The following is a 72,089-nucleotide window of genomic DNA, read 5'->3' on the forward strand; positions in this document are numbered from 1 at the left end:
GTTAATTTTCCTCTCCTCCTAACAGAATCACATTGGATATTGTTATTTCACGGTTTATGATGTGTCACGAATGTCAAATGTCTTCCCTTTTGAGCTAAGTTGAGTTGCATCACCGGCTTGTGTTAGAAAAAAGGATGCATGATGAATAGACTTACGCGTTCGTTTGTGTTCAATAATTTAAGGTTAAGTAAAAGGATGTGAGTTGCATACTTAAATAGGGTTTATTCATAACAGATTCCAGACGATGCAAGAAGTAATGCATGGGTTTCATTTGATGGGAAGAGAAGGCAACAACTCTCGAGAGGTGATTCTGTCCGAATATCTATGAGTCAACATCCTCTTCCAACTGTTAACAAGTTTGACCAAACGGGTGATTGGTTCCATAGCTTGATTCGGTGCCTAAATTGGAATGAGAGGCTTGATCAAAAGGCTCTGTGATGCATGTGAAAGTGAAGAACAGATATGCATTACCCGTATCAGGAAAACTCGTATAATTACTGTACAGCTTGTACATTGAGATTACATACGTTAGATATATAGCAGATACCTCCACATTATTACATTGGCTACCATTGTGAAGATAGGGTTTGCCAATGGATTTTCAACACGTTATAATGGCAAGATGTTGTTGTATATACATTTTATAAGTAGTAAATTTTGTATCTTCTTGAAGTCCTTGGGCAAATATGAATTCTACTTGACATACAACTATATTTTCATGCAACAATATAGGAAGCAGAAGCTGCAAATCTTTCACATATATGTCAACTGGCGGTATGATTTTGTGTTTCAGGAATCATGTTTCGGGAATATTACATTTATGAATGATATTCTCGAAAACATGTTTGGTACAATTTATAAAGAGAATCCTAACCGATATCTTTAGAATACCAATTAAGAAATAATTAATGTACATTGGTTTGATATTTTTATATTAAAAATTAAAATAATTAATTTTATTAATTAAATATAAATGCACATAATAGATTTTAGGTTTAATTATTATTTTGGTATCCTAATTTGTTGGTTTGGTTTATTTTGGTTCTTTTTATTATTTTTTGGTTCGATTCTCTAATTCTGTAAAAAGGTTCAATTTGGTCTCTGTTGTTGAGTTGATGTTAACACCATCTTCGTATATGTCACGTATCATCTTGTGAAATTTTCAATTTTTTTTAATTTTTTATTTCTTTTTAATTTTTTTATAAAAAAAATAAACTGCTATTTATTGTTGTGACACATGTCAATTTGAGAATTTTTTATTTAAAAAAATATACTGTCATGTGGTAGGTCACAATTGTGTCATGTGTCAAGCTAACATTGATTGTTTTCAATTTAGTCTCTCTATTTAAAATTTTGATTCAATTTAGTCCCCCATTTTTTAAAATGATTCAATTTTTTCTTCTTCAATTTGAGACCAAATTATATATTCATGTTAAAATAATTTTTTATCATTTATACATCAAATCACTCCCTAAATACTCATGTTATTTTATTTTTTACATTTTTTCACTTGTAATTTTTTACACTTGAAATTTTGTACAAATGTAAAAAAATAATAATTTGAATAGTTAGGTGGAGTAATTTGATCTATAAATATATTAAAATAAACATTTTAGAAATTTTAAGGTCTCTACTACAAAGTAAGAAAAAATAACTCTTTAACATATTAGTAGTTTTATGTATTTATAATTAATAATGTTAAACATTGAAATATTGTTTATTTTTATAATAGAGGAAAATTTTGTTAAGAGGAATGTTACAAAAGTTATTGAGAAGTCAGAGAAAGAAAACTCGATGAAGTTTCAAATTGATACTTGAATTGTGTTTTTTTTTTTTAACTTTTTAGAGGTTTAAGACTATTTTTGTCGATGTTTTTATTAATTTAAACTTTTTATGTTTAATTATATTTTAGTTTTTAACAACAATAAAATATATTTATTTAATTATATTTAACTTTTATTGGTGAACATTAAATAAGAGATCTTGCACGGGTATATTGAATTTTATAAAAGTGCATATTTAATTGTAATCTTAAATGAATGTTTATCTAATTATCATTAATGCAATTTTAATTTTATTTAGAAGACAAAAATATTCATAAATGATGTACAACTCTAATTAATAATCTATTTGATATACACTTATAAAAAGTTAAAATATAATTATACTATAAAATAATTATATTATAATATTGATAAAAATAAAAATATAATTAAATGTAAAAAAGGAAAATTATTTTGAATGAGTGACAAAAGGCATTATAAAGAAAGATAACATTTTTCCATATACAAGTGCAATATTTTCTTCATAACAGAATTTGAAAAAGGCTATAAATTTTAAAGAAATATTTTTTTTTTTTGCAAAAACTAAATATTGTACCTTTCAAAAGTTTCAAGCTTCCACCGAGAAATTCTCCAAATAATAGAGAGATTTTTTTATTTTTACATTTTAGTAGAGACCTTAAAAATTTTAAAGTATTTATTTTATGAATGAGATATTATTTAGAAATTCTAAAAAACATTTTTGTCTTTACAGTATCTATTATATAAAATTATATTATTTTAATTAATGGAGTTAATTATTCTAATTTTTAATGAAAAAAATATAAAATTAAAGATCATTAATTATATCTTAAAGATATGAGTTAGCATTTTTCTTTAAAATTTTGTAAATGAAGTTGAAATTAATTTCGTTTAAAAATCGAAAAAAAGAAAGGTAAAAGAATGTTGTGGGCATAGGCACTTACTTATTGAAGTCTGTAGCTTTTCATTTTTGTGGGAGTACGACATACTCAGCCTAATAGTTTAAGATCTCAAGGTTTAATTTTCCAGGAAGAAAATATGCAATAATAATATATTTTCTTAACCTCCAGATAAACATGGAAATATTTATTTTTATATTTACATTCTTGGAAATGAAAAATACAAGATAACATGAAAAAACACTATCGTAGTGCTTGGCTATTTGATGACAGAACCAGGAAGGGAAAGGTTATATTTGAGAAGCCTTCTCAACTACCTTCAATATTTTTTATTTTCCATGGACTTGTATAATGTGGTTGGATAAGGCATTTTAAGAGAGGGTAAATTTTTTTTGAGAAAATTAGAAATGTTTTGTAATAAATTATGTTTCAGTAACAAAAATTGAAAGAAATTGAAATTTTAGAATTTTATTGGACGAAACAATTTAAGAGAATAATTTATTTATGTAAAAAATTTGAAATGTTTTGAAGTAAAATGGCTTTCAAGAATGTATTTCAAATAACTAAAATAATAAAATTCCAAATTCATTCAACAAAAAAGAAAATTGAAATTTCACTTGTTGTAGAATTCTTCTTTAGTAATAATGAAAAAAGTCCACAAGTCCTAAAAGTCGACTCATATCGACATTTATCTTGGATTGAATTATCTCAACATCTATCTCGAGTCGACTCGACTTGACTACGAGCTCAAATTGATTTGATCGACCTTTGATCAAAGCCAAAGAATAAGATGAATGGACCTAAGTCGAAAGTCAACCCAAGTGACCTGCATTGAAGGTTAAGCCATGTTGATTTGTGTCAATTTGGCACAAATTGAAGGTTGAGTTGATTTGACATAATGGAAGGTCAAACCGAGTTTGTTCGGGATGTAGGTTGAGTTGAGTCACATTAGGCCCAAGGTCAAGTCGAGTTACCTCAGGCCAGAAGTCGAGCTGAGTCATCCAGGTCGAAGGTCGAACCAAGTTGGTGTTGTGAAGCAAGCGTTACAAAACATTTCAAAAGATATTAACGTTGCCTCCAGCTGTAAATTCTTCATTGCTGCAATTTTATTTTGATGCAATCTCAAGCTTCAGTTTTGATTCTCAAACTTGAAAGCTTGGCTGTCGTTTTGTACGTTGCAGGGAAATTATTTTACCGTTGCCATGCATTGAATTTTTCTCCATAAATGCTATGGATTTCAGCCTTTCACCATTCATCACTCACACCTATAAATAGGTGGTTTTGGTGCTCTCCAAAATACACCATCTCTCAATCTTCTCCTTCATTCTTCAAGCTCGCTTCTCTCTCATATTTCTTTTCTTCTATTATCTGGGTTAAATACTCTTTCAAGAGTACTTGCTTGCTAGTTCTGAGATCCTCGGAAGATCTGAGAAGTTCCTGTTGTATCCTGGGGGGCTTGCGCAACACACCGCGAATAAGTCCTTAAGGGCAGTGAATTTACACGCCTCAGGAAGTACCTTTTGTTCGTGATTTATCAATTATTTACAACAATCTTAAGGACTTATGGCTGACAACAAAAACAACTCTACTACTTTGGAGAATCAAAATAGTTCTGGAACTCCGACCGTCTTTGCGAAACCATTTCCAGATGTATCAAAAATTGAGGTATTCTCTGGGCAAAACTTCCGACGCTGGCAAGAACGTGTGTCTACCCTTCTAGACATGTATGGAGTAGCTATGGCTCTCTCAACTTCAAAACCTGACGAATCCAGTGCCAAACAAGTTGAAGATTGGACTTATGCAAACAAGGTATGCCGACACACCTTACTTAGCGCCTTGTCTAATGATTTGTTCGATGTGTATTGCTCATATAAGGAAGCGAAAGAAATTTGGGATTCATTGATTCTCAAATATACTGCTGAGGATGTCGTCCGACAAAGGTTCGTCATAGGGAATTACTACCGTTGGGAGATGATCGAAGATAAAGACATAAAGATTCAAATCAACGAATATCACAAGTTACTTGAAGATATCAAAGTAGAGAACATACTCCTGCCTGATGAGTTTGTTTCAGAACTTTTGATCGAGAAATTACCGTTATCCCAGACTGACTATAAACAACAGCTGAAACATAGACACAAGCAAATGATGCTTCAAGAGCTCATTACACACATCATAATAGAAGACACCAACAGGAAGGAGAGTGCTACTGCAAGGGCCAAAGCTTTATCCGCAAAGGCAAATGTGGTAGAAGACAAACATGCTTTAAAAAGGTACGAGAACAAACCTGATCAGAAAAGGAAAAATAACTTTTGAAATTCCTGTCCCAATGGATCTAACCCCGTCTTTAAGAAAAAGGGTAATTGCTTTGTATATGGGAAGCCAGGCCATCATGCACCTCAGTGCAGGCGCAGAGCAAGAAACGACAATCCTCCTAGGGCAAATATAGCCCAAGGGGAAGATGATACTATAGTTGCAGTCGTTTCTCAAGTAAATCTGATTACCAATGTGAGCAAGTGGTGCTACCAGGCACATATGTGCAAACAGGAGTGCTTTTACCTCCTACACTAGTGTATGGGATGGAGAAGAACATGTTTATCTTGGTGATTCCAGGACAACTCCGGTCATTGGAAAAGGAAAGGTTCTTCTAAAACTCACATCTGGGAAGACTCTGGCCTTGAGTGATGTGCTACATGTGCCCTCTATCAGAGTTAATCTAATCTCTGTAGCACTACTGGGAAAAGTGAGGGTTAAAGTGTCATTCGAATCTGACAAGATTGTAATGACAAAAAATAATGTTTTGTGGGGAAGGGATTGATCAAGGTCTCTTTGTACTCAATATTTCAGAAATTATAAATGAATCATGTTCTTCTACTTATATCGTTGACTCATATGATATGTGGCATGCTAGATTAGGACATGTGAATTCCTCGTATGTTATGAAATTGCAACGACTAGGATTAATTAATATGCATGATAAACAAAGTGGTAAATGTGATGTATGTGTAGAATCCAAAATAACTAGAAAAACATGTTATCCCGTACAACGTCAAACAGAATTGTTAGGGTTAATTCATACTAATCTAGCTGATTTAAAACAAACCATGTCTAGAGGTGGTAAAAATTATTTTGTAACCTTTATAGATGATTATTCTAGATACACCAAAGTGTACTTAATCAAACGTAAGGATGAAGTCTTTTATGTGTTTTTAACTTATAAAGCAGAAGTAAAAAATCAATTGAATAAGAAAATTAAGAGGATTAGATCAGATAGAGGTGGTGAATATGTTTTATTTAATGACTTTTGTGTGAAAGAAGGTATTATCCATGAAGTAACCCCACCATATTCACCTGAGTCTAATGGAGTAGTTGAGAGGAAAAATAGAACTCTTAAGGAAATGATGAATGCCATGCTTATTAGTTCTAATGCACCTGATAACCTTTAGGGAGAAGCCCTTCTTACTGCATGTTTTTTACAAAATAGGATACCTCATAAGAAAACGGGTAAAACTCCCTATGAGTTGTGGAGAGGGTATCAACCTAATCTTAAATATATGAGAGTGTGGGGGTGCCTAGCTAAAGTAATGTTACATGATCCCAAGAAAAGAAAAATAGGCTCTAAAACCTCTGATTGTATGTTCGTGGGTTATGCTGAACATAATGCTGCCTATAGGTTTCTTGTTCTCAAAAGTGATGTGATTGAACATAATACTATTGTGGAGACAAAAAATGTTAAGTTTTTTGAACATATATTTCCTTTAAAGGTTAGTGATACATCTGAACAACCTATAGATACTTATAGTGATGCCATGAGTGACGGTTTAAGAAGAAGTAAAAGGCACAGGAAAGAAACTTCTTTTGGAGATGACTTTTATACTTATCTAGTTGAAAATGATCCAACAAGGTTTTTAGAGGCTACTAGTGCTCTTGATGCAAAACAATGGGATAAGGCTATTAAGACTGAAATTGAATCAATTGAGAAAAATAATACTTGGACCTTAGTAGATTTGCCTAAAGGAGCAAAACCCATTGGTTGTAAGTGGATCTTTAAGAAAAAGTATCACCCTGATGGATCCATAGATAAATATAAGGCAAAATTGGTAGCGAAAGGTTTTACTCAGAAACCCAACATAGATTACTTTGATACCTTTGCCCCCGTGACTAGGATTTCCTCTATTCGAGTTTTGTTAGCTCTAGTGGCTACCCATAAGCTAGTGATACATCAAATGGATGTTAAGACTGCTTTTCTGAATGGTGAATTAGAGGAGAAAATTTATATGACTCAACCTGAAGGGTGTGTTGTCCCTGGTCAAGAAAATAAGATGTGCAAACTTTTAAAATCTCTGTATGGGTTAAAACAAGAACCAAAATAGTGGCATGAAAAACTAGATAATGTGTTACTTTGTAATGGTTTTTCACCTAATGATGCTGATAAATGTGTGTACTCTAAATCTGAAAATGGTGAATGTGTCATTATATGTTTGTATGTGGATGACATGTTAATTTTTGGTACATGCATTGATATAGTCTCTAGAACTAAATTGTTTCTAGGATCTAAGTTTGAAATGAAAGACATGGGTGAAGCCAATGTGATTTTAGGTGTTAGAATCATAAGGAAGGGAGATAGTATATTACTATCCCAGGAACAATACATTGAGAAACTTCTTAGGAAGTTTGGATATTATGACTTTAAACCTGTGAGTACCCCTTATGATGCTAACTCTAAATTAATGAAAAATAGAGGAGAATCTATTTCTCAACCTCAGTATGCCCAGATAATTGGGAGCTTACTGCACTTAATGAGCTTTTCAAGACCTGATATTGCTTATGCAGTAGGTAGACTGAGTAGATACACTCAATGTCCTAATCAAGAGCATTGGGATGCACTTGGAAGGCTTATGAGATACTTAAGAGGTTCAATGGATTATGCCATTGAATATAGTGGATTTCCCGTTATACTAGAAGGGTACAGTGATGCTAACTGGATCTCGGATTCAGATGAAACAAAGTCCACTAGTGGTTATGTATTCACACTTGGGGGTGGTGCGATTACATGGAGATCAGCCAGGCAAACAATTATTGCAAGATCAACAATGGAATCTGAGTTTGTTGCTCTCGAAATGGCTGGTAGTGAGGCTGAGTGGTTGAAAAACTTCTTAGCAAACATTCCTTTAGGAATGAAACCAACCCCATCTGTATCTATACATTGTGATTGCCAATTGGCAATAGCTATAGCTAAAAACAAAAACTATAATGGAAAGAATAGACATATACAATTGAGACATAATCTGGTTAAGCAGCTGCTAAAGAGTGGAACTATTTCCATTGATTATGTGAAGTCAGAACGGAATCTAGTAGATCCTCTAACAAAACCCTTGGGAAGAAATATGATTTTAGAAACATCGAGGGGAATGGGACTTAAGCCACTTGCAAACAAACAAGTGATGGTAACCCAACCTTTGTGATTGGAGATCCCATGAATAAGGTTCATATGGGTAAAAACAAGTCACTTGTTAGTTCTGATAGCACTAAATTGATTTTTATCAATTATGTCCATTCCTATGGTGTATGTGAAAGTGCTAAAGACTGCATTATTGAGAGGTTAAACTTTGTAAACTAAAATTTGTTGTGGTATAAGAATTTTAGTTTAAACAAAGTTTTAATGATTTTCATATCCCTTACGGGTGGTGTATGATTTGCAGCATACACTTGATGAAATCACCTATATGAGTGTCAAGTGGGGCTGCTTGTATGAGATCTTGGCATGATCTCTAGAGCACTCATGAATACCGGGCATTCGCATGGCCTAGTAAGCGCAACACAACGTTAACAACAAGGATTATGGGGGTGTATTGTGATTGATAAACCACTAACACATATCAAGTGTCTTTGGTTCATATAACTTGCTATACCAACTACACTGTGTGTTAAGTTTATTTGTCTAGGACTGGTTCATATAGCTTGCTATACCAGCTCTGATGCATTACATCTTATGAGACCCAGGTTTTCTTTCTTCAGTCTTTCCTTTCTTATCTTTTGCAATGTGTGGGAGATTGTTGTGAAGCAAGCGTTACAAAACATTTCAAAAGATATTAACGTTGCCTCTAGCTGTAAATTCTTCATTGCTGCAGTTTTATTTTGATGCAATCTCAAGCTTCCGTTTTGATTCTCAAACGTGAAAGCTTGGCTGTCATTTTGTACGTTGCAGGGAAATTATTTTACCGTTGCCATGCATTGAATTTTTCTCCATAAATGCTATGGTGCTCTCCAAAATACACCATCTCTCAATCTTCTCCTTCATTCTTCAAGCTCGCTTCTCTCTCATATTTCTTTTCTTCTATTATCTGGGTTAAATACTCTTTCAAGAGTACTTGCTTACTAGTTCTAAGATCCTCGGAAGATCCGAGAAGTTCCTGTTGTATCCTGGGGGGCTTGCTCAACACACCGCGGATAAGAATTTACACGCCTCAGGAAGTACCTTTTGTCCGTGATTTGTCAGTTATTTACAACAGTTGGTCGAAGTCGATGGTTGAGTAGAGTCAGCCCAAGTCAAAGGTCAGTTTGGGCCAAAATTTGAGCCGAGTCGATCTACGTCGAATGAGGAGTCGAGTCAGTAAGGATGAAGTTCAAGCGGTACGGGTCAAAGGTCAAGCTAATCCAATTTCGACTAAAGGTCGAACTAATCCAACTCCGACAATAGGCAAGTTGAGTTGGCCCGAGACGAAGGCTGAGCCGAGCCAACCCCGACCGAAAGTCGAGCCGAGCTGACCTTATTTGAAATTGTGTGATGATTTGTAGTGTCTTATTTGAAATGAAAATATACTATGTTTCTTTGAGATTGTGAAATATAAAGCAATCTATATCATTTTTCCCAAAGGACACATATTCGCTATATTCAATTTTCACTATTTTTCCATACACATTATAATTTGCGATTTAGGGATCGAAGATGCAAAGCATAAATTGAAAATTGTAAATAGAATTACAAATTGAAATGAAGTAGATAAAAGGGATCAAACCATATATTTAACAATCAATTAATCATCTTATCATGACTATCTGAAGATTCCATTTCAAGATTGAACAATTATCCAATTCAATTAATCATCTGAATTAGTTATACAAATAAAATCAAAGTGTCATTATCTATAATCCATATTTAATACCCAAATAAAGATTCAATCAATTTTTAATTTGATTTCTAAAATAAAAAAAAATGCAATTTACCATCACAAAGAATAAAATTGAAATTAGAAAATAGAAGAACAAACTCAAAGCATTAAATAATTGGTTAAAAGCTCGATTCGACTTGTTTGATCTTGATTTCATGAATTGATTCTCATAATTTAGTTCTCCATGGATGAAGAATGCCAAATCCAGAGGAGAGAAGAACACAAAAAGTTAAGAACAAAAATGAGATAAAATAGAGAAATCGAGATGAAGAGAAAAATCCTTAAACTTTGAAATTTTGTAAAATGTTTTTTTATCTATTTAAAGCACATTTAGACTATCTAAATTATTTGAATTTTGAAGCAAAAATGGGCCTAAATGGACTCTAATTAGGTCCACAAGCCCAATTACAAAGTTTATGCTAATATAAAGAAAAACTAATCCACATTGATTCCTTTACACAATTTCAAAACATTTGCCTTAATATTAAAATTAAATGGTAGAAAATAGTAGAGAACTCCAAATATAGCAAGAATATATATCCATTTTGAAGTCCTAAAAATTTAAAATCCAATGTAATTATAACTAGTTAAAAAGAATATCTGAAAAAAGTGTTATGAGCCTAACAATGAGAAAAGGTCAAATAAGTTGAAAATACAAAATTACGAAATATGTACGTAATTTATTACCAATTGAAAGGAAATGACCTAAAAAAAGTGAAATTAAAGCATATGAAATTGCATTAATTGTACCATAAAGTTATAAATGTTGTTTGTACAAAATATATGTCATCATGTGATAATTAATATAACTTTCTATTTGGCAAAGGCTAGAGTTTAGTCAAGAATAATTTGACTACTATATTTTCTACCAAGAGATTATGTAACTTGTACAAAATAGACTTGTTTGAGCTATCGTATGAAAATGTCTCTTGCTTAACAATTTTTTCAAGAAAAGTATTAGGTGTGACACAAAATGGGACTACGTTGAGATTAATCTAAAAATTGTAAAAGTTGAATCTCGTAAGAGAATTACCTAATCATCATTCAAAGACAATATTTTCTATTAAATGTGTGTTATGGGAAACAAAAAAAAAATCCTAGTAATAATTTTGCTTCATTTAAGGGGTGTCTTGAACTAATGCATATTGATCAATTTGACCAAAAATAATTGTGTTTTAAAGTGGTCTTAGGGGTGTGTGTTGAGTGGGTAGCCTTTACAAACTTTGTGCACTTAGCCTTAAGGATTTTGATGGTTTAATTTTGTTCTTTTGTTAAAAATGCATCTAAAACAATCATAAAGAATGTATGATTTACTTTCTAGGTATCATGAGTATCAACCTCCCTAGGTATCACAAGTTTCAATCTCTCTAGGTATCCCTCTCTAGATATTTTTCTCAATCTTTTCTTGAGATCGAGAACTCTCAATTGGAATAATCAAATTCTCTCTCAAAGTAAAAGAGTACAATCGAAGCTCACAAAGTAAATTTCACAAAAATGAAGAGTATTACAATGGTTGATCTCACATCCAATGTCACTCACAACTAATAGAATTTAACTCTATAAGCTCAATGCTTTTCCTTTGAATCTTCTTGACCTTGTATATTGATTTTGTTCATGTGTGTTTTCTATATTTTCCACAAAATCTTCATCTAGGTCTTGATATTTATATTTATATTGAATAATATGAATGTTGATGTGTTTTCATCTTTGCATCTTTTCTCTTTAATTATTTTAAAATAAATATTTTCATCTTGTTATGCATAAGGAAGGCCTTGATATAATTTTCAAAGTATTTTGTTTCCTTGAATTATTCTTTCTTTCCTTCTATGTATTTTGTCTTGAATTTCTTCACTCTTCAATTCATATTACCATTATAGCTTTGAATATAACTCTCCAAGATATTCTTCATATATTTTGTAATTCTTCCTTCTTTCTTCAGAATACATGTTTGTTCGTGATCCATTCTTTGATTGATGAATTTTAATCATGTAGGATATTCTTCAAGATTTGCAATCTTCAACCAATTCTTAAATCAAATATTCAAATAACCATCTTTCCTCTAACTCTTGATTTTCATCATGAAGAATTTGATATTTTGTTTGATGATTTAGTCTTCCTTTTCAATGTACAAATTTTCTTCACTAATATGTATCAGACTCAATTCTTTGTTTAGTTTGATGCTTTTGTGGACTTGTCTTAGTTTGCATTGCTTTTTTGTATTATCAGGTCAATTTACTATTGGAACATTTGGTTAATGTACTCGTTTGGTCATTGGTTTAACTTTCACATAGTCTAATATTTATTGACTCCTCTAATCAACTTTATTCGTCTAGTCAATATGACTCATATGGTTGACTTCACTCGTTTGGTGAATGTTTGTCAGCTTTGACTCATCTGATAATGCTCTATCTTATCTCATCTAATGGTCACTCTTTGACTTGTCTCGTCTACTATACTTTTGATAACTCTTGCTTCAACTTATGAGCACACGCTAGACATAATAAAAAATCAATTATATGCTACATTAATTCACAATGCCTAATCACATATTACCCAATAGCAGTTTTTTTATTGACATACCTTAGATAGCTTCTAATTGGTATATGGTCTAATCAGTGTAGTCCTTGCACAAGTATATTCTATTTATTTATTGGCTAACTTGGGACTTAGATACTTGAATCTTTCTAACTTATGTTTTCACTTCTTTGTAGATTTTGTTATCAATAAAACATCATCGTCTAATGGGGCTTTGTAGTGAATGGTTCTAACGAATATTACAAATCTAACAAAGTCACTAAGGACAACATAAAAACATTATATCAAATGTCAAATGTCCAAAGTTGAAACCTATAAAAAATAAAACATTATCAATTAAGCTTTAATTGTAACATTTCTTTGCCTTTTACACACACAAAGAAACTGGCATATGGTATAATAATTCAACAAAAAGAAATACATAATTTAGTATAGTTATAATTAGAAGTTGTACATATCTAAATAATTGTCCATCGTTTTTTCATATTTTTGAACCCATCAATAATTAAATCATAACTAAATTTTCCAGTTATTTTGTTTTCAATGTAAATAACCATATTATTTACAAATATTCATCTTCCATTCTATTAATGTGCATAGATTCATTCAAAAGTCTTCACATACTTTCATTTCATTGTTATGCGATGAGAAACTATATTGTTCTGTTTTCATCTTCATTGATAGTTTCTTTTTTATCACTTTTAAAAAATGAATTTATTCTTTTATTTTTCATCAATATACATATTTTAAAAAAAATTTAAACTAAATTTTTTTTATCATAATCTAATAAAAAATTGTGAGACATAATTACTAAAAAAACTATGATAATCAAGTCACAATTAAAAACTAATTATGAAAAATCACATAATACATTATTATACAAAAAGGTCATGGGATAAAAAAAATAGTGCTATATATTAAATAAATGTTTCACTATCATGTGAGACAAGAGAGAGTTACCTCTATTTCTTTTATAAAAAAATGGAAGAGAAAATATAAAGAATGAAGACAAAAATAATAAGTTTGTCTAACCTTTTTATTTATAATAACAAAAAGAAAAACATATAAACATGAGAGATGAATACAATATATCAAAAACTAAAAAAAGAAACAATAAGAGAGAAAATAAAAACTATCTTAATAATTTTTTTCTCTGTTATATTTAATTTTATGTTGTTAAAGATTGTACTTTATAAAAAAAAATAAAAATATCATATTTATTTTTTGTTAATTTTCAATATATTATTACCTAATTTAAAAAAATACATATGATTTAAAAAATTTAAAATATATGTAATTTAAATTTTTTTTAAAAAGTCAGGGGTCGTGGCCCCCTCCCACTACTTAAATCCTTTGTCATTGTATATAAAGAAGCTCTATTTGAAGAACAAATGTTGTTGATGACACTTACAATCTTTGTGCAAAAATGCTTTCAAGCAATACTTAGCCTTGTGTGCAAAGAAGGATCATTAATAACACAATTTTATGTTGGTTGATCCCAATTTGAGCTATGTCTAGTTCTCCAAAAGTGACAATATTATTACAACCACTCTTAGCTTACAACAAGTACGTAAAGTCATTCTTGACAATCCAAGTACACAATACCTCTCTAAATCTCCACTTAAACTTCCATTGGGTTTAAGCATGCAAAGTACACAAAGTTTTTTTAGGTTATACAATAATAATGTTTGATTACGAAGCTCACACTCAAACAAGTGGTTATGAAATTATATACTCCCTGCTTCTAGAGATACTTCACAATAGTAAAAAATTGTGTAATATAGATACCTCCATTTGTGTCTTTTAGAAGAATAATTATAGGTTAAGTACTTAAAGGTTTTTCAACACCTTTCTAATGTACATGAGGCTCATTAATTATGTCCCCGAACCTTAGTCTCTTCTACATGGCAATTCTTTCTTATGTAGGCCTCTAGAAAGTATTGTTATAGGTTGTGTGTTTCAAAAGCATCATAGGTAAAATTTATTATCAAAGGTTCATGGCTTTTTATTGACAACCTCTATTTGTATAGTCTGATGAGATGAGTAAATCAATCTCTCTTATTTCCATGACATATCTATATCACCAATAATGTCAAATGAAACTATGAAACTTCTCATTAATGAATGATACTTGCGTAAAAATCTTTATTAGAAAACATTCTTAATAGACTAACAAATAAGGTGAGATTCAATAGACAAGTCCAATATTGTTATGAATTAATGATTGTCCATTGATTTGATACATTTACTCATATGATTCATTACTCTTTATGTAAATATTTGTATTAACTAAGTTGATTTGTTTCCTTTATGGATTACATGTTGTATCTATAAATAGGACTCTTCCTATCAATAATAATACACAAATGAGTTGCTCCATATTCTCTATTCTCTATTGCTTCTTCTTTTCTCTATTATCTATTATTCTTATTCTCTCTGTTATTCGGCTTTATTTCATAACACATTATCAGCACGATGCTCCAACCAACTGAGGACTCTAAGGACTAGTGGAAGCTTTTCTCTCTAACGAATAACGATAGTGCTCTATGTGTCTCAATCCAGGCTCTTTCTAATCCTTTCTCAATTTATAATTTTACCTTATATTCTTCCTCTTGTGATAAGAATTGTTTGACTTTATCAATTTTCATCTTCGTCTTATTATTTTTATTTTTATTATGACGGTGATTATTATTATTATTATTTTATGTGGTAGTTCTAAACACGTGAACCGTTGTAAAATTTGGATTTGTGACTGTAAGACCAGTGAAATTTAATTAATTAATTAATAAATGCGGATCGTGGAAGCCTTTATGACATTTAATAGTGATTGATGTGACGTGGAAAAGTACTAGCTCAAGTGGTTGAGAGTACTTAATTGTGTGAGAGGACTTGGGTTTGAGTCCTATGTATGCCAATTGTGTTTTTTTTTTTAATTATTGGTATTTTTATTAATATGCTTGATCATGTTAAGTGATAATATAATCATAGAATTATATTAATCATCACGAAACATGAATTGGTTGAATAAAGGTGAAACTAAACTAAACTTTCTTTTTGCAAAAATTCCTTTGGCATGAAGGTGAAAGGGCAAGGAAAAACCCTAGTTGAATGGCAGCCAAGGGAGGCTAAAGAATCAACCATAATGGTCCTTGAATGGTATTTACAAACATCATTAAACCAAATTTGCGTTTTAGTAATTAACCTAACATTAAGGCACCATCAAAAAGCCAATTTTAGGTTAGAAGAAAGGTTTGCAAGGTTGCCATTGTTACATAGTGAGAGAGAGCGAATTTGAGAGTGTGTTGAGAGAATTAAGAGTCTGTTTGGAGCTGGAATGTGGGAGCTGCAATGCGGGAGCACTAAGGGAAGACATTTTTTTTGGCCAAGAAGAACCATCTCACATTCAAATTAAGGAAAGGAAACCAGGTTATGGGAGCTGAACCTATTTCATTAAATTATATCATTTAATTTGTATGAAAAGCATGTCCATTGAATGTATGTAAATTGTAAATTCTGCAATATTTGCGTTTTTGGAAAAATCCTAGAAACCGCCTGGCGGGCTACTCTTAGCCGCCAGGCGACTCATGCTGATCATGAGTATTCCTGGGTTCTTGCAAGGAACCGCCTGGCGGAGAGCTACGTGTCGCCAGGCGACGCGTCTTTGTTCACCCAATTATGGGTTTCTGATAATGCTGTCGTCAAGCGATCAAATTAATACTACTTATCTATAACAACTTCAGTATTGTTAAGAAAGTAGCCAAAAAATTAGTATGGGTTAAGTTAACCCTAAGTTGTCTCCCAACGAACACGAAATTGATTTTTAACAAGTTATTTCTTATAAAATCTATACAAAATGGTTAGTCAAATAAAATAATAAAAATATAAGAGATAAAGATAAGAAGATAAAATAAGACAGAAACAATAGTAAAGAAAAATAGGTCGATTCCACTGCTTTTTCAAAATAGGATTCATTATTGGTTTCCTAAAGATTATTGTTATTGATTTCTTGTTTGAGACTTCAAATTAATCAATGTAACTTCTCAATTAATTTGTTGGCGTCCTTACTTTCAACCAAAGTAACTTCTCAATCAAAAGTAAAGACTTTGTAGATTAATCTTAGTAAATTTAACCAAAGTAACTTCTCAATTAAATATTACTAATCCTAATCATGTCCATTCTTTTACCTCTTATGTAAGATCCGCATAATTTAATTAATTAAATAATTAATTAATTAATAAATGCGGGTAGGTAGTGTTTTTATAACATTAAATTATGATGGGTATGATGTGGAAAAGTACAAGCTCAAGTGGTTGAGAGTACTTTGATTGTGTGAAAGGACTTGGGTTCAAGTCCTATATATGCCAGATTGTGTGTTATTTAATTATTATTGTTTTAATAATATGTTGAAGCATGTTTCATATGATATCATACTTGAATTGTGTGAGTTAGCAAGAAACATGAGTTGGCCTGATGGTTTAGTATTAAATTGGCTTTGGCATGGTTAGGGGTTTAAACCTTGTGGTGCAAATTTAATTCTCTTTTTGCTAAAAATTGTATGGCATGAATATGAAAAGGTGGAGAGAACCCTAGCAGAAGGGGCAGCTAGGAGGGCTGAAAACAAATACTAAAGGCCTTAAATAAGTGTTGTCGGTGTGAGTGTGCTAGTTGTGGCCAGTACGGATGGGTCCAGATGGATTGCCCTCCTCAGTGATTTGCTGACGAGTTTGGTAGTCTTGGGACGTTACAGACTATGTTCGTATTTGGGAACTCCACCTGGCGTTACGGTGTGTGATCCGTAGCATGGTTTCCGCACGTGCTCTATTAGTTGTGGTCGATAGGTGTGGCAGCAAGGCGCCTTGAGATACTCATTAGAAGATGTAGAACACTGCTAGCATGGTTGTGGTCATGTGGAAGAGCTCGAACGAGTCTCCTTGATGTGTACTGATATTATATGGTTGTGGCCATGTGGAAGGAAGGGAACGAGTCTCCCTTGATGTACATTGATATTACATGGTTGTGGCCATGTGATAGAGAAGGAGGAGGTTCATTGGTGGTGAAATGATATCGTTCATGGTTGTGGCTATGCGGGATAAAAGAAGGGATTTTATTTTGATGTATTTTATTATATATATATATATATATATATATATATATGATTGGTGTATATTTATGTGTTATCTTTTTAGCTCACCCTATCTGCTTGTGTTTGGCGATGATCGTGTACGCGGTACACGTGAGCAGATGATATTGCAGGAGGAGCTGGTGAGGCTTAGGCTCGGAGCGTGGGCTAGATTGAGAGTTTTGATGATTTGTATTTTGAATAATAATTTGTAAACACTATGGATATTTATTATACTTTGCGTTTATAAATTATGGAATATTGGACTTTTCGTAGTTTAATAAAGTTTTAAATTTGTCGCATTTTGGGAAATGAGGTTTTGTTAATTGCGGCTTAATTACTTTTCTTTATTTTATTATCTAAATCTGTAATATCCAATCGAGATGCTACATCTTATATATAGTAAAAAGCTAATTAACCAAAGTAACTTCTTGATTAATTCGAATCTAAGTTTTTACCTTTAATCAAAGTAACTTCTCAATTATTAGCAAAAACTCATTCAATCATATGAAGGTTTCTAAAATTAATCAAAGTAATTTCTCAATTAAAATTTAAAAACCCTTGGACTCATATGATTGTTATGTTATGTAGATTTAACACCGTGCTAACTTGCTACAATGTAAAAATCATTACTTTTACTAAATAAAGAACCAAAAGACATAGATGAAAATAAATCTCAACAAGAATCAAAAGAACAAACAAATTAATTGATCTAACATCAGAATCCAATTAAGAAATTACAATGGAATCAACCCAAGAAGTTTAGAACTCCATGAATGCAAAATAAAAATAGAAGAAGAATAGAGAGAGAAAGGAAACAAAATTAGGCCCCTTAAGGGTTCCTAAACTCCGAAGTCCCCAACTTGTTCTTTTCTGCTTCTCCCTTGGTCTCTTTATATAGGAATTGGACTAGGCTTTTTTGTTGCTAAAATCTCTCAAATATCTTTTAAAATAAAGATAAAGATAAATATTTAAAAATATTTGGAGAGATATAGACTATTTGACAAATATAATTGGTTGATAATATCAATATCTAATATAATTAAATTAATTAATTAATTAAAGATATATGATAAATTATCACCAATTAGTATTTGTATTAATTTTTCAAATCAACCCTTTGCAATCTCCTTAAATTATCTTCTAAATAATCCAATATCTTCAAGATATATTTGTTTGTTATGGAACTAAAAAGATTCAAAAAGATCTTGTCATATTTAAAAAGATTTAGTAGTTATTATCTTTTAATATTTTATGATATAATTAAATAAGATTATTATTTAAAAATATCAAATAAAATATCTAAAGATATATTTTTCCCAAATTATCTTGTATCATAAACATAAAGAAAACCGCAAGGTCCAATTTTTTGTTCCTCTCTTTTTGGTTTAGCCAAACTTCTTCACTTTTTCAAGCTTTTCTTGCCATCTTCATGCAATGCTTGGCTTGAATTTTTGTGCTTTTGATAATTTCTTATTCTTGGATTTATCTTTAAGGTGTCATGAAGCTTTAATCAATTTATTTTCACACCTCCATGAGCTCAACTTAGCTGCAGCTGCACTAACACACCTCAAAATATCCAAAGAACATTTATGCAACTAAAAAGCTATTTTTAACATGTTTTTGTATCTCATGCTCAATAAACCCAATTATAGGAAATCCCAATTAAATCAATCTTTAAGCACACAAATTCAATTAAATACCCATAATTAAACATTAAATGAGGGCAAAAATACGCACTCATCAATTTCCGTGATGAAGGGCTTGGCGATGGGGATTGCCCCGCTAAGCGACGCGAGCCAAAATGGTTTGATTTTCATGTTTTAGGCTTTCTGGACGAGTTTTGATCAGTGGAAAGGGCGCTTAATTCATTAACTGATTAAATGACAGTGAACAATTGTGAAATCAGAATGTGATAAGAGTGAAATTGGATGAACAGGGCATATTCATGTTTTAGGGTTTGAATAATTGGGAATTTTTTTGGTTAGTAATCAATTACAGCTTGGAATTGAATAAGGTTGAACTGTTGTATGTTAATCACTACTTGGGTGCCTATTATGGTGTTATGATGAGACGAATTGATCAATTAAGGTCAGAGCGAGTCAGGGGATCGAGATGCATGAAATTCTGGGATTTCTAGAACTCGTATGCATCGCCTGGCGGCACTATGCTTGGAGTCCAAAAGCAGGGAGTGTGTATTGGATGTGCAGTGGGAGAAATTAGAAAGTTGACCTAGCAAAGTTGGAGTATACAAAGAAAGTTTGAATCAGTTGGATATGGACTATATGGAGAGGTAATGCATGAGATGGATAATGCAAGGATGTTAACCAAGAATATTGAATATAATTGGATGTTATGACAGTGGACTTCAAGTTATTTAAACAAAGTGAGGTTGAACCGGTAAGTAGATTGTGATTTATGAAGGCAATATACCTTGAAGTGGCTAAGCTATAAGGGTAGTGCAAATATGAATAACTTATATAGGTTATTATGAGTTGAAGATTTTAGGGGTCCGGTACTATGCGGAGTGATGGAGTGATGGAGAGAGTATAAGTCTATGAAGATTACAGTAGCGGGATATGGGTTTGGCAGGTTGAATTTAAGTTGATCTAAGAATGGAAAATCTTGGACTTATGAACCTAAAGTGGCATATGCACTTTTGGGTGACGAGAGAAATATGTTAGTATTGACTTAATTCTTTTAGGGAAATTCAATGGGGGCTTGGTCAACTAGCCTAAGAGTGCAACCTGACTTGAGTGACTAGAAAACCAGTATTGTGCAACTACTGGTACATCGCCTAGCGGTGAGCTATGCTTTGCCAGGTGATAGCGTCAGGATCAGGGAGAGACTAAAGCTTGTGGCGCCTGGCGGCAAGGTAAGTTCCACTAGGCGATAGATGCAAAGACAGTGTCCCTCGCCAGGCGGTACGCGTCCCTCGCCAGGCGGTCTGGAAGCGGCAGCGCCTGGCGGTACGTGTCCCCCACCAGGCGATTTTGCTGCAGCAAATTGGTGTTATACTTGCTATGATGTGCGTGATCTACAAGGCTTCTAGGATATCTTAAAGGTCGGCTTGTTGGTGTTCCTTGAGTTGAGCTCGGAACGTATCCCTTGAGTTGAGCTTGGGATAGGGGTTAAGCACGTGGCATTCCTCGAGTTGAGCTCGGAATGGCATCCCTCGAGTTAAGCTCGGGATGACGGATGAACATGAGGAACCCTTGAGTTGAGCTCGGATTGGCGAGTGTTGTCGGTGTGAGTGTGCTGGTTGTGGCCAGAGATGGGTCCAGATAGATTGCCCTCCTCAATAGTTAGCTGACGAGTTTGGTAGTCTTGGGACGTTGCAAACTATGTTTGTATTTAGGAACTCCACTTGGTGTTGCAGTGTGTGATTTATAGCATGGTTTCCCACACGTGCTCTATCGGCTGTGGCCGATACGTATAGCAACAATGCATCTTGAGGTAATCACTAGAAGACATAGATCACGATTAACTTGGTTGTGGCCATGTGTTAAAAGATAAAAATAAATAATTTCTTTTCCAATAGATAAAATATCATCTATATCATTACATTAGTTTTCAACGTAATTTTTTAAATATAACAACCGATTTTTACATATTTTAGAGGAATAAAATTAAATTTTTAAAAAATTATATATATCATATGATCAGTCACATTTTATAAAAAAAATTTTGAAAAGCTATTGCAAAGTTTTAAACCGAAAAAGAGGAAAAAAAGAAAAGAAACCACCGGCTCCGTACACTGGCATAGTGTGGCAGACACCACCAAGCCCTAAAACCTTTTCACAAACAAAACACCGCACTCTCACATTCAAAAAACGGGATTAAAGAGGCGCGCACATTTTAGGGTTAAAAAGAGGACAAGCACAATCCCTTCCCTGAATTTTGAATAGTTGCAACCCTTGCTTGATTACTGTTTCAAAGTGCAATCGCGTCATGTAAGTGAACACTTGCTACTAATTCATATTCTATCTTAAGTAATACATTGAAATCAACACTGAATGATTGTTTGTGTAGGTCGAGGATTTGCGTGAAGAATCTTCCGAAACATGTTGCGGAGGATGAGCTACGGGAATTCTTTTCTGAGAAAGGAATAATCACTGACGTCAAGCTCATGCGTACCAAGTAATATACTACTCTTTCTCTCTTCGAATTGTTGTATCCTTATGAAAATTGAAATTGTAACTGTTCTATTTGGTTTTGACTTGCTTTTTAATTCAGAGATGGTAAGAGTCGGCAATTCGCGTTTATAGGGTATCGAACAGAAAATGAAGCTCATGAAGCCATTCGATATTTCAATAATTCTTTCCTTCGCACATCTAAAATTACATGTGAGGTATGTTATATGTGCTACTTTCTTCTTAAATATTTTACTGTGTTGTTTTTTGTTCACATTTGTGTTGTTTGAATTGGAAGCCATGAAAAGGTGTTTTACAATGTTCTTCTCATTAACCAAGCAGGTAGCTCGAAAACTTGGGGATGAAAATCTTCCTCGTCCATGGAGTCGCCATTCGAAGAAGAAAGACGACAAAGGGACTGCGCCGGATGTGGGGAAACCTGCTAGAGCTAAGGGCCGGAAAGAAAATTTGAAGAATGGGGTGGATGTTGATGACCCGCAGCTTCAGGATTTTCTTCAGGTCATGCAGCCTCGGGTTAACTCTAAGATGTGGGCAAATGATACGTCCGGTTTGACCAGTGTTGGCAACAACCAAGCAGTCTCAAATAAGGATAATGAAAGTGCATCAGTTTCAACTGATGACAGTGGCTCATTAGAAGATGGATTTCTGGATATTTCTCAACCCAGCAGCAAGTCACTTGAGCCTGAACGTGACGAGGTCATTTCAGATATGGATTATTTCAAGAGTAGGGTGACGAAAGAGTGGTCTGATTCTGAAAGTAGTGATGAAGATAATGACGACAGTGATGATAATGATGACTCATCTGTTGACAATGATGACAAAGATGATAATGGTGGTGTTAATGAAGATGGAAAAAGTAGTGATCCAAGAAACGATGCTCGAGAGGTAGACGTAGAGGAGGGCAAAGAAGATACTGGTGGAGAGAATGTTACCCATGAAAAGTCTCAAGTAGATGTGACTGAGCATGGGGGCCAATTATCAAAAACAGAAGACGTGAAAGGAGTTTTTGAGTCCTGTCGGTTGTTTGTCCGTAATCTGCCATACACGACCACGTACTTATATACTTATCTATATCTTCTCTCTTTTTTCTCGAACTATCTTTTGGATGCGTTTATTGTATTATTTTGGCACTGTTTCCAATTGCATTGCTTTCTAAAGAAAAACTATCTTAATTAATCAAGTTGAATCATCTGCATTACTAGTATCTATCAGTGGTTTTTGTGGTTCACTTGAACTTAATATTCTTATTGTGTGTCGTTGGTTTGAATCAATGTTTTGGACTTTCACAGTGAGGAGGAACTGGAAGAACATTTCAGTCACATTGGTAGTATCTCACAGGTTCATCTAGTTGTTGATAAAGATACAAAACGATCCAAAGGCATAGCGTATATTCTTTATACAGCTCCAGAATTTGCTGCCAGGTAACAATTGGGTGCCTAGAAGTTGTTGTCTTGTCTTTTTTATTTTTATTTTTTGTATTATACCAACTGGTGTTTTGTTGTAGTTCTTATTCGTTTAGTTCATGGTAGGTCATTTGATGTTTTAGGATATTTTTTTAATTTGTCAAGTTAAGCCATTTCATTTCAGAATGAATATCCAGGTTGACAGTGATCTTTGGATCATTTTACTGCTTAAGAGTTCCACTTCCTTCTAGAGTTGGTTCTTTGATTGTTTTGGTAAAGTATAAAATAGTATTATTTTATACTTTAATGCTCCAAATCTGGATTTTGCATTGAGACTTAAGTGAAAATAATATATACTGCTTTGGTCAGTTTAGTTGTTGAAAAGATCTGAATTATTCTTAGAACCTCCTCCTGGAATTTGAATAGGAGATTTTCTGCAATAAATCTTTTGTAGGTTGGCAGTATGTATTCCATGACCTCTGAAATGTAGTTGTTACCACAACAATTAACTTCAGAAAGTTGCTACCTCTTCTTATATTATGATTGCTTCAAAACATCAGCTGGTACTTGTCATCAGCTTATAATTGTGTTAGTAAAATTGTTTTTGGTGGTAGTTTACATGACTGTGATAATTGTTTATCAGGGCTCTGAAAGAGTTTGACAATTCAATCTTTCAAGGAAGATTGTTGCATGTTATGCCAGCCTTACAAAGACATTCAGAGAATCAAGAGTAAGTAAAACATAAATCTTTCGGTATGAACTGGGATGTAATTCTTTTTACATCAATTCAATAGTTTATGGTTTGCAATTTTCTTATAGGAACAATGTTTTGAAGGACCAAAGCTCCAAAACCCTCAAAAAACAGAGAGAGGAAAAAAGGAAAGCAAATGAAGCTAGTGGAGATACTAGAGCGTGGAATAGTCTGTTCATGCGCCCTGATACAGTATGTCTCTTGAAACTTATTAAACTGCAATTCATGATTCTAGTATTTCAGTTTTTGTTGAATGGCTGTGTAGGCAACTATAAATTAAAATTGTGAATGATGGTTATCATTTATCTTAATTTTAATGAGAAAACAACATTTCCTGGTTAGTTTTCAATTTTCACCATTATTGTGTTGCCCCTTATGTGTCTGTGCTGCTCTAGTTCTGGTTGTACATTTTTATAGTTGTACATTTTCTCTTTGTAGTAAGTTCCATTTCTATAAAATATCACACAGGGTTTTATGAGTATCACTTCTTATTTTGGAGGCATGGGATGTAGGAGAAATTGCAACGATGTTTCTCATTCTCTGATGTATACGTATATTTTTTTGAGAATAGAATCTTTGTTACTGGATCCATTTCTTTTCTTTTTCGACTTTGATGAGTGCAAAGAATATATTGTTTCCCTGTAACGGGATTAACATTATTGTTGATTTTTCTTTCTAAAATTGCTTCTGTTTTTGTAATCTTGTGTTTTGTCTTCTTGAGTTTCCTTGTTTATATTTCTAATGGTGTCTTGACGTTAATAGATTGTGGAAAACATTGCACGGAAATATGGTGTAGATAAAAGTGATTTACTTGACGGAGAAGCTGATGATCTTGCTGTACGTATTGCTCTGGGAGAAACTCAAGTGATTTCAGAAACAAAAAAGGCATTTAAAAATGCTGGTGTAAATGTTGAGGTCTTGGAGGAACTTGCTAATAACAAAATAGATGGCTTAAAAAGAAGTAATCATGTGCTTTTGGTGAAGAACTTGCCTTATGGTTCCACAGAAAATGAACTTGCAAAGATGTTTGGGAAATTTGGTAGTTTGGATAAAATAATTCTCCCTCCAACAAAGACATTGGCGCTGGTATATTTTCTCCTCCTTTGTCGAACTTTTTGATATGCCTCTGCAATTTATGTTGGATGTCTGCTACATATTTTTCTGTCGTAGGCCCTAGTTTTTGTCCCTGTTTCTAATACATTTTTATTTATTATTATTTAGTTTTATTAGTATTTCTTACTTCAGAATATGTGGGTATGAAACAGCCATATATCCCAAAATATCCAATGGCAAATAACAATCTTTTGCTTGTAAATTATACACCTTTTACTTATGCATTTTAAATGCAATTTTTTTCTAGGGACAAAAGGGTTTATAATTTTTCATTTGTGGACCCTTTTGATCCCACATATTTTGTTCTTTAGATGGCACTTTGACTGTAATTTTTCTGTTGTATGGGAATCTGAATATACTGCTGGTATGTTGCTTACTTTTCATGTTTAGAACTTTTTTTCAGCAGTAATGGATTGGAGAAACTATTGCCGTCACCATTAATGTTCATTGTATAATTATATTTGTGTCTAGTGTTGAGTTACATGGAAATGATATTTCAGGTTGTTTTCCTCGAACCAGCGGAAGCTCGAGCAGCTTTTAGAGGTTTAGCTTACAAGCGTTATAAGTAAGATTTTTTTTTTCCTCTTGTGGTGTTTGGAAAATGAAAGCATTTTGTGAGAGTGGTTTTAGTCAGAGCTCATTCTTTGTTACACACAAAGTGAGGAGCGTGAGGCATGAAGCATAAGAGAAAAATAAATAGAATCATGGACATTAGAGAAATAATATTATGTGCAAGCTGTGTTAAAGCCAATCCCAGGTCTGTATCAAAGTGATTACAGGTTAAATGCTAGACAGATAAGATTGGTTTAGGCAATTTGTCCAGTCTACCAAAATCACCTATCATATTGCCACCACCATTTATTCACCTCACCTCTAGCCGCAGAGCTCCCCCTCGTGCACACACACACAGAATTGCCACTACCAAGAATTCGCAAAATAATGTTCCGTCCTCTCTATTTGCTATCATTTCCTCACTCCCACTTTAACCCTTTCCTATGTACAGTACACCTTACTCTGTGGGTCCAATTGTGGAAGAATAGCAAACCAAATTAACACTGTAATGTAACTTTTTTTTCTTTGTACTTATATTAACTGATTGGTTGGGACTGAAAAGTAACCCCAAGAGGCCACATACAATCACTATTATACCTTTTTCTCTTGAATGGATTAATAATCTTGGTTAAAGCAGCCTCTCCTCCCTTTTCCAATATAAAAAGAAAATCTACAAATGCTAACAAGGGGTGTTTCAAAACCTTTACAGTCTTGATTAATTGAAGGTTATTTAATTGTTTCATATACAATTCAATGTAGGGATGCTCCATTATACTTGGAGTGGGCTCCTAACAATATTCTTAGCCAAAGTTCAACATCAAAAAATGATGACATGAATGGTGCAATTGGTGAAAATGATGCCAAGAGGCAGATATTGGAGCAAAACGTGGAAAGAATAACAGATGTTGATATTGATCCGGACAGAGTAGAGGTCTGACCTATTAAATCCTTTTCTTTTGATATTCTTTTCGTTTAATTGTGTTCTATTTTCTGATCTGATGTATTAGTCTTTTGGGGATAAGAGAAGGAAAGATAGTGTCATTATAAACATGAGCAGAGAGATGTCTTAGATCTTTTTATATGGTAGTGACAACAAAACAGGATAAAAAAGAGACCATTCAACATTTACTACCCTTAAAAGTCCAATACGCGAGAAAAATATTCGATACTAGAAAAATACTTAGGTCATGTGGTCATACAATCAAGGCTAAAATTATTTGAAAAAGAACCAATATTGGAAGTAAGAATATTTAGCCCCCGTTAATTTTGCAAATGAAGATTTTTCTTTTTTTTTTTTTTTCTATTTGTTGTGACATAAGTATTTATCCCATAAGCCTTTGTAACTTTTCTTGAAGGCCCTACATTTAAAAGTTTTTTGGCCATATCTATTCTTTCAAGGTTCTTCATATCTATGTAAATAAGAACAGTTTTGAAAATTTCATTTTTTGCATTGATTATAATATTGAAGGATATATGGGTTCCCTGAAAGGAGAGGTATGTTCTTGCCTCGTATATGTTCCAGGGTTCTGCTTGGATACATACATAGTCTCTGGCTTGTCCAGTCTCTACCCTCTCCACGTGTCATATGATTGAATTATCCTTTAGCTGGACATTCTAGTCAGTATGATACTAATTCAAAAAGATAATGCTGCCATGCCTTATAAAATGGTAGTGAGAAATGAGAATTTAGGTTCTTTGAGTCCTTGCTCATAATGATATTAGTCATCTGTCTATATTTTTTAATTATGGTGCTACTTTGTAGAAATATTCTATATGGTTGAAATTAGTTGCTTCTAACTAATCCATAATGCTTGTTCTTCATCACTAATTATTGAATAATCTGTCATGCTTTAGGCTCGGTCCCTATTTGTCAAGAACCTAAATTTCAGGACAACAGATGAAAATCTGAGGAAACATTTTAGTGAACTCATGAAAGAGGGAAGAATTTTGAGTGTGAAGGTACTTTTTAATTGCTAACTCTTATGACTCAGGTGTACTTCGTAATTTTGTTTTGTTGCGTTTCATATTTTGGTTTTTGTTGCTTTCACATATAGGTGAAGAAGCATTTGAAAAATGGGAAAAATGTTTCTATGGGGTTTGGATTCGTTGAGTTTGACTCCCCTGAAACTGCTACAAATATTTGCAGAGATTTGCAGGTATTTACATGTTATTTGCTTTGCATTTTCAGATCCTAATTCTACTTCTCATTTTTTAAATTCTATTTTTGTTTTTTGGATTTAGGGGACAGTTTTGGACAGTCATGCTCTTATTTTACAACCTTGTCATGTCAAGAATGATGCGCAGAAACAAAAGTCAATTAAGAAGGATAAGAGTTCAACAAAATTGCTCGTAAGAAATGTTGCTTTTGAGGCAACAGATAAGGATCTAAGGCGATTGTTTAGCCCATTTGGCCAGGTGATTAATTACTGTTGAAATATTTGATTTGAGATAGGGATGATATTCAGATCCAAACCCAATGGATAAAAGTTACGAGAGGTATCTATAAATCAAATTAGGGTTTGGGTATAAGTAGTTTGTTTCATAAAAAATTATGCTGCTAGGGGTGCAATTATGGGTACTGTGTCACCAACCGTACTCATTCTGGCGTAATATATCCACATTTTTAAAATTAAAGATTGGAGTATCTTTGAATATTTTCTTCTATGAAGCTATGCATCTTTGTTTTCAATCAATATGGTATTTATATTGATTTTGTCAGTAATATTAGTATTGTGATAACAATCATGTTTTATCAATTTGTCAAACAAATTCATATAATCAGAGTACAGTAGAGACTGGATTAGAATCATAAAATTGCCTTTACTAGAAAGAATAGGAAAGAATTTCCCAGTTTATAGAAATGATCTCGCACTGCAGAACTTTGAAGGTTTCACCTCCCCCTCCCAATGCCCAAAGTTCCAATGCTCTCATGATTGACAAGCTTGATCTGTCTCTCCCTGTCCCACTAATTTATAGGCAATGCCTTACTCAGTCTATCTAACTCCTTAATCTAACTTATGGGGTAACGTATCTGACATGCCTAACTGGTAATAGAAGGTTATCTATATCAGAGAGACCATACTTGTCAGGTAAGGGTATGGGTGGTGAAGTTGCTACGCATGTGAATATGGGTAAAGGTACAGGTATATAATTTTAAATGTTTATACGGGGACAAGTGTTACAGTATCTTATTTAAGCCCTGAATGTCGCCATCTGTAATTTGTTCCAATTGCAGGTAAGTTTTCATTCTTCCTTACCAAATTATTTCTAAATGAATCTATTTCCAGTCACATCCTGTAGTTGAGCAGATCAAATTATGAAAACATATTATGCCAGTTGGTGATGAACCATACTGCGGAATTAAAATGATTGTGTGCAGTTGTGTTAATATTGCACATGATTTTGGTACAGTTACCATGTACGATAAATCCAAATTATCTGTTACGTCTTACATCATTGGAATGAAATTTATACCAAATTGAGACACAAGTGACAGACCTGATATCTTAGCTATTGCTTATAGGAGTTGTTGTGACTATTTTATCTTAATTTTGAATTCTGCTTTTGCTCAATTTTAGCTTATATCTAAAGGGAGATCTAGTGCATCAGCTTCACATGAATTTTGTTTAATTATGTGTATTTATTTTAGCCAGAACATGTAGATTCAATTTTCTGGTGCATTTTTTTTCTTTCTTTTAACTCATGTTTGATTGCTCTAAACTGTGCAGATTAAAAGCTTAAGGTTGCCAATGAAGTTTGGAAGCCATAGAGGCTTTGCTTTTGTAGAGTATGTTACTCAGCAGGAGGCACAAAATGCGCTCAAAGCACTTTCAAGCACCCATCTCTATGGGAGACATCTAGTAAGTGAAACAAAATCTCGCATTTCAAAAATTTTGTGAATCCCCTACAGTGTCCCTCTACTCCCTTGTATTGGTTATCAAGATGGTCTGTTAAGATTTCAAGTACTTGAGAACTAATAATCACTATTTTCAGGTGATAGAGAGAGCGAAAGAAGGTGAGAGTTTGGAAGAACTGCGAGCACGAACAGCTTCTCAATTTAGTGACGAACACAATGGATTTCAAGGTGCTATTAAGTTATCCAAGAAAAGAAAGGACGTTGACATCTTAGATGAAGGGAAGATGAAGTTTGGAAGATTTGATGACTAGTACGGGTCCAAATATCTAAACAGTTTTTGTGCATATGTCCTGAAAATTCAGGGATCACAATTTTGTCATAGGTTCTAAGATATCGCATATGATCTCAAGTGTGAAACAGCTTCTAAGATTAGTTTTGTATTCTGTATCCATAATTCAATCTCCTATAAAATTTGTTCTCTTATTTACACAAAACTTTGTATTCCAATATTTTCTCAATCCATTTTCGCATTTAATTATCCTTGTCGGTGGATTAAAACATTGATTTAATCAAGTTTCAAGGTAATTAAATTGGTTGGTTAGATGTTAAAGACACCATGGATCTCTGCCACTCCGTAAGAGAAGCAGTGTTGGACTTTGAATGCTGAAAGGAAAGTTGGTTTGGATGGCGCGAAGAACGTTTGGTTAGTATTGGACTTTGGTCAATGAATCCTTCATTCTTTGTTCTGGACTCAAATCTAACAGTCAAATCCCAATGCAAGCATCTAACTAGCCATAGCCATAGATTTTCTGTTATTCCACCTGCTGCGACCTACCATGTTACAAAACATATTTACATATCACTATAAACCCACCATTTCTCAACTTTCCCTTTTCCACTTCGTGACTGGTTGATCCAGAGTTTCGATTTTAAAAGGAAAAATCCAAGTCGAGTTAGCTGGGAGAGTAAAGAGGATGGGGTGCTCTCGAATGCAAGAAAATGAGTGTTGCTGAGCTTGTTCTCTTTGGAGTATGCAGTTTTCTTTGTCGCAAGTTTTCCAGGTGAGTCCCTGCCATTCAACTACATTATATACCATGAATTTAAATGCTGTTAGCATGTGCTTGTGCTTTTTAATTTCTAGCGCCATTCCTTCATTTTGGTCTGGGTTACTATTTATCCTCATCATTACTTGTTTCCTCTTTTCCTGCATAAATATAATAAGAATATGCTAGGCGAATAATTTCACATTGCTTGGTTATTTTTCATTTTTATGATTTAAGTGCAGTTTTCGTAGCCCCTGTTAGTTTAAAATACAACACTGATCAAAGCTTGTTTCTGGGATAGAATACTTAACATTCATTTGGTGCCCCTTTTATCGTTTGATGGCTAAATATACATAAATATTTCTAATTTTAAAAACGAGTTTCTGGTGGATAAAGTAAGCCAATACTCATTCTTGAGTATTATACTCTGAATGGAATGTAGCACCTTAACAGGTTACACAAACCATGCAACTACTTGCATATAAGTGTAAAGGAAAGTATTTGAGTGCAGAAATTTCCCACATTTTCTTATAAAGAAAAATATTTTTTGTTCTTTTCTAGATATGTACATGTAAAAAAGTAATTCTGGTGCCACAGATTTTGTTCCCCAAGAAGGGAAATTTTGTGCAGTGCGAGAGTGCTTTATGAAATAAACAATTGAAGTACAAAAATAAACATACAAAATAAAGGTTTTCTTTCTGCCGTAAAAAAGACCTGCACTATATAAGTGATGGGTACACCATAATTTTTTTTAAACATAAATTGTATTGTAACAAATATAAAAAGTCACGGTACGATTTGCACATGAAAACAATAATAAAAGAAAAGTATCAATCAAACGGTCAACACAGTTTGCAAAGTTGAAGTCAATATATGTGTTGCAAAGACTGGTAGATTGAGACTCTGAGTTGAGTTCAAAATCATTATTTTGGTAAAAAATTTTGTCGCCTTCCATATTTGGAAAATCTTCAGACTTTATAATTGCTCTAAGGGAGGTAAATGGATAATTTTCATTAAGTAATATTAAATATATATAACGTTTCTGACATGCATTCAATAGCCACAAATAATTTATCCTCTCACCATTATTTTCTTTTTTATTTTTTTTATTGAATTCTTGTTTTTTACTAATCATTCAAGTTTCAATTACTGATTCACAAAATTTCAAAAGGGACTTGTAAATGCAAACTTTTGAAGGAGTGATTCAAATTAAATACAATAACAATTTCTTAGAAAAGTTAAGATGGTTAAATTACTTTATTATTTTTTTAAAACTCATACTTATAGGGATATTAGTTTATGACCTACTAAAGTTAGAAATGTGGACAGATTTTATTGTCAACACAATTAATTTATTCAAAGTTTCGAGGGATTAATTTCAATGTTAAGAGAAAAAAATATATTTAATTCTTAATTTAAATACTTGATCGAATAACCATGTAATTGCGTGTCAACATAATTAATTTCAAAATAATAAAGTTACTACTATGATCATATTTACATATTTACTAAAGTTTAAATATAAAACACTGTCATTACGAGTTTTAAAGATACTAAAAATTTATTTATCCCATTTTAAACATGCATACAATTCGTTATATTCCAGAAAGTATTATAGGACATAATATAATTATTTTCAATTAACAAGCACCATAATCTTTAGTTTTCTGAATTATCATAATGGAGCATGTGTTTTATTTTAGAATACTTCTTTTGAAATTGGTTTTATTACGTCATTAAATACTCTTTCAAAACACGTTTCCAAAACTTATATTGTGTAACACACCAAAACAATTATGCATGATGTGATTTAGAGTAGGTTTACATCTCCTATAGAACTTTTTTTTTGAAAATAAAGATTTACACTGAAATTATATATACTTTAGCTTAATTTTGTTTCTAATTGATGTATTATTTTCCATAGACTTCTTTTTCTTATTATGAGATTAGACATCTCAAATGTAAAACTTAACAAAGTTTCAGAATGTACATTATACAACACTATTAGAATGTTACTTAGAACTTGTTCATTTATGTTATAAGTTTTTTCTTTAGTAAATTACATTTTTGTTCCTTTGTAGGTTTGAATTTAATCATTTAAGAAAATTTGGTTGTTTCTCATCGTTTTAATTTTCAAATCTAAATATTTTGAAAACTAAAAGTAGTGTATTTCAAAATTGGAAAAATAAAAATAAACAAATTATTTTAAAAGGTTTAGAATTGATTTTATGTAAATTTTAAAGTGACAAAAAACTTATTTATATTGTTTATATTTCTTTTAAAAATTCTATAGCTTAAAATATAGTATATTAGCATGCATGTGAGGTAATAATACAATCTTAAATAATACCCAAATCTAATAGCAATTGGTTCCACATGGGCTTAGTTATTAAGTAACGTTGGATCGTTTTACGTTTCTTCAAGTAAAGAATAAATTAAGATTAATATTTTAATATTGAACATATTATTGAAGTGAAAAAGAAAAAAACTAATTGACAGTTTAATTAAATATTGGCTGATTGATGATAATTTGTTTCTTAAAATTAAACAAGTAAAAACATTGATTCATAAAATATAATATATAGGTAAAAATTTAGCATGATTTTGTCAGAGATACCTATAAGAATCATATTAACTATATTTATAAAATGAAAATACAAATAAGATTTTAATTAATAAAAAATAAATTTAAGAAAACATTATTAATAGTAATTTTCTATTTAAAGTTATAAAGCATTTGCTAACACAAAGTCATTTCAAAACTAGGTTCACGTTTCTAAGGTCCAAACATAATCAATTTGAGGACTTTAAATTTTGGATAAAGTTCCATATTTTTGGTGCCACAAAGCTTGAACCGTTACTGGTTTGCACAGTTTATACTATACTTGACTCAATAACTATTAGTTAATTTGTGAACTATTTTGAAAAGATGGAATTTTATATTTTTAATGAAATTTATTGGATTATAACTCTATGGGATGAAACTCATTGAAAATCTCCATATTTTTTATCCTACATATTTTTCATTAAAAGGTGAAAAAATTTCAACCACTTCAGCAATCATATACTCCCTTGCACTTCTTTCATCACAAATTATAACCACCTAATCATATAAGTTTATGATCATAGAGTTCTTCATAAAAATGTTTCCTTGATAACCATGAGAAACTCCACGGGTTTGGGCCTTTCATGTTCGTAGTAAAAGTTGGGCAACTTCTTTCTACACCTCCACAATTTTAACCTGCACTTCCATAAATTTTTTTGGAATGTAAACAAACCTAAATTTTGCATTTCGAATTAATCCGAAATATATTTTCATCTTGTATTTCAAAATATACAATTTGAAATATAGCTTTTTTAATTATGGAATATAAAATATGAAATGCATTTTTTATTTCGTTTCCTAGATACATTATAAAATAATTATTTCAAGATACAAAAATTTACGGGGTTGCTTGTAGTTATAGAGTTGTAGGAAGAAGCTTCCCAAAAGTTGTTGTACACATTTTTTTTTGTTCATCCAATCCAATGAGCCTTTGACAAAATAAAATAAAGAATTTGGTGTGAGTTATTCTTCCATCCTAACCAAATATAGGAGATTTCCACTTCCTTGACGACATTTCCTTTCCTGTTGGAACCAATGCCAAATTCGTAATCTACATCCCTTGACAATAGTTCTATGGCATGTATTGCTACACCCCTCATGATTTGGGCTTTGAATTAATCTACGTTCTCATATATCTTATCTTCAATATCTTATTTCTTATTTAGCAATTCTCTCTTATAATTTTACAATTTTCTTTACTTTTTATAAACAATGATGAAATATGTCTTAGAAATATTGTTTTAAAGAATGTATTTGCTTTTTATAAATGCTCATGTTCTTAGTTCATTTACTCTCTTGATAGTAGTTGTTTACTTAATTAATTCTATATTTAAATTATACTACAAAAGTTGTTGAACTAATTAGAGTTAAATTTCAAATTGTTGTCCATCCTTAGATGTTTGACTATCTTTCCTGGTTGGTTAAACATTAGGAGTGTCTAGTTCTTAAACTCATCGAAGACTTTTGGTTTTTATTTCATCACGAATGCTCATGTGAGCCATTGATCATCAATTACTCATAGAAAATACCTTGCACCTCTCAAAGATGAAAATTTAGATGATCCTAACAATTTATATAAACATAGTTTAACATGAATTTTGTCTTATGCAACCCTAGGATAGCCCCGCCTATGTCGCTTTCCAAATACGCAATGTTGATACATGGAAAAGCTCCCACCTTATGAACATGTTTCTTGAATCTCAAACAATCCTTACTCCATTGTCTTGAATTTTTACAATATTTGCAAAACATATTTACGATCAACCTTCATCTTCCTCAACTTGTCTTTCTTGAAGACCACCAAACTTGAAGACAATGCATCATTAGTATTCCCAAATTCTTTAAGGGATAACTTATTTGTGTAAATGCTACACGTAAGCTCTTCAAGTATAATGAAATCCTTCTCTACACTAAAAAACTTTCCAAGTTCATGTACGATGGTGAGAGAAGCCAACAAAGCTTCTTAATCTTCTATCTTGGCATCTACGTCTCATAGCCACTTTCAAGATTGAATTGAGCTCATAAAGATTAGCCTTGAGATGCACCCTCCTACATTGGAATCCTAAACAATCTCCTCTTTAATGAAAGCTTTATATAAATGGACTTCCCTATGAAAAACTTCTTTAACTTCAACCACAATGTTATTGATGTCTTCTCCTTTGCAACCTTATCAAGAATTGTTTAAGGTTTTTTCTCCATCTACTTTAGAGCATGTCTCTTTATGTGATATATGTTTTGTCCCATACCCCTTGCTCCTTTAGAAAGACTCTTATCTTGATTCCCCACATGTTGAAATTGTTCTTCTCATTGGACTTCTTATCTCGAATGTGATACCCATATTTTTGTAAAGACTTAATATAAAGGCGAAATGAAATAAAAAAAAAAAAACTAGATGTGATACCAATATTGTTATGCACCTAATGCCTAAAAAAGCCCAAAGAGCAATGAATTAAATAATGAAATATTTTTTCTGTGACATCAATATTCTTTATCATGTTCAATTTCTTTAACATTGAATAAATGACATTGGAGCCAAAATCCACAATAGAGAACAATAAGTAAATGATTATGCCCAAAAGAAGTATAGGTTGGAGTAAGTTATATATTGCACGTTAAGTTAATGACACAACAAACAATTTATGTATCCTTAAAATCCATAGCAAGCCAAACCAAAACCAAATAACACACCAAATCAAACATATAATATATCCATAAAATCCTCACCAAGCACAAACCAAACCCAAAGAAGACAAATTTCATGAATAACTGAATAACTAAATACAAACTTGTCTCATAATAAATGATGATAAAGGAATATGGAATAAGTTAAATGACAAAAAACAAACTTGAAGCCAACAAATTATATATCTACAAAATACATACCACACACAACTAAACCGTCGAATGACATAAAAAAAAACTTTGAAGCAAAAAATAGCCATAAATAAGATCAAAATACCACACCATAGTAAATGAAAGAAGGTTTACCTGTATATTTTAATAAAAACTCAACCATAATAAATCACGACGAAAACCAAAAGAAAACTTCCTTCAAAAACATAAACAGAAGAAAAGATATACAAATACAAAAAAAAAAACTTCTTCCACAAATATACTACACCAACTAATATACGAAGATGAAGAAGTTGCATTCTAGAAAAAAAATATACGTACATACGAAAAAAATACTTCCAGAAACATAGTATAACAACTAAGATAATTTCATCATTATACATTAGTATCACATAATATACAAAAATAAAAAAATAGTATTAGAGAAAGAAATAGTTGAAAAAGAGAACCTTTTTTTTTCTCTAAAAAACCACTAAGTTTTTAACATACATTCATCTAGCGAATCGAGTTGAACCAACATCCCCATCCAAATACCCTAGAACACATTCTCCTGAAAGCCTAGTGAAAACGATTTCTGCCACAGGATAACAAAAAATAGCTACAAAAAATAAAGAAAAAAAATGAAACTTTGACACCCTTAGAAGACAAAAATTTAAACTCACCACTGTAACTTCCATTCCAACCATCATGCTCCACGGACCCTACGCAAGCAACTCCAAATCTTAATATTTGGAATGACTAAAAATCAAAAACATAAAAATTCAAGTTAAACCATAGGTAACCATGAACCTCATATTCCCAAAGAAGTAGAAGAAGACCATAGTAACCCTAAACACGATGTTCACAACATAGAAGTAAAAGAAAAAATCCCTTTTGAGTAAGAAGAAGAAGGAGAACTAACCTTGAGTTCTAAAGGGTTTTCTTATGGTCTTGTAAAATTGCCCTTTTGTTGAAGAAGAAGAATGAAAATAGTTTTTCTTGGAGAAGAAGAATGGTAATTGTCTGTGACCTAATACGTCAATCAATATTTTAATAAGCCATTAAATTGTGGAATCATTCAAAAATTTTATCAGCCATTAAACATGGAAGAAGCAGGAAAGCCTAAAGAAGATGAAAAGACGAAAAAGCCTTCATTTAGGACAAATGTCAACGTTATGAAATGGGAAATAAAGTAACTTCATTAGTAGTTGATTGTTAGATATAGATTGATTTTAAATATGTTATAGTTTCTATACTTATATGGTAACAAGTAAAAGGGATTAAAAAAATAATGTTTGAGATAAAAAAGACTAAAATTGTGTGTTTGTAGAGTAAAATAAATCATAATTAATTCATAGACACTTCATTAATACTTACTATTTCTCTTTCATTATATCATTTTTAACTATTATATTTATACTTCGATTGGTTTCTCTCCTTTTGTATCTCTCTCTTATTTTGTGTGTCGATTAAAGAATTTCATTGGACTATATTTTCTTGTCATCTATTGATGATATTGATTTCTCTACTAATTTCTAGGCTTGCTTATTGTAGCAAATAAATATCATATCTAAGTTATTTCACCATCCTTCATTCGATAAATAGTATTTATAGGTTATCCATCGCAATCTATAATTTCTCAATATATTCTTTTATGTAGTTTCTATTTACTCATTTCATGATTCAAGACGTTGATCAAGCTTGTTAGTTAAATTGACAAGTTCATTATTTCCAGTAGCTTTTATTTCATGTACAAACATTAAATTTCATTCTAGACGACATACATAACGTGTGTATATATATATATATATATATATATATATATATATGTTGGATTGACATAAACTTAAATGTATGAGCCATTAAAGTGTTATGGATAATTAATGTGTTAGCTGTTTTTAGCAATTTTTTTTTCTATTTTGACTACAATGGTCATGAATAAGTGAGTTTATAGATTGTGTTATTCATAATACAACAACAACAACGGTAAATAAATTGATTTATAGAGTAAATACTTTATCTACAAATTGGTATTAAAGCTTGAGTGTTTCAGTGTTTGGGAAGTTTAAGTGAGATGACCAACCTTACAAACAATGTGCTCTTGTTCAAGTTAACAAAACTGTCAACTGAGACAATTGGAGTCTCCAAACGAAGGGTCTTCTCGGTGCCCAAGAGAATTGGGAGGTGGTTGAGGATGGTTTTGTAGAACTAGAAAGAACCACACTGGTTTCACTAATGCCTAGAATAATGCATTGAAAGTAGTGCACACGAAGGACAAGGCAACACTGTACATATTGTACCGAGCTATTGATGAGTATGACTTCGAGAAGATTGCAAGTGTCAAATATTTAAAAGAAGCTTGTGATATAATGGAGAAGCGAGGGGGGTCATCAAACGAAGTAGGTTTGGCTTCAAACACTTAGGTGCGAGTTGGAGTGCATGAAGATGAAAGAGACTGAAGGAGTAGTTGAGTACATAACTCGAGTAGAAAATTGTTGTAAACCAACTCAATAGAAATGGAGAAACGTTGTCCGCTAGGCAAGTTATGGAAAAGATTTTAAGGTAGTTGACCAATGACTTTGAGAATGTGGTGTGTGCAATTGAGGAGTCGAAGGGCCTGTCAATGCTCTTGGTTGAAGAACTTGTTGGGTCGTTTGGAGCACAAAAGTAGTGAAAAAAGAAGAAGTGAGAGCCACTTCATCATTTACTCCAAACAAAAATGTCAATTAAAGATGAAAAAGCCCAAAACATTCAAGGCAGAGAACAAGACCGAAGAGGTAGAGGAAACAGTCCGGGTGATAGAAGTTGAGGAAAAGAAGAAGAGAAAAAACAATCTGACCAACAAAATTGGCGCGAAAGAGGATGAGGTCATGGAGAGTATGTTAGTTGAGCAACTCAAATGTTGAATGCTTTGAGTGTGGAAAATATGGGCTTATGTAAAGGAGTGCTACTCAGACAAGTGTTTCAGTTATGATAATGTCAAACATTTTGCTAAAACTTGTCAATATGAGAATGTAAGAGAAGAAACAACCAACTTTCTCACAGAGGATGTTGAAGAAAAAGAGGAATTGTTGTTCATGATGAAAAGGTTGAGAATCGTTCTAAGCTGAAGGACCATTCATACCAAGCACATGGAATTTGAATGGCTCAACAAGACATCTAAGCAGATCAATAACTCAGTTGAGCATGTAGATAAATTAGATAACCCAATGTGAATCTTGAATAACTTGTTAGAGCAAGTGAAAAACTCGAAAAGCTCGATGCGGAGCCTCGATAGCTTGGTGGAGCATGTAGATAGCTCGGATAAGTCGGTGAACAAATGGAGAGCTTATATAGCTCAGTGAGGCATCTGGAGAGTTGAGTGGTGCATTTGTACAACTCAGATAGCTTAGACATGTGTGAAGATGAGCTTCTTATTCAAAGGTTAGAGTTTGCAAAAGGTGATTTGCAATAAAGAATTGAAAAAGATGTTAGAGGCACTACAATTCTACAAGCAAGCAAGCTTTGAGAGAAGAAAGTATGTTTTGTATAAGTAACACTTGAAACTTGAACACAATGTTTCAAGATTGAAAAATAGGTTGCAAGCAGAGAAGGATCTTAGAGTTGCATTGGAAGATCAAGATGAGAAGTGACAACTTGAAAATGGATGAGACCAATGTGATAGAGTGCAACAATATGTGAGCGTGGTCCAATCTCTTAAAAGACCTATTGACAAGAACTTGGTTAAGAACAAGTTAACTATTGAGATAGTAAGGAACCTGGTAAGTAACAAGCTGCTGGCCACACAAAAGAACAAGTCTATCACGAGTATAATGAAAAACCCAACTATTCATTGAAATGAGCAAGCATGGTGTGCATTTTCACTTCATTCCAAAACAAGAAGGTAAAGAGGAGTTACTGCACGTGAAAAGTCATGATGAAAGATAAAAGGATCAAGATGAAGGATATAAGCATTAAGTTTATGCGCGAGTTTTGTTAGGGTCGAAATAAACTTAAATGTATTAGATGTTGGAGTCTTACGGGTTGTTAATGTATTAGTCATTTGAGTCTTATGTGTAGTTAACATATTAGCCATTAGAGTGTCATAGATAGTTAATGTATTAGCCGTTTTTGTGTGTTATGAGTACAACAATTAAGAATATGAGTCTATAAATTGTATTGTTGATTGCATGAATGATAAGATAAAAATATAGATGAATTAATTTATTCACATAGTAAATTTGTTGTTAACAATATATATTGCGGATTTTTTCATGCTTCATGTATGGATCCATGTCACATCTTTTGTGTGGTGAATTTTGTTATGTAAGCATAAAGTAGGCAACGTATTTCTTGTCCTACAAGTGATATGAATAGGTGAAACCTTAAACTGTACACATTTTTAACTCTTTTAGTTTTATTTTCTTAAATAAACATCGATATATAAGACCATGTAACTTAAAAAAAGCGTATATAAGTTATTTTAGTGAAAAACCCCGTGCCAGAGAACAACCAAGAGAGTGAATATAAAAGAAAACAATAAATTAATATAATATACTAGAAAACAGATTAAAAAATAAATATCAATATAATATTTCACCATGCTGACAGTTATTTAGACCATCTATTGATGAATTTCTCTCGTTCTTTTTTTTTAAACCTCCAACATATGATGAGAATCAGCTCTATTTCCAGACAACATGGATAATAATTTAAGTTTGTTTTTTAAAGTTTTGTAATATGTAAAGTTTTGAATTAGAGTTGATATCGGTACGTGAATTTAACTCAAAGTTATACTTTCCACACACATGCATATACATATACACATTTATAATTATATATATATATATATATATATATATATATATATATATATATATATATATATATATATATATATAACTTTTAAATTTATAGTATAAGGTCTATCTATGTAGGTCTGGGGTTACTTTTTGAATTTGCACTGGTGAATTCTGGTTTTTTGATTGCATGTTCCAACTATATATGGTAAAAGAGATGTGGTTTTGTGAATGCATTTAATTTGTTTTTGACCTTGACATCTCTTTTCAGGTCTGACATGAGTATCTTTTCATGCATGGCTGCCATTCATATTATGTAATCTCTGGACAGTACGTAAGTCTCATTTTATCCAGAATACAAAGGATGACTTTTAAAACAAATTCGGATATATGCATGCTTCAATGATTTTCGGCAGTTTAATTATTCTATTTCAACTATATGATTAATATTGAGATTGTCTTTTAAGGCATGATAATTTTAATATGATTAGCTTATTTGACCTTATCACAGTTAGATCACAAGATTTTTTTTTTATGTGGAGAGAAGGTGTGTTGTTTTTTATTATCCAATTAATTGGTGTATCCGTGATGTGTTATATAAATGGTTATGATGCATTAATTACATACTCCAACTCATTTTCACTGAATGTTTTTTTTTTTTCTACCAAACAGAAAAAACCTAATATAATATATATAAAATATTATTTGAATTGAGTCCACTACACTGTTGGATTGGAAAGGGGATAATAATTGTGAATACTTTAATTAGTGAAGAGGGGCTCCTAAGTTTTTTAAATTAATTTATCATTGCATTTGAGGTATGATTTCCTTTGAGGTGTTGAGAATTCTACTATGATTTTGTCTTTAAAATATACTTGAGATGATTAAAGGAAGAACATGTATAAAAGTTATCTTTAATCTCAGTTTAGTAAATTAGGATTATTTACTGAAAGAAACTCTTAAATATGGTTATTTGTTCATAAACAAAATACATACAATATTATTCAAGTGCTTATAAAAATAACTATATCTTTAATTATTAAGCAATCTAGAGGTTAAAAAGTCTACAAATGTATTTTTTTAAACTTTTATTAGTTTAAGAGTTAAAGAATCTTCTTTAACTGAATCTAACACGATCTTTTTCCAACAAGCTTTTGTAGGTGGATCTGTATTCAGTTTTTTTCAGCAAACTTGGCCTTCATCTCTGGTATGTATCAACTCAATTTCTTTAAAATATCATTCTTTTCGGTAAGAACATTATCTTTTTTTCAGGTGTTTATGAGGCATTGATGTATCATGCATAGAATATGTTGTTTAATAAATACAAAACAAAAGGTAATTAACATAAGAAACAAAAAAAAAAAAAATAGTGTTCGATACAAAAGACGTTTCAAAAGAATGAAATCATAGGTCATCTTATATTTTCATGCAGCTTTTTTTCATCTATATCCTGAAACAATCTACAAAGTTGTTTATGGTCTTATATATGTGATTGAATTTTGTAACATATTTATGGTCTCCCCAGCAAATAAAAGGCTTTGTGGATTGTGTGATTTGCCTTCACATTTTCTTCAGATGGCGAGTCTGTAATGTAATTTATAAAATTTAGATTATAATTGGATAATTACTTAAATAAAGGGTTTTTTAATGGCCATTGTATGCCTTACATAAAAGTCTTGTAGTATACATGAACTTTTTTTTTTATATATTGCCAACGTATGTTATATTTTTGCTGATACAGAACACTATATGTTTGTAGTTAACGTAGGACAATACATTTAATCAATTTTTACACTCACTTTATATTTATCATTTTACTATTCTTTGAAGTATAAAAAAATATTTTTTTTAACAACGAAATTATCGCCAAAACTAAGTTGTAATGTGGTGTTTTTAGTGTAAAAAACTATTTTCCTAATGTAAGTTCTTCTTGCTGTAAAAAAAAGGGTAAATTCTTAAGGAATAGTTTATATTCTTCAACTTTGTGCAGCTGTACTAGCTGATTTGACCTCTTTATGATGACAATATAAAAAGAAGAAAATATTCTTTGACAATTCCATACAAAGTTCAGGAATAAAGACACAGATATTTCTACGTTCACATGTGCTTATGTTTCCATATACGTGGGAAAGACAGGTACAGTTGTTTGATTTGTTTTCACAAAATTTTATGAAAAAACTTTTTTTTTTAAATAAACTAAACTTATAGTCAAATTATAGAAATAAAGAATTTATTTGAGAAATTTTATACATTAATTTAACCATAAACTAATTTTATACATTATTAGATATTGATTTATTCCACATTTAGATTCTGAATAGAATACTTGCATAATGTATATATATTATTACATTATTTATAGAGTATATCTTAAATTGTCTTATTCAAACTCATTGTTATAAGAAAACAAACATTTTTTTTTCACCCTAAGAACATCAAAATTCATCACGAAGAAGATGATATTGTAAGTGATGAAGAGTGAAGTTTAATTCAATGAAGTGAAGAACCCACACATAATACATCTGGATTTGACTTATCTTACACAAACCATTAAAGTAAAACGGTACTATGATTTAAAACACAAGTCATAGTACAGTATTAAATCTGTTGTGTTTTGCATAGCAAGCAAGAAGCAATATGCATGTCATGGAATTGAACACGCCAAACTCAACAAGTCCATGACTAAAAGTATCATACAACAAAAGCAACTACATATATGTGGAACCATGAATAACACAACAACAATAAAATCTTATCTCACTATGTAAGATCTGTGTTATATGGATCATTAGTTGTCTTTCAGCTCCATTAAAAGCCAAAGCTTCAAAAGGTATTATTATTCACTGTGAGATCCCTCTTGATGACTCCTCTAATGTCCTTCTCCTTCTCTTGATATCTTTTCACAGGATACACAACAAAACATGTATACATAAAAATCCCAGTATTCTCGGACACTTGGTATTTGATGAAGCAGTTAACAGATAAGAACAGTGGTAGATATACTATTGGTTGTGGTGATGGTGATCATGAGCCATCTTGATGATAGGGTCGTTAACGTGATGGGTGAAAGTAGTAGAAGGCACGAGAGGTGATTCCCAGAGAACCCCAAGGTCATCATCGTAACCCTGTGATGTAGAAGCAGTGGTGATTGAAACCAGAGGATCATCCACACGATCATCGCATGGCAGTGGAATGCAACGCTCACTTGGGAGCTCTGTTTGCACGTGGTGCTGCTGCGACGCAAAAGCATCTTCGTTGATCAAGGAGTTGAGGAAGGAAGAAAAAACATCATCTGAGTAGTAATTGATGTTGATGTCATCGTTGCAATCCTCACTGTCCATGAACCCCATTGCAGAAACATCATCTGCGACAGCAGCCACTTGATTGTTAATGTTGTTATTATCAAAGGGGTTTGAAACCGGAGGCTGGTGGTGTTGCTGACCCAAATGATGAATCGCATGAATTCCTTGGTTAACAACAGTGAAATCATGCAAAGGGTTGTGGGTGGTGATGGTCATTGGAGGAGGCATAGAGGGTGGAGGAACAGTGGAAGAAGAAGGAATATTCATATTCATGGATGGTGGGTTAAGAGGCTTGTGAGTTCTGGGATCAATCCCTTGGCTAATGAGCTTTTTACTTAGATGGGTGTTCCAGTAATTCTTTATTTCATTATCCGTTCTTCCGGGAATCCTCCCAGCAATCAACGACCACCTAATACACAAGACAACAAATCAAACCCTAGCTAGAAAAAAAAAGAGAAGAAAGAACACGAACCCTAATTCTGTTTTTCTGACAGGAAGAAACCCTAAACCCTGAATCTAAACAAAGATATATATTACCGGTTGCCAAGGAGGCGGTGGAGGCGGAGGATGAGATCTTCCTCGTCAGGGGCGATGTGGCCGCGTTTGACGGAGGGGCGGAGGTAGTTCATCCACCGGAGACGGCAGCTTTTGCCGCACCGGAGAAGGCCAGCACGCTTGGGGAGCGTTCTCCAACGCCCTTCACCTTCTTTCTTGATGTAATTGGCTAACACCTCATCTTCTTCCGGTGTCCATGGTCCTCTCTTCAATCCAACCTTGCTGCAGCATGGAGTGTTGGTGTTGGAACCATTGTTATTGCTGGTGCTACCAATGTTGTTGTTGGTGGTGTTGGTGCTGTTGTAGCTGGTGGTAGTGCTGTTAGCACCACCACCACTTTTCTTGCTCTTGGTTGTTGATGTTGATGAAGGGTTTCTCATGTTGATGTGGTTGAGAGAATGAAGTGGAACGAAAATTTATATAGTGGTGGTGAGTGGGTTTGTGTTTGGGTTTAGGAAGGAAGTGATAATGGAAATGGTGCCTATATAACTGTCTCTCCAAGCTATCATCTTTCTATTTTTTTGAGCAAACCCCAATGACACACGCGCCTCAGAGCGCCACTGAGATCCACGAATGGATGGCGATCTCTCTTCTCTTGCTTGACAACTAAACCTTTTGTCTTTTACTGTGTTGCCTTTAATAATTCTGTTTCTCTGTCTCTCTCTTTTTGTTTCTAAAAAACATATTTAAATGTCTCTGGTAGGAACCAACACTACACCATGCAAGTATCATTACCGGCCAGTGATTTTTTTTTTTTTTGCAATTTTAATTTATTTAGTTTTTTATTTCACTTAACAAAAAAGAAAAAAACTAAACTTAAGTTTTTTTAAGTGAGCACGTGCGTGTAAAAAAAATAAAGGTTTGAGCACGTTTAACGTCTAAATGTTAAATCACTTTTTTAATTATTGAGCAATGATTGGTAAAAAAAATAGCTGTAGAGACTATGATCAGAGTATGTAATTATTTCTTCTGTGACTTTATTGTTTTATCTCTTTTGTTATATAATAACATTTAGTATTATTTCATCTTACATTTTGCATTTACTTTTACTATTATTACTTTCCTTTTGTCCTTATATTCACTTTATATATATGTTTTGGCACTTTGATATATATTATTAAAATTTGTAAACATATTCAATTTATTTTTTAAATTATTCTGAAAATAATTTTTCAAATAACTGTCGTATAAATAATACAATCTATCTGTGTTATACCAGTGAAAAACATCCACGTGTGTTCAATATTTTATGATGGTTTTCAAAATAAAAGTAATAGTTTGTACAATCTTATCTATACCATATTAACAGTGATTACTTTTAGTTAAGTTCTCTTTGGATAATAACTGATTTTGGTCCTTTTAGCATAGCTGAGCTTTTGTTATATTAATTTTTGAAACAAAAATATTTTGACAGTTATTTTTTTTAAATATAATTAGTTGACAACTCATTTTATCATTTCTAGTGAAAAAAGAGAATTTGAATGTGTGCTATAATCAATTAGATAATTTACTTTTATTCTTTTATTTTTTTCAAATTTTAAATTAAGTATAAAATAAAAAGTATGTTAACTAAAGGAGATAATAATTTATATATTATTATAAATAATAACGATAATGTTTTTAAAGTTTTATATTTTTATATTGATTATTATTTTTATTATATATTAATAGAAAAATTGGTTAAGGGTTGTTTTTATAATTACTCTAACCCCATCCCTGTTTTGGAAATCAATGTCTAAGACGTGTCTTTCTTCCATTGGATGGAATCATGGAGTTTCTTAACAACGAAGGACAAATGTTGAGAATGACATGGTAGAACTATACTATTCAATTAAACCACACGTTTTACATTGAAAAAATATTTTTACTTATAGCTTTAGTTCATAAAACGTGGAGTTAATCCCGTTTTAATTTTAAATTTTAAATATATTTCAGTGTTTCAAATTTAGAAAAATACAATACACTAAATATGAGTAATGAAAGTGGGTTTTAGTTCCTAAACGGTAAATTTAAAAGACTAACTGTGTTTGTCTTTTAATCCGAGGAACTAAAATGTTGTGTTAAAATCAGGGAATCCAATTTTTTTTCCAAAAGTTTAAGAATTAAAACATAATTATGTTTTTTTATCAATTATAAAAAATTAATAAAATATACGGAATAATGGATGTGCTTCAACCCTTTTCCATACATCAAATTATAATTCTTACACTCATATAAATAAATAAAAAATATACAACGATTTTGGACTACCGTGATCATTGACGTTGATAATTATCAATGATACATGAATATTTAAACGATAAACATATTTCTTTTTATTTAACCTTTCAATATTTTTATATGAAATCATATATTTTTCTGTAAAACTAAAAAAATCAGTATTGAAAACTGACAAAATTTTAGAGGACAATAGATTAATATAATTAATTAATTTATAAAGTTATGAAGATGAGATAGGGTGGGTAGTTTAGCGGGGAAGATGGACCCACATGAAAAAGCACAAAGCATCATGAATGATGATCAAATTGGGAAAATACAAACAGAACGATCATGACTTTTGGGATAATATCCAATTTTTTTTTCTTACTTCTAGAAAACTACGGAGGGATGGAACTATGGAGGATATTTAAAAGATGGGGTTGGTAAAAGACGATCATGTTGCAAAAAGATGAAATATTGGTTATATAAAGATTTCTGAATGTGAAGATTGATTCAGATAAATAAGTTTAAAACATAAAAAATGTCTAGTTTTCTGTAGTGTCTTGTCAATGCTGACTAGGCATGTGTAATATTATGGAGTGTTATATGAAGTCAACATATAAGTTAAGTTGACTTAATCCGTAATAGTGAAAGTTCATTTTGAGGGAAACTACAAGTTATAATTTTTATTGTTTTATGATGAATTCCGTTGTGAATATATATTGAAGTTGTTAATACTTCAATTGAACCACATTATTTATAGTGTTTATCTATATTATTTTTATGTTGTATTTCTAAAATAAATATAGTACGATTAATTTTGTTATAAGTTTATTTGTTTATATGGTAGATGACTTTGCAATAAATTTGTATGATAAATTTCACAATGAATTGGTGTGATGAATGTAAAATTCGACCATCGCGACTTTAAAAAAGTATAAAGTTGATATTTTTTCTAGATGGAATGATTTTTTATTATGACAGTTAAAAATACATATATTTTTTAGTTTAACAAGGTCTTATCGAAGTATTGCAAAGTGAATCCAAGCTTGATATAGTCACGAAGGGGAAGGATGAGAAATAGGAGTTGTAGAAGGTCCACAATGCAATTGTCTTAAGCCTTAATGATAGGGTGTTGATGCAAGTTCCAAGGAAAATATTACAGTGAGATTGTGGATGAAGGTCGGTGGAAATCTAACCTTGCGTAGGATCGTTTCTAACTATTTTTGTTGAATGATTGACAAAATAAAAAATACTTAAGGGATCAAATATGAAGAAATTTCGATCTATCTTAATTGATATCACAATATTAAGAGAAATTAATGAATACAGAAAGATTCGTTACTTTGAATTGTAAATCTAAAAATAAAGACCAAAGGTTGAAATGAAGAACTAGAAGAGAATTCTTCTCACTTAAAAAAAATGATTCAAATTCTAAAAGATAAGTAATCTGGAATTCAAAAGTGTACACAAACACTTATATACTTTGAACCTTATACTCATGGGTCCGAACACTACTACCACCACCATCTAACAAGTTTCCTAATTACAGCTTAAATAGTTTTTAATTACAAGTGTCATCACCCAATTTTGTTCGGGGTGACAAAGTCTGATTTATTTTATTTTATTTTATTTTAAAAAAAAGAAAAATATACAAAAAATAGTGAATTGAATTGACTACAAATATATAATTTTCTTTTATTTCAATTTTATGTTATTTTATTTTTCTCGTTTTATTTATTATCTCTTTTATTTTTATTTCATTTTTTTTATTTCTTTGGTTTGTTTTTGTTATTATTATTTTCTTTTCTCTTCTTTTTAATACATGTAAAAAAAGAAATAAAAAAAATAATTTAGAAATTTCATAAAAAGAATTATTATGATGAAAAAAAAGAAAAAAAAAGAAAAGAAAGAAAAAAAGGAATTCATCTGTTGTCCGGTCATCCCATTAGTGAAAGTCAGCTCTTTGCTTTCAAGACACTTTGGGGTCTCTGCATGAAAGGGGAAATCTTCAATATTTGCGTATCACTGCGACAATCGGCAACCAGCAACCTTGGCAGGCAGTCTTGGCAATATGGCTATTGTAGAGTGGCAGAAAGATGGTCTCGGTTGCATGCTTTCACCATTTTTTAAATATTCGTGCAGAAGATGAACAAAAATGGAAACATGGGAACAACTCATGGGGAAGATAAAAGAGGATTGACTGATTAAAAAGAAAAAAAATCAAAAGGCAAGGGGGAGGACACAAAAAGGAAGGGCAGAGAGGAGAACAAGCAAAGAGCAGGAAGGTGAAAAGGAGAGTGGAAAAAGAAAAAAAGACACAACACGGGAGAGGCAACGAGGAGGCCGAAAAACAAGCAGCCTGAGCATGAGAGAAAGTAGCACTAAGAGGTAAGTTCGCAACTTGAATCTTTGAATGATTACGTAGACGTGGGTTAAAATGTATATGACTGGTTGTGCGCTTGAACGAATGTGATGTGCTATAGTATTATGTTCTATTGGTTGTCAATTCTTGATTTCATGGGAGTTGTTGTCACCTTCGTTTACATATACCTGTGCCTTGCATCTGAATGAAAGAAAATGATCAGAATCAAACCACTCCAACCTGCAACCAGAATACATACACAATAGCATATTTACATCCATGTGACCAAAACACGTTTTTTTTTTCATTCCTCATCCCACATTCCTCCAATATGCACAAAATAACCAAAATCAGAGAACCAGGAGACCGAAAAGCAGAAGCCATGCACGGTCATTCACACCGCCACCATCAACATACTACTATAATCTTCTCCTTCTCCATGTTCCGATTTCTACCGAGCCTTCACACACCAACCGTTATACCTTCACTCGACTTAATCCATTCAAATCCCAACCATTAGTTTCCATCATCGCCAACCTTCATCTTCGGCCCCTGCATTTTTTATCTGCATTTTTGGTTCACCCACGTCTTCATCGTTCACCTGCATAAAAGCCCAAGAAATAGGGACCACCTCAACATCACAACACCATTCCATCTTGCAAACGGAACACACAAGCAAACAACTAGAATCACACCCATTCGGCCATTAGGGTTGCTTGATTTTGAGAAGGAGAGAGATTAGGGTTGCTTGATCTGCTTCTTGTGCCGCGACTTTTCTATTTGATTTGGGGTTGTTTCCATTTCATTTGTTTTGTTTGTGCAACACCTTATTTTACTAAATCCACTCCCCAGCATGCGTTATTGTCTTTTTTGGGCTTCTGTGTCTTCCTCGCTTCCTGCACCTTCAACTTATTTTTTTTTCGCACTCTTTTTGCCTTAGAAACTCCTTCGCACACCCCCCATTTTTAATCTGTACACACTCCCATATCCCTTGTTTGTTTTGGGCCCGTTTTTTAACTCGTTTGTTGTTACCGATTGTAACATGTGTTTCACTTCATGTACCCCTCACTAATTACTCATGTACCCTCATATCTTGTTTTCCACTTTTATCCTTTTTAAATAAATTTCACCTTTTTAATTTCTTTTCTAAAAAAAAAGCAAAAATATTTGAAAATTGTAAAAATTACAAAAAAAAAAATAGAAAAAAATCTAAAAAATAAAAAATGTCCGCATTCACTTTATTGTGTTTGTCCGGTCGCTCGCACCGCGTGACACTTATTTTCTAAAAAATACCAAAAATAGTTTTCTTTCTCTTTTAGTGTTTGTCCGACCGCTCGCATCGTGTGACACATATTTTCAAGCACTTCAAAAATTCCAAAAAAATATAAAATTTCAAAAAAAAATACAAAATATCAACTTTTTAAGCAACTCCTTTTTATAAAGAACTACGTAGGACCAAGGTCAATCCTTGTAGGGCCCAAAAAATTAAAAAATTATTTTTGTTTCTTTTTAGTATTATTTGTCTTTTTTTAGGGAAAGTTAATGTTTTGAAAACCGTATCAACTTTGCATGTTTAATTAAGGATACCGCCCTTGGGCGTGCGCTATAGGGTGCTAACACCTTCCCTACGCGTAACCGACTCCCGAACCCAAAAATTTGGTTTTTTCCGCACATTTGTCTTATTTTTATGGTTTTCCATAGTTTTCCAAAAATAACTGTGGTGGCGTCTCCAAATCTCTTTTTAAAACCTGTTTTCTTTTTTGGTTCGTTGTCCCGTCGCGATTTCGGTTGCGACAGATGGCGACTCCACTAGGGACGCTAGAGAGTCAAGGCATTTAATTAGATATGCAAACTGGATGTGGTTTTTCCTTATGTTTTCTTTCCCCCTTTGTTTCATTTGTGTATTCTTGTCTTTATATGTGCTTGTATATATTTGCTTATTGGATTAATTGTATGTGAATTACTTTGCTTATTTTGATATGTATTTTGAAATTGCAATATTTGCCTGGCAAGTGGTCTGGTTGTTTTGCAGGTGGGGATTTGGGTATGCATCATTCTCCCTTCACACACACATTGTGCATTACATGAGTGGGGCCCTATACTCGGGTCTGTCTAACTTAGAATTAGAGGGGATTGTGTAACAGTGCCACAGTGGATGAACTTCCTAAGTGGTCATTGTGAGAACCCCAGCTAGAGTTTGTTTGCTTCGTTGGTACTCCCACATTTTGTTGTCTACCAACTATTGTGGGAAATGCCAAGAAGTGGGCTATAACTCTAGTGACCTTGATCTTTAAGTATTAAGAAACAATCCTAGTGAGCGCATCTATTTTAGCTTAGAACCATTAGGCGCCAAACCTCTATTAAGGCACAAAGGGAGGAATGTGCATTACTCTAATTTTCATCTCGCCTTTCTCGTTTTATTTGGATTTGCAATAAAGTCATGCGTTTGTACATTCTTTTATGGCATCTTTGTACATGCATTTTGATTATTTGTTCATGCATAACATGTACCCTGTCATGACATGTCATAACATTTTTTGTGATTTTAGGTCAGAAATTTTAAGGTCGTGATTGAATTTGTGAGAAACAAGGGAAATTAACATGGAATTTCGAGTCAGGGGAAATTTAGGGTCAGATGTCTTGAAGAAGAAGCTACCTATCAGAGTTATAGACAATAATCTGAGTGGTCTAAGGGAAATAGTGCAACAAATGAAGACTATACAAAAGAATGCCTTCAAGAAGCGACATGGGAACTTATTGAGGTTGCTGAATGTGGAAGTCCAAGCATCGACAGTCATTGCTCTGGCTCAATATTATGATCCACCACTTAGATGTTTCACCTTCCAAGATTTTCAATTGGCACCAACAATAGAAGAATTCGAGCAAATTCTGGGCTTATCAGTGGAAAATAAAGTCTCTTACATACATTTAGAGCATCATGCATCTATCTCTACGTTGGTTGGAATCTTGAAGGTACACCCTGCCGAGCTAGAGGATAAGATGGCCTCCAACGGCAACTCGAAGGGGATCCCTCAAGGATATTTAGAAGGGCATCTGCATCATTTGGCAGAAAAAGAAACGGTGGAGACGTTCATGGATGTGTTGGCTCTCACACTTTATGGAGTCAAATTGATGTCTGTTAGTAGAGTAACATACGTAAATTTGGTATAGTTTTAAGAGAAGAAAAACTCAAAAAATTACGTCTATTATTCCACTAATAGATTTTTATTTTCAATTTGTTATTTCACCAACAAACATAGATTTTCTTATGTTATTCCACTGACATATGTAAATTTATGTCACAAATGTTAACAAATGTAAATTTACGTCTCATGCAATTAGATTTGACCTATACAAACGTAAAAATCTTAAAATAAGAGACCTAAAAAGCCTTCTTTGTATTAGTGTCAAAAAAATGTTGAGAACTTCTTTTGTTGATGACAAAAAGGGAGAGAAAAGAAGAAAAACAAAAGAGAAGAAAGCACAAATTCATTCAAATTTTAATGAATTTCTTTCTCTTAAAACATTATGAACAAATTAATTTGTTTTAAATATTTTAAAGTATATTTCATATTATTTTCGCTATGATTAATCATATGATAATTTTTACTCTGATACTTGTAAGACCCGGGCAAGTAATATCCGCCTAGGGTGTTAAAATACTTATATGACATATCACTTGATTTCATTCATGATCAAGCAATGTTGTTTTTGTTAACTCTGATAGATGACATCTTTGATACATTACCTTATAGTTTGACATGTTTTATCCTATACTTTTGTCATCATAAAAAAGGGAGAGATTGTTGTGACCAGAAAAAATAAACCCCATTAAATGAAATGATACAATCCTATCCACGAAAGAGTACGACCACTTTTGAATTTGAATCCTAAAGAGGCAACATACAAATAAATCAAAGAAGAATGTTGAATAAGACAAAGATGGGGGACGCTACAATCTAGTAGATTGATAAATCAAGTGAAGATTTGCCATAAAGATGTTAATCTTTCATGAGAATTAGAGTTCTAATCCAAGAACCAAGAGAATCCCCTCTCAAATAATCCAAATGCATATAATATGACTCAAAAATGCTTACATAAGCTTTTGATACTTCTATATATAGGCACATAAGTTTAAGGAAACTTAGAAATCCTGAAAGAAAGTCGAAGGCTTCAAACAATAAAAATAATAGAAAAAAAATTATAGACACAAACTTTCACCTAGCGAGGCCTGCTTACCCAACAAAGACAAACTGGATCGTTCAACGAGATTCATTCACCTAAAGAATTTAACATTTTGTAAAACCAAAATAAATTATAATTTATTTAATTTCCTAAATTATTATTCAATTGTTCTCATGATTTTCATGTTCTTTAAGTTTTCTCTTTAGCAAAAAATTATGAGCTTCAACGACACGTGTTTTGATCTTTGACTTTCTTGTCATACATCCTTTGAATTGCAAATGTTCTTCCTCAAGTTCTTCTTATATATGTTCAAGAGATATTCCTCTATCATACTCTCGTTCTTGAAAAATTTTTTTCCTCAAATTTGTACCAATTGAAGTTCAGGAGATAGTCCTCTATCACACCTTCCTTCTTAAAGAGACCTTGTCCTCCAAATCACATTGAAGATTCCTTATCATTCTCCCTAGTTTGGATAGAATTCGACCCAAATTCTAGAAGATCCTATGCACAAACACAAACATAAATCAAAGACAAAAATCTAAAATAATCAAAATAGAAATTCTGCTAAAATAAAATTTGGATCTTTAAAGATGTCAATATCTTATTATCAAAGGTTTAGAGGTCTGCCTCTAAGGTCAAATATCCATATGCAAAAAATCATCAAATAATGTTAAATTAAAGATGTTATGCTAAAAAAACAAAGGAATATTGCACAGACAAATAACAAAACTATAAGCATGACTTTGATCGCTCATAGGTTTGCTAGGGATGGGTGAAGAAGCTAATTTATGTGCATATATTTCCAAGCTTGTCCTCCCTTTTTATTATCCTTTATTCTTGTCACTGTTGATGTCATTGCTCTTTGATGAATAATTCTTCCCTGGGTAATAAAACAACAAGAGGAAAGTTAGTACTTTTTTTTCAATGACAATTCAGAATGCTCTCTTCTTTCTTTCTCTTTTTGTCTCTTTTCTTTCTCCTCTCTTTTTCTAGTTTTCAATGACAATTTAGAATGCTCTCTTATTTATTTCTTTTTTCCTCTCTTTTCTTTCTCCTCTCTTTCTCTTCCTTCTTTTTCTTTTTCTCTTTTTTATTTCTCTTCTCTTTCTCGAGTTTCTTTTTCTCTTTTCTTTCTCCTCTATTTCTCGAGTTTCTTTTTCTTCTTTTTCTCTTTTTTCTTTCTCTAGTTTATTTTTGCTCTTTTTGTCTCAGTGCTTGCTTCTCCTTTTTCTCTTGTCTTTACTTCTTTTACATTCTCTAATCTTTTCAATGTCTTTTCTTCCTTTCTTTTCAAATATATGATGTAATTCTTGAGATCCTCATTAGTCAGGAAACTTGCATTACAATTAGGACATTGATGTGTTTCATAACCATAGCCTCACATTTGACACATCTTGGCGCTCTTGTCCTTGACAATGATTTTCTATCAGGTTTGAGCTTCCTTTTAAGATTACCAATCTTGCCATTCAACTTTATAATTCTAAACACCAAGACATTGGCATTCTTCTCCATGGCCAAACTCGTATAAGGCATCTCTTACATTCTAGGTTCTTTTCTCTTTCACAAGGCTTTCAAAAACCACAAATTTTCCCTTGTATTTTGAAATTTTGTAGTATTGCGTAGGATAGGTAAACCCATATGTAAAACCACTTTTAGAAGAATGCTTATGCTGGCTCATGAGGAATTATTCATTATTGCTAGATCATGCAAGAAAGGTTAGTAAAATAACTATAATATATTTAGAACCTCACCTTTTCAAGTGTTTTCACTCAAAAATTCCACTTGTGTATCACACTTATTGGCTTTTTCTCAAATGTACTCTCTTGCCTTTTACCTTTCAAATTTCCTTTAGCCTTTGACAAATGTATCACACTTTGGGTGAGTCAGAACAGGACTTCTACCTTTAAAAATCTTATAAGGATTTTTCTTTAAAATAGGCTTAATCAACACACGATTTAAACAATACTTAGCTATGTTGACTACATCATCCCAAAAGTGTTTGATAATTAGGTTTCATTCAACATGGTTCTAAAAAGTTCTTTAAGTGATTTGTTCTTCCTCTCAACTGCACCATTTTTTTTGAGTAATTCTAGGAGCATAAAAGTTGTCTTTTATATCATGTTTTTCACAAAAAGTTTTCAAACTTTTCATTTTGAAACTCTACTTCATGATCACTTTGTATAGAAAACATTTTAGAACTCTTTTCATTTTCTAAGACCTTGGAAATTCTTTTGAAAGCATGATAAGTATCCTTTTTGGATGCTAAAAGTAATGTCCATGTAAACTTAGAGAAATCATCTATTATGACTAATGCATAGAAGTTCCCACCAAGACTCGTGGTTTATGAAGGTCCAAATAAGTCCATGTGAAGCAATTATAAAACTCTTTCAATTGAAACACAATTTTTAGGTTTGAAAGAGACCTTGGTTTGTTTTTCCTTTTGGCATGCTTCACATAGTTTATCCTTCTCAAACTTAAGTTTTGGTAGTCCTGCAACCAATTGTTTTCTATTCAACTTGTTTAAATGTTGAATGTGACAAAGTCTTCTATGTCATAACCATGTGTCATATTCTTTTTGTAAGAAAACAATGTATGCTACTTGATGCATGATGTAGATCGAGCAAGTATATATTGTTAACTCTTCTTCCTATTAACACAATCAAAGATAAGACAATGACTAGGTTCAAACATTACTTTATATCCCTTATCACAAAGTTGGTTTATACTTATCAGATTATGCTTCAATGCTTCAACAAGAATCACATTTTTTATGTTGAATGGGGGTCCATTGCTTATGATTTCAGTTCCAAGTATTTTCCCTTTGTTGTTATCTCCATAAGTCATATATCCTTCATCCTTCAAGCTCAACTTTGCAAATTTTGCACGATCACCTGTCATATGCCTTGAACACCCATTATTTAGGTACCACAAGTATTTTTTGTCACTTTTTATGAGACACAGGTTTGCTTCTTCACTTTCTTCTTGTGATGAGGTACTTGTTGAATCCTCATTATCTTTCTAAGCAATGTAAACACGTCTTTTGTTGGGCTTGCTTTCCTTTTTTATCTCAACACCTTTCTCTTTGGTTTGATTAATGTTTAGACATTCAATCTTCATACATCCTTACTTACCACAATTGTAACAAGTGAAATTAGGAGTACTATTTGAATTGTTGCATTAGAATTGTACTTTCCAAACTTTTTGACAAGTAGATTCAGATTCTCATTCCCACTTGATTCAACCCCTTCCCTCGTCTTTCTTCATGCTAGACTTCAAGGCTATGTTCTTTACCTTTTTTCACTACTCTTTTATTCATTCAGCCTATTCATCTTAATCTCATGCTCTCTAAGCTTTCCAGACAATGTAACGGTGGTCATTGTTGACAAATCCCTTGATTCTAAGATGGTCGTGACTTTAGGTTGCCAAGACACTTCAAGACCTTGATGTTTAGCTTCTCTTTGCAAATTCCTTTCCCAAGCCTATGATATGGTTGACAATGTGTGTGAACTTTTTTTGGACTTCAATTATGGATTCACCTTGTTGCATCTTGAACAAACCATACTCTTGTATCAATGCATGCTTCCTAACCCTCTTCACATCATTGGTTCCTTTATGTGTAACTTCAAGCACATCTCACACATCCTTTACATTATTGCATTGAGAAATTCTGAAAAAATTCATCCATATTCAATGTAGAAGTTAGAATGTTCTTGGTTGCACAATCATATTGAGCTTTCTTCTTCTCATCTTTTGCCCAGAGGTTCTAAGGCTTGTCAACCTTCTTTTCATCAATAGTATGCTTAGGAATGAATGGTTAATTCATGATTGCATTCCAAATTCCTTGGTCAATTGATTTAATGAAAATTTTCATGAGAATTTTTAAAAACTGATTGTTGACACCACTAAACATAGGAGGCCTATGTATAAAAGCACCTTTTGCAAAAGGGAGTTTGTCTTTCAACCATTTCAAAAAAATATTCAAGAACCTACTGTTGATACCAATTCTAAGTTTTAAAAGACTTTCTTAGCCAAGAAAAGGGAGGTTTGAATTTGTTGTGACTAAAAATAGGTAATTTCATATTCATAAAAAACCTTTACTTTGAATCAAATTGACTAATAAATCAACATGCAATATCTAATGGAACATACATGTTCAATTGATTGAAAACAAAGTTAACAGATCAACCAGTATGATTTAACATATTAAAACGACAATTCATCAGATTGAAAAACTAGAAAAATTATGCAAAAAAAAAAAGTTGATTATAAACTCAAAATATGGTAGCATAATTAATCAAGATTAACTCCAACTTGTAGTACAAGAAAGGTTACAACTCCATATTACATCAAAATATCAAAATACTATAAAAAGATTATTCAAAAAAAAAATTTCTTGAGAGATTTTAACAAAGAACAAGCAAGGCAATGAAGAACAAACAAATACACACCGAATTTTATACAAGTTCACTCAAATATGAGTTACATCTTTTTGTCAAGGGAACCTTAGCTTGACTATGCACTATTTCAAAAATTTTACAAAATCCAACAAGATTACACATTTGAAAACACAAAACTACACCAAGACCCTTGAATACAACAAGAATCTAAACAAAACACCACAAGACTCCCACTTGTAGATCTGAAATCACACCAGATAACACCTAGAAACTTAAGGAAGACCAAACCTCTTTCTCCAAGTCTCTAACACCAAGAAAAACACTTCAAGAATAAAAGATCACCTCACGAATAGTTATAGATCTGTGTAGCTTAGAGAGAGAATTTTTTAAAGTATTCACACTAATTTTGCATTAAGAAATCACAATTGTTATTGATCTCTCTAAAAAAATAAACTTTATAGTATGTTTCTTAGCATATTCCACAAGTTCATTTATCTGTTCAATTTGTTGATTTCACTTGACTTGGTGAAATCAACTTATTAAATGATAATTCAGCTAATTGAATATGTAACATAACTATAGTAGTCAACCAATTAACCTGTTAAAAACCCATTTAACAAATTAAAAGACTACAACAAAATACAAGACACCTATTATATGCCAAATTGTCTTCATGTTAAACTCCAATATTCAAGCTTTAAGATCCCCACGTGTTAGCCATATTAAGCATAAATCAAGCTTAATCAATACAACACTTCTTCAAGTCTTTATTCCTTTGTCAAGTCTTCATCAATCTATCATAAACTCATCAAGGTTTTATGTAATATCTTCATCAAATATTTATGCATCAAAGTCATTTCTACTAACAACAATGTTATTAGTACGTTCGTCAGAGATACTATATGAGGTTGAACTCCCTAAATCACCACATATGCAATTGCACACTTTGCTTTTCAATGGTTGTGTCTCCTCCTGGAAAGTTACCATATAGATCCTCTCGTCTATTTTCATCTCGATTCGCATGGTATTAACCTTCCCAACTAGTACTCTAACTCTTACTTTCGCATATTTCAGATTGTGCCAACTAGAGGTAGCTTCATCGATAACCACTAGAGTTCCAAAACTTGCCACCACTTTCGTAAGGCAATGTTTGTTATATAGAGTTAAAGGTAAACCATAACATCTTACCGATACTAACTTATGGCTAGATAATTGATTTGTTGACCATGGTTATAAAGAATCGAACATAGCGACAAACCTATTCTTATTTTCTTCAATGATGTTAGTAAGCTTGGTTCCATCTAAGCTTGTAATCAACACCATATTATCTCCTAGATATCTAGCTTTCAAAAAATTCATACCTCCAAGGATAAGATTATCATTCAAGGAATCGAGGTGGTCAAAGTTATGTAGACGACCAACAAAACTATGTTTCATTCAATACATTTCTAATTCCTTCGTGATGAATTTGATTCCTTTCCAACTTTTGTTGGCAGATGCTTCATTTTTCAATACTTGAGCGTAAGAGCGTTGTGCATGTTTCATTCTCCATATCGGAGAATACTTCTTATCATTCCCAATTGTTAGGTTACATCCATTTCCTCACTTCCCTTCCTCGCGAGTCTATTAAAACTTGTCATGTTGACATGTAGCCTAAAATTCCTAATCCATATGTTATCCAGCTCTTTCTCCAATGTTGTACCATTCTTAACTTTTAAAAACCTAACGAACCTGAATTTGCATCCTCTCTGGTTCAACTTATGTGACATGGAAACCTCTTGTACCAATCCCCACCTTTTGAAGATCTTCCAAATATCATTTGTCCAAAGTTGATTGGGAAGTTGGTGAAGAAGTATGTGATTCATTGTTATATGTCAGAATAACTAGATTTGGATCCCTTCCCCGCCATATGCGTAAGTTGAGCCCTTTTATATGAGAAGATGCAATTGAATGATTAAATCTTTTAGATTCAGTAAGAACTCCATGGCTATATTCTTAACAATTATAAATAGGGGAAAAGTTGACCAACAAAAAGAACAATGACAACAACATTCACAACAAAAGAAAAGAACAAAACATTTACAAATTTACTTTGTCAAAAGTTATGTTTCAGAAAATGGAAAATGATAAACGATTGTAATATTCATCATAATGAGAAGTTCAACCCTTATGAGCTTAAATTGTACTCTCTTTCTTTGATACTATTTCTCATTTATTTAATTGAGTGTTCTTAATCTTAGGAGGAGATTAAGAAGGCTATACTTGAAGAGGTTTATACTTGTAACATGGAAAGGTTAATACTCAAGATACTTAATGAGTTTGATACTTATAACATGGAAGGGGTTGACACTTGTAATAAATTGATTTGATTAGAGGACCCTCTTAAGAAAAATGTTTAAGGGAGAGCCAGACGTAGCCCAATAGTTTAGGGTGAACTAGTATATAGTTGTATATTATGTTTGATGTGTTTACTGGTATTAATTTTAGATTATTACAGATAAAAATAGTGTAGGCTCTATTCAATTCTCCCATTTCTATAGCCATTTGCACCAATAAGTGGTATCAAAGTTAGGTCATGAGTTCAATTCCAAGAGGGACAATTGCTTATGGGGAGATTTTTACATGTGACATCAATTATCCAATGGAAGAGGCTAGGTGGGTCAAGTCACGATAGAATCGTAGCGTTTGGTCTTTTACGCTCTTAAGTAGAAATAATTTCACCTAAACTAACGACTATAATTTTGACCTACTGGTAAGTGTTTGATCCAACAAACCTAACTTGATATGGTCTTGATTGGACTAGGCCCAACTTGGTCTTGATCATACTAGAACTAACTTGGGCCTTGCCCAACTCGGCTGAACATGGAATGACTTGACTAAGATGAATGTTGGCTCACCCTAACTTGAATGAATGTAGGCTTGCCTCGATTTAGCTCAACCTGAGCTCAAACAGACTTGACTCAACATGAACCTATAGTAGCTTGACTCAATCTAGACTTGGACTGGCTCGACTTGATCTCGATTTGAGTCAAGTCGACTCGACTTGAACCTGACAAACTTGGCTTGACCTGCACCTAAGCCAACTATGCTCAATCTAGGTAAAAGGTAATACAGGTCAATTGAGGCCTGGGTCTTCTTGACTTTGACTTAGGCTGGCTTGGTCCAAGCTTTCATTAGTTTGACGTTGCTAAATTGAAATACTTTATCCAAACAATAAAATTAAAATTCATTGAAATTTGAATTACTTTATTCAAAAGAAAAAATTGAAAAATAAATTAATTTAAAATGAGATCAAGTCAAATCTACATCAACAAGTGGTATCAGAGCTAGGTTACGAGATCAATTCCAAGAGAGACAATTTTTTAGAGAGAGGTTATTACAGGTAGCATCAATTATCCTATGACGGAGGCTAGATGGGCAAGTCGCAATAGAATGATGACACTTGGTTTTTTACGCTCTCAAGTAGAAAGAGTTACACACAAACTAACAACTATAACTTTTGACCTAATGGTAAGCGCTCGATCGAACAAACCTAGCTTGACCTGGTTGAATGTGGACTTGCCTCAATTTCGCTCAACTTGAGCTCAAATCGACTTGGCTCTCCTTGCACCTATGCCAACTTGACTCACTTGGACTGAGATTCACTAAACTTAATCTCAGTTCAATTCAACTTGACTCAACTTGAACCCAAACAAACTCGGCTTCACTTGCACCTAAGTGAACTTTGCTCAATTTGGACACAAGGTAATAAAGGTCAACTAAGGCCTAGGTCTACTTGACTTTTACCAGGTATGGCTCGATCCAAGCTTGCATGAGCCGGACCTTGCCAAATTAAAATACTTTATTCAAAAAAAATCATTAAAATTTGAATTACTTTATTCAAACAAATATTTAAAAATAAACTAATTTAAAATGATATCAATTCAAATCTAAGTTCAATGTTTTAAAAAATTTGAATTTCCCAATCAAAATGTTAGAAACGATTTAATTATGTTCATGAAGCACTTATGGAACAATGGCGATGGAGAATGTATCATTAACAAAACTTTGTTTGACATAAAGTTATTCAATCTAACATGGCGATGGGTAAGTGAGAAATTCTAAACCTACTTATGGGATTCACAACATCAACAAGATGTACTAAAATACAAGAGGTTGTTTTCATTATCTCGACAAAAGGAAATGTATAAATTAATTGTAATGATTTTGACAATCCTTTTATGGTTGATTTTATGCATTTAGTATTATTATTGAACATTAAGTATTATTTTTAATTGTGTGTTTCCATTATTAGTTTTTTTTTTTTTACTAGCTTTGTATAATTTTAAGCTTTCAGCACTTTTGGTTGGTACACATAATGATGCCACTACTAATTTACGATTTGTTTTTCTTTCAATAAATACAAAAACCTGACAATTTAACTTATACAACAAGTTGGGTTCAATAAGTAGTTGCAAAAACATTAAGCTTTTTACACAAACAAAATGAATTTTTTACGATATTGTACAATATAATAATTAGTTCTACTAACTTTCAAATAAATTTGAGAAAGAAATCACATTTTTTTAAACCAAACTATAGCATTATTTGTAAAAGAACATAAGAAAACAAAAAAGTTAATATAACAAAAATTGCAAAACTAATATATGAAAAGTTTTGTAGGTTCAAGTCTTACTTAAAAGTCATACAAAATATGAAATTGAAAAATGTAAAAGAAATATATTTATAGAAAAAAAAGGTATTTAAAAACAATCAATGTATAAATACAAATAAGGCATAATGTTATCAAAGGCAAAGTCTTAAAACTATAATATTATTATAAAATTAACAATCAAAAGTAAATTACTAAATAGGACATTTTTATACTTTTTAAACGACTACAAATTTTCTATACTCTTTCAATGATTTAAACCATTAACAATTGAGAAATATTTTTAAAATAATATAAATTCATTAATAAAATTAGAAATATAAATAACTTTTCTAGTATATGTATATAGAAAACTATATGTTTCTAGTTCCAAAATTTTGATGTAAAACTAAAATTTATCAACGTCTTATATTTTGATACAACTTAGTTAAAAATTTTAAAATCAAATAAATATAATCATCCTCACTTATTGTATTAAATTGATTCTTTTAATATGTCAAATGTATTTTACGAGAGTTTAAATTATTTATATCGTTTTAACTAGTTTTAATTTAAATGTTCAAATAAAACACTCTTTAAGAAATTAAAATAATTCATATATTAATTTAAAAGTCCTATATTTATTTATTTTTGAAACTTAAATATTAAAATATATCAAAATTTAGAATTAAAATAAATTCTAGTTAGACATCCAGGTTAAGATACTAATTTTATATTTAACCATTATTTTTTTATTTATAAATTTGTTCGGTGGAAGGCCACCGGCTCCTCATGTCGACAAAGTTTATTCGGTTATTACAATGTCGTTGAATTTATAAGATTTATAAGTTGACAAATTTTGTAGTTAGGGAATTTAACTACTAGTATTATAAATATAACTATTATTTTATTTTTATTTAACATCGTAACATATTATAATTAAAATTAAAACAATATTAACAACAAGTACTAGTACATTCATGATGCACAATCATTACCTGGCGCGCTTTTAAAAACGCTTGCTTATTCAGACTTCGGACTAAGGAAACACGAAAGAAACCGCAAATGTCTTTGTCCAGAAACCAAAACCAAAAACTTAAGTTCAAAATAGTAGCAACAATTTGACCTGGGTCAGCACAAAAAACACCGAACCCTCTTGTTACTTAACTTTGAAAACGACTTCAAAATCAAATTTTTAATTCAGTTTTACTGTGCATTCTATTATAAACGTGGCCTTTGATCGCAGCAAGCCAGGGTTGACCGGTAAAACATGCAGTTATAAAAGACCAATGGTCACAAAATCAAGGTTTCAAGTTTTTGTCTGCACCAGAAAATGGATAAGCAAGTGGTTCTTCTTTCTCTCCTAATCTTGTTCTTCACTGTTTCCATATCTGGTGTTTCATCCACCACATCCACATGCCCCATGGATCTCAGCTATATTGAGACCTTTCCATGGGATACTTCATCCTGCAGAGACCCTGTTGATAAGGAGCACTGTTGCCAAGCTTTGCTCAGTGTAATTGGCATGGGGATAGCCCAACACCTCAAAGACACTTCCTACTTTCAACTTCCTGATGAAAACACTTCCTCCACCTGTTTGTCAGATTTCCAAACCAAAATCTCAGCTTTGTCAATTAACTCCTCTTTGGTCCCTTATTGTTTTCCTAGAGCTTCTGAGCTTGTTACCAACGCTTCCACTTGTGCAGGAATCATAACTGTGGATGATTGGAAGAAGAAAGTGGGTATGATTAGCCCTTTGGACACTTCTTGCAACGGGGACCTCAGTGATCAAACTCGTTGCAGCATATGTATTGATGCTGGTCTCAAAGTGACTTCCCTACTCAAGGGTTTGGACCCAAATGCCACAAAGTGCTTTTACTTCACAGTTTTGTATGCCACAGCTATTGTTAACCAGTACGGTCCATCAAATTTGGGCACCGCTGCTTGCATACTGGGCATGCCGCTATCGGTGAAAGGTTCATCGAATAAAAAACAAGAGCTGAAACTTGTTTTTGGGTTGGTGGGTGCTGTTACTGGTGTTGTGCTTGGTTTTGTGTTGATTGTGGTGTACAGAAAGTGGGATAAGAGAAGGAAGGAAGATAATTATCACAGGTCGGTTGAAAACGGGGTGAGGAACAGTGTTTTGCCTAATACCGGTGCCAAATGGTTTCACATATCGGAGCTTGAGCGAGCCACGGGTAAGTTTTCTCAGAGGAATATGGTTGGGCAAGGTGGTGATGGGGTTGTGTACAAAGGGACTCTTTCAGATGGCACTGTGGTTGCGGTGAAGGAAATTTTTGATTTGGAGACAAAAGGGGATGAAGATTTCTGCTATGAAGTGGAGATCATAAGCAAAATAAAGCACAGGAATCTTCTTCCTCTTCGGGGCTGCTGCATTTCAAGTGATAATTTGAAAGGTAAGAGAAGGTTTCTGGTTTATGATTTCATGCCAAATGGAAGCCTGAGTTACCAGTTATCAGTTTCTGGTGCCAATAGGCTAACATGGCCACAAAGGAAGAACATAATCCTTGATGTGGCTAAAGGGCTTGCTTATTTGCACTATGAAATCAAACCCCCAATTTATCATCGTGACATAAAGGCTACGAACATACTTTTGGATTCAAAAATGAAAGCCAAAGTGTCAGATTTTGGGTTGGCGAAGCAAGGGAACGATGGGCAGTCTCATCTCACCACAAGGGTTGCCGGCACATATGGTTATTTGGCACCAGAGTATGCTCTTTATGGGCAACTGACAGAGAAGAGTGATGTGTATAGTTTTGGCATTGTGATTCTTGAGATCATGAGTGGAAGAAAAGTGCTTGATACCATGAATTCATCGGTTGTTTTGATCACGGATTGGGCATGGACACTGGCAAAATCAGGGAACATGGAAGACATTTTTGACCAGTCAATAAAGGAAGAGGGACCAGAGAAGATCATGGAAAGGTTTGTTCTTGTGGGAATACTCTGTGCTCATGCAATGGTGGCTTTAAGACCTACTATTGCTGAAGCCCTTAAGATGTTAGAGGGTGACATTGACATACCCCAGTTACCAGACAGACCTGTGCCATTGGGTCATGAGACCTTCCAATCTTCTTTGCTGCATGGTATGCAAACTAGTGTAGGATCATCCTCATATTTTTCTTCATATCTTGCATCTTATTCAACAAGCACCAGAACAACATAGATTGCAAAGTCTGCAATAGTTTGCTTCTGCTGAAGAAAGTAGTCACTATTAGGTTTTAGTCAGCAATTCACGGCCACCACTTGCCATTTGAAGGTTCAATTTGACTTTCACAATCGTGCCGTAAATATCTTGGATTCTTTTTCATTTTGTATACTATGTAATTTGATTAATTTTTATCGGGATGAAATTTGCGTCTTTCATATGTACAGCGTCCTGGGATGGACTTTATAAAGATCGTAATATACTTTAATGCCTCTTTCTTTGGTGAATATATACACTCTAATGCTTTCAAAGCAGGGGACCGTTCTTGACTAGTTCTAAATTGGTCTAATCTCTTAGTTCAGACCATCTAATGTATACCTTTAAGTTGAAATATAGATATTTTATATATGAGATTAAATATTTGTGTTTGAAAAATGACTTGACAAAGTTAATAAGTTTTTTTGTCTCAATTTTTGAGAGGTTATTGGATGTAGTTTTTAATTTATTTTATCTTTAATTCAGTTTTTATTTTATTTCGAAAAGATTCATGTGGTCCATTTTGTTAATATCATTTTAAAAGATAATTATGTGTTAGTAACTCTAGTTTATCCAATCTTTCTGTCTTTTTGTTTTACTTATTAAACCTTCATGATTGTCTTCGAAGAAAATAAAAACAAATTCGATGAGTAGAAGCAAATAAAAAAAAATTGGAAAAACCCAGAATTAATGGTATGTGCTTACCTTTCTAATAATATCAATACTAATTTAATAAAAGGTATCATATTAATTTTTTAAAATAAATTAAAAGTGGAATTAAGAATAAAAGAAATTAAAAAATCACATTAAATAAATTCCTAAAATAATAGAAAAAAAAAAAAACCTTTTAAACCTGAGAGAATAAGAAGAATGTTTTTGTACATGTATAGTAGTAATGTGTATAAAACGTCATTCATACTTTATGACCCCAACCGTGGTCATTCTTTCTCGTGGTTGGCCAAATTCCGCGGCTGTATATTTTAACATGTAAGCCAGGCTGGGCCAGAATTTTCAATTATATCCAGCTAAGATTCGAATTCCAAATAATTAAGGTTGTTAGAAATGGACAAGTATACCAATTGTTTATTTCATATATAGGATTTGAGTCTAACGAAAGGAACTAATCTATACAAAATATGAATAAGTTTGAAACTTTGAAAAGAAGAGAAATATTTATATTTAATGCATGATAATTTAATTATGCTATTTCTCGAACAAGAATATTTAAAAAATTATTTATTTCACTTGACTTTGGGTTATATACCTAGGAAACTTGAAAAAAAAATTGAGAGGTGCCAAATTAAATTTTATATGAAAGAATAACATAAAATTTATCATCAAAATAATATATAAAAATAAAAACAAAAGTTACCCTTAGTCAAAGTGGTATTCTATGCTATTTTAATGACGTAAAAGTTTTATTAATTGAATCAGAACTAAAGTTTGTTTCAATATATATTATTATACTACTAGCTAAAAATTCAGTCTTTATTTTATTTCTCAATTTGTTCTTGATTATTTTTAGTGCAGAAAATGATCTTTCAATTGTAGTAGTAGAAATTAGAATAGTCGTGATAAGCAGCGGCAGATTTTAATAGGAGCTGGCGGGGGCCACGGTCCCCCCTAATTTTTTTTTTATTTTTTAGTTGTGTATTTTATTTTTAAAAAAATTTAACTATGTATTTTATTTTAAAATTTTTTAAATTATGTATTATATATATTAAAAATATTGAAAATTCATGAAAATTTAATTGAATATAATTTTATTTATTTTCTAAAGTATAATATTTAATATTAATAAATAATAAAATATAAATAAAATATAATAAAGAATAAAAAAATATTAAGATATTTCTTTTGTCCAATTATTTTTTAATTTTTTATATATTGTAATGATTTCTCACACTTACTTGTGTGCTTTTTTTTTCTTTTGTTTATGAAAAAAAAATTAGACACAAACTCATTATTTATGCTCTTATCTCTCTTTACTCATGTTTCTTTCTTTTGTTTATGAAAAAAAAATTATACACAAACTCATTATTTTCACTCTCATCTTTCTCCTTTGTTGTCTTCCATTCTTTAAGAAAAAAAGGAAAGCATCTTATCTCACTTGAAGAAATATAAGCCTTTGGTATATTCATTGTTTATAATATAGAAGAAAAAAGTAATGTATTATGTGTTTTTTCATAACAAATTTTTCATTGTGACTTGATTATCATATATTTTGTTTTTTATAATTACATCTTTCAATTTTTTATTAGATTATGATAAATTATTTTCAGTCTTAAATTTATATATATATATATATATATATATATATATTGCAAAATAAAATTAAAGATAAATTTCGTGTAGACAATTTTAGCTCTAATTCAATTATTTTTAGTTTTGTTTTAATTATTAATGAAAGATCTTAAGGAACTTAATTATTAGTGAAGGATCTTAAGGAACTAAGAACAATCATGTATATACTTATATATTTTATGTATGTGTGTGAATTTTCTTCTATAGTTACAATTATACTCATGTTTTTATTGTATTAATAAAACAAATTTTGAATGTATTATTTTGGCTCTCCCAAATATATAGGTCAAGATCCGTCATCGGTGATAAGTCAAAGTAATTTATCAATCAAGTAGTAAACTTCTGACTTTTTTGTTGTTGCCAAACATGTACACAACCCATGCATTGTTGAGAAATTCTTCAAATTTGAATCTTCACGAGCATCAATAATGAAATGTTGAAGTTGAAAATTCAAATTAATCTTCTCTTGCTCATTGAAATCCATGGGATAATATTTATCCACAAGAGTGTAAATTTTATCAATATTAAAGCTTTATAAGCATCCTTAGGATCCAAAGGAGAGCTTAGAATTAATAACTTCATTGATTGGTCATTAAATCTATAATTTAACTCTTGTAATTGCTTATCAATTATAACAAATAATATTTCAACTCTCAAATAACGCTCCACTATAATATGATCTTTTTGGTGATGAGAGGGTCATTACCTTGCTACATAAAAAGCTCCAAATTGAGGCACCTCAATATCATGTTTTTTACAAAAAGAAGTCACATTTTTTAACTTATCTCATCCATTTTCTCTCAAGTTTTGAATGAGTATTTTTTGTAGAATAAACTAAAAGCATAACATTAACTATATTTTGAGATTGTTTTTCTAATGCTTGACAAAGAACATTTGTTATCCCCATAATTTCTCTCATCAAATATAAGATCAATATAAATTCAAATGAGGTCAAAATTTTGAAAGCATTATCAACATTATCACATTTAGAATAAGTATACCCATCAACAATATTTTTTTTAGAACTAAACAAGTTGCCTCATACATATTTATCAAGCTACAAATATAAGAGAAATGAGAGCTCTAACGAGTATCCCCAGCTCGTTTTAAGGTCCTAATTTGATTTGCCCCTTTACAATTTTCAAGCTCATCAATTTCTAACAAATGTGCAATTTCATTTAACTTGGAAACTTGTAACTCATCATGGCGTTTACTAGAAGAGCAAACAATATCAACAATAAAAGTCAATTTTGAAAAGAACTGATGAATTGGAATAACTTTTCTTGATGCAGCAACCAAGGTAAGTTGTAACCAATGAGCAAAATAATGAACATAATATGCATAAGGACAATTACTCAAGAATAATGCTTGTAATCAATTCCATTCTCTTCTCATATTGATAGTACCATCATACCCTTGACCACAAATATTAGAAACATTAAGATTATATCGGAAAAGTACAACACACAATTCATTATTCAAAGTTAATGTTGCAGTGTCTTTAACATGCACTGTATCAAAAAAATCACTATTGCATAAAATCATTTTTATCAACGAATCTAAAAAAAGAGTCATTTGCTCTTTTTTTTATTTATTTATCACGAGCTTCATCTATAATTATACAAAACTTGGAATCTCTAACTTCCTCACAAATATGGGTTTTCACTTTACTAGAAAGAATATTCAATAACTCTTTTTGAATTTTATGTGGAATATATTTCAAATTATAAGGAGCATTTTCCAAAACAACTTTTGCAACTTCATCATTGTATGATGCTATTAGTTTTATCATCTCAAGAAAATTACCTTGGTTCCTTGATTTAGTAATTTCATCACGACCTCTAAAAGCACAACCTTGAAGTGATAAAAAAACGAACTATTTCAATTGAAGTCTTGAGACGCAACTGATATTCTTCATAATTTGATTTGAGCTTTGTACTTCCAAAACGTTCCTAATATGGTACTACAACAAAAATGACTTTAAGCAACAATTAAAAACCATGAGCTAAAGCTAAAAACCTGTTGCCTAAACTTTAGGCAATGAATTTGCAATCGTTGTGTAGGTGGTTGTGGCTTATACTATAGACAACACTTTTTTTTTTCATTTAGGCCGCAAAATTGTAAAATTGTTGCCTATCACGCAATAGTGAAAAAATTGTTCCCTAAGTTATGATAATAGGCAACATTTTGTTAGTACCTTTAACACAATAATTTTTATGTGTTGCTTATTCTTTTAAGCCATATTTACAAAATGTTGGCGAATATTCTAGGCAACATATTTTTAAATGTTGATTAAAGTCTAAATAAAAAATAAAACATGAATGAACAAGGATTGTGAAGTTGTTTCTTGTACTAAACCATGAATAGGTAATATTTGAATTTTATTTATACATTTAGAATATCATATTTTAAATGATAATTTTATTTTAAATATATTATTTAAAATAAATATTATTCTATTAAAATAGTAGAAATAAAATAAAATGCATAAAATTGAAACTATTAAATAAAACACTTCTAATATATAATGGAAATTGTTTGATACACAATGTGTCAAAGTCACCACAAAGAGGCTAGGCCATTCCTCTCTCTTTCTCTTTCTCTTTGCCTTTTTAAATTCTAATCATAAAAAAATTGCATGTTTCAATTCCCACACATGAAATGGAGGTCTCCAAGCTTACTCAGATAACAAAATAAAACCTAATCCTCAAAATATTGGACACAAAACAAAAAGCAATAAAATCAATTCAAACAAATGAACATAAACAACAGTAGAAAAAACCTAAAATTTGTAGGTTGGAGAATGAGATACTAACCTTTAATCTATTGAAGAACTTCAACTCTAACATAGAGAAGGAGACATGTAGATGTCAGACAATGGTGTTTACAAGGAGCTGACATTGCATATGGTGGTGTTGGTGAGACGATAGACTCTACGATGTTGTCAATGAAACAAAGAAGGGGGCGATGTAGTGAAGTGGTAGTGAATAGAGAGAAGCGGAAGCAATAATGCGATGTTGATTCGATTGAAATGTGAAGAAGTGTAAATTGTGAGAAGGGCACGAAAATGTAAACCCTAATGGAGGGAAGTTTAGCCTTTTGTCAGAATGTCAATTTTAAAAAAATAAATTGAGTCTTTTTTTTTTTAAGTTTATAAGCCCACGGTTCTATTGTATGAGCAACATTTTTTAATGGTAACACCTAAAAAATGTGGTATATTTTATCAATGACTTGTAACTAGTTGTTTTTAGTTTTCTTTAAACCACATTTATTTTATTGTGGTCTATTCTATGCTTATACAATATTCTTATACGTGTGGCCAAATTTAGTGTGGTGTAAAGTAAAAAATGTTGTAGTGTGGCAATTTTGATTTAACAAGTCTTAACAAGTTCTCACTACATTATTGTGTGGTGAGCAAGGATCTTTCCCTACGTGTTTAAGAAAAACACAATTTTTTCCATTATTAAATTTTCTCTAACTTTTAAAACCTATAAAAAATAGTTAAATAAGTTAAAACAATAACAAAGATAATCAACTCATTGCCAATTAGAATTCAAATTGAATTACCTGTAATAATGAAAACATTTGAACTACGGTGCCCGCTTGGTTTTTACTAAGGAGGGATATTGCAACAAGTTTTAGCTCTGATTCAATTATTGAAGATTTCAAGTCATTGAAAGAGTGCAGAGTACCACTTTGACTAAAGGTAAATTTTGTTTTTTTTATATGTATTGTTTTGATGATGAACTTTATGTTACACTTTCATATAAAATTTAATTTGGCACCCCTCGATATTTTTTCCAAGTTCTATCACTGATAAATAGTGATTAGGTCCATAGAATACCCGTTCTTAATTATAAATGATTGTGTCCAAGCAATACTTGTAGCTTAGAAAAAAAGTTGTGACAAAAGAATACTTGTAGTTTAGCCAATAATGAATAGGCCCCAAGAGTACTTCTAATTTTGCAAAAGTGGTCAAAAAATTCTTGTATTTTGTCACAATATGTGTTAGTGCAATTTGATCGAGTTGATCAAGAGTTGGATGTAATCTGTATGTTTCAGATAAGCAAATATAAAAAGGTTTAACGTTAGTTGAAAAGTTCATTGCAATATTTAAAAAATCATTATAAATTTTGTTGCAAGTTTTTTGTCACAACTAATGATTCTAGTCACTATTTCGACTACTATTTCAATAAATGTATTATTTAAATTGTACTTATTAATAATTGTAAAATTAATAGATACCTATTACACAATTTGACGAAATAATGATTTTTAATTCTTAATGGCATACACAATATTTCATTAATATATGCAAGCTTATAATGCAAAA

The 72,089-nt window shown here is 31.9% G+C and overlaps 4 protein-coding genes and 1 long non-coding RNA gene across 5 annotated transcripts in view; 4 read left to right on the forward strand and 1 right to left on the reverse strand.

The window, feature by feature from the left end:
* The window catches only part of LOC114195207 (NAD kinase 2, chloroplastic-like), an 11,368-nt gene extending 10,610 nt beyond the window's left edge, over positions 1-758 (forward strand). The window contains exon 8 of the mRNA XM_028085601.1: positions 235-758. Coding sequence (XP_027941402.1) covers positions 235-438 — 204 coding nt within the window. The 3' untranslated portion in view covers positions 439-758. The remainder of the gene's footprint in view (positions 1-234) is intronic.
* A 20,487-nt stretch (positions 759-21,245) lies between these two features.
* Positions 21,246-29,850, forward strand: LOC114194432 (multiple RNA-binding domain-containing protein 1). Its single transcript, XM_028084629.1, has 15 exons — positions 21,246-21,480; positions 21,560-21,667; positions 21,764-21,878; positions 22,003-22,733; positions 22,971-23,102; positions 23,728-23,814; positions 23,904-24,027; positions 24,598-24,921; positions 25,449-25,513; positions 26,260-26,431; positions 27,355-27,459; positions 27,555-27,656; positions 27,742-27,915; positions 29,229-29,360; positions 29,494-29,850. Coding segments are annotated over exons 1-15 (2,547 nt in total). The 5' UTR covers positions 21,246-21,478; the 3' UTR covers positions 29,668-29,850.
* A 258-nt stretch (positions 29,851-30,108) lies between these two features.
* On the forward strand, positions 30,109-43,680 carry LOC114193763. Its single transcript, XR_003606300.1, has 4 exons — positions 30,109-30,417; positions 40,886-40,948; positions 41,775-41,821; positions 43,521-43,680. It is a non-coding gene; the product is annotated as an uncharacterized LOC114193763 (long non-coding RNA).
* LOC114193762 (transcription repressor MYB5-like) lies at positions 43,165-45,203 on the reverse strand. The gene is made up of 2 exons (XM_028083692.1): positions 44,454-45,203; positions 43,165-44,325 (listed from the first exon to the last, which is right to left on the reverse strand). The coding sequence occupies exons 1-2, from the start codon at positions 44,849-44,851 to the stop codon at positions 43,617-43,619; spliced, it is 1,107 nt and encodes a 368-aa protein (XP_027939493.1). The 5' UTR covers positions 44,852-45,203; the 3' UTR covers positions 43,165-43,616.
* An 18,340-nt stretch (positions 45,204-63,543) lies between these two features.
* Positions 63,544-65,748, forward strand: LOC114194724 (probable receptor-like protein kinase At1g11050). The gene has a single exon (XM_028085097.1). The coding sequence runs from the start codon at positions 63,581-63,583 to the stop codon at positions 65,432-65,434; it is 1,854 nt and encodes a 617-aa protein (XP_027940898.1). The 5' UTR covers positions 63,544-63,580; the 3' UTR covers positions 65,435-65,748.
* Positions 65,749-72,089: the final 6,341 nt, after the last annotated feature.

This window comes from Vigna unguiculata, chromosome 8 (assembly GCF_004118075.2).
Source record: "Vigna unguiculata cultivar IT97K-499-35 chromosome 8, ASM411807v1, whole genome shotgun sequence".
NCBI lineage: Eukaryota > Viridiplantae > Streptophyta > Magnoliopsida > Fabales > Fabaceae > Vigna > Vigna unguiculata.

Excerpts from the sequence above, each read along its gene's own strand:
- LOC114194724 (XM_028085097.1), top strand. The coding sequence starts at position 63,581 with ATGGATAAGCAAGTGGTTCTTCTTTCTCTCCTAATCTTGTTCTTCACT.
- LOC114194432 (XM_028084629.1), top strand. Across the intron at positions 21,879-22,002 it reads CATCTAAAATTACATGTGAG|GTAGCTCGAAAACTTGGGGA; the intron begins GTATGTTATATG and ends TTAACCAAGCAG. Across the intron at positions 25,514-26,259 it reads TTAGCTTACAAGCGTTATAA|GGATGCTCCATTATACTTGG; the intron begins GTAAGATTTTTT and ends AATTCAATGTAG.
- LOC114193762 (XM_028083692.1), bottom strand. The coding sequence starts at position 44,851 with ATGAGAAACCCTTCATCAACATCAACAACCAAGAGCAAGAAAAGTGGT. Across the intron at positions 44,326-44,453 it reads CACCGCCTCCTTGGCAACCG|GTGGTCGTTGATTGCTGGGA; the intron begins GTAATATATATC and ends CTTGTGTATTAG.